Genomic DNA, 60948 nt, shown 5'->3' with positions numbered 1-60948 from the left:
CAGAGAAAGAGCCCAGGGATCTGCGTTTCTACATCCACACGTGTTGATATGACCTTTTGGTAGCTTGGGGTTTACATATGAATTTTTTTCCTATGTATAATTGTAGGACATGAACTGATTCCAGTTGAAAAATAGTAACGGATATACACACACAAAATCTCCAAACTGTAACCTCCCTCAGTTAACTGTACATTTAAATTTCAAGTTGCTTAAGAATAGATCTATGCAAATCAGATCTATTAGATATAAATTCCAAAACAATTCATTTTTATTTATTGCTTTAGTGTTGGTGCAATCTAAGTGGAGAATTCTAAGGGTTTTGGTGTAATGTGCTGACTCAACATATATTTAGTGGATGCCTACTAAGTGCCAAGCATGCTGCCAGGAGCTTTCATGAGAGCAGTAGATAAGACACAACTCATCTCTGCTTTCACAAAGTTTATAATCTAGCACATGAGGCCAACATGGAACAGCATTCACAACACTAGCAAACGTGGTAAGTTCTAGCAAGTTCAGGGTGCTGTGAGAATATGTCATAGGGAATGTCAGCTGACTGGAGGTTCAGGCAAAATTAAGATACCTGGGAAACAGCTCTCTGGACAAAGCACATGAGGGTTAATCAGAATTTGGCAGGGTCAGGTAACGAACAAAGTTTTATAAACAAGGCGAAAGGGCAAGTGATGAATGAATGCTCAACTGGAGGTTTCAGTTAAGGGTCGGAAGACCTGGCGCCACCTGGATGGGTGGTGAAGAGGAAAACACTGGTGTTCCCAGCAGAGCGCACGCGGAAGCCGGCCCCGGATTCCCAGCGCTCCTCCCAGAGCGCTCCCTCCCCAGGCCTCCTGGGTGTTTCGATGGTGGCCATGCCAAATGGGTGTGAGTGATTTGGAAGGTGGACTTCATCACCACTGAGGGGAAGGAACGCGTGCAAGGCAGTGGGAGTGAGTGGGCGAGGCGGGCGGGGAGAGGCGGAGCAGTGGGAGGGATTCGGGGCAGGAGGGGGAGGTTTGCCGGGTGCAGTGGGTGGGGTGAGGCGGAGTGAGCTGGTGGAGGAAAAGAGAAAAGGGCGCTGTGGCGTGGCTGGAGGAAGTGCGCCAGGTCTCCAGTCTTGCTGCGCCGCTTGCTGGGTGGGACAGCCAGGTGAGCCCGAGATGCTGCTGAGCTTGAAGTTGGGGCTGCCACCGCCGCCGCCACCACTGCTGCTACTGCTGCTGCTCCTGGGGCCTCTCGGTGCCTCCTCCCCGGGCGTCCTAGCTGCACCCGCGCAAACCGAGGACGCCGTGGAGCTGGACTTTTCCATTGAGCAGCCGGTGCACCTGGTGAGCCCCGCCTTCCTGTCTTTCACCATCGACGCCAACCTAGCCACGGACCCGCGGTTCCTCACCTTCCTGGGGTAAGCGTCGGCCTGCTGATCCCTGTGCCCATGTACCCTCTCCTGGCCTCCTGATATCCCTGCCCTCCCTGACAGCCGCTCGCCACCTCTCCTGTCTTTTGTCTCTTTTGCCACATGGAAATTCTCTCTCCCTCCCTCCCGCCATCTCTCTCTATCTCTGTCTCTCTCACACCCTCCGTACAGCTCATTCCTCCCGACTTCATTCATTCAATGAGCGCCAACTAAGGGCCAGGTATTAAGGGGAAATTTAGGAAAGGAACTTCCCAATTGCCCAGCAACGCGCCAGAAGAAGGACCCGGGCAAATGCACCGGGAGGGCTGTGAGCGCTTGAATTTGCTAGCAGCTCAGTGTAGGACAAATAAGATTGTGGATTAGTTAGGCGTCAGTCTCTTAACTCTGTTAAGAAGGGTTAAAAAAAGTTGTTTTGGAAAAGTCAGATGGAAAATACCTCAAAGGAGAATAAGCTTACTTACTCCATATGTGTCCTTTAAAATTATACACAAAATATATTATGTATATTTTAAATGAACTTTTAAAGAGCAATTTTAGGTTCACAGCTCAATTAAGCACAGGGTACAGATTTCCCATATTATACTTTTTTAAAAATCTAAATATAAATAAATGAGTTCTGGGAGCCTATTCCAGCACCTTACAGAGCCTTAATAAAAAGACGTCTTCAAGGCAAGGCTATAAAATGTGACACTGCTTTGTCAGCTGTAATTTTTTTCTCATAGGAGAAAGACCAAACCTGGTGCAGGTTCACTGGCCTCTGCCCCAGGAGTGCAAGCTGATCCCAAAACAAAGAGGTACAGGGACAGTCTCAGGTCATCTAGGCCACTCACCTAGGTCATGAGAGCCTCCAAAGAAAGCCACACCTCAACCAAGCCAGACAGCTGGGTATCTTGCCATTGCCACACATCTACATGCTGTCCTTCCTGTGCCCACACTGTCAGCTGCCATTACTAATTTCAGTCATTTATTCTGCAAATAAAAGCAGGTAGACTACCAGCTAATAGATTGATGGTCAGACCACCTTGGCTTCATTCCCAGCTCTGCCAAAGCTGGTTGGCTTAGTTTTTACCAGTTGCTTGGCAACTCCTCAATTTCTTCACCTGTAGAATAAAACTTTCTTGCAGGATTGTAATGAGAATTTGTTGACATAACAAGTACTTAGCACAGTGTTTGACACATAATGTTCACACTTTAAGCTAACTGCTTCTTCCTAGAAAATGGCAAGTGTTTGATAACCATTCACCAGTGCTTGTTGTATCTTTTAATCATAGTTAACCTACATCTTTCCACCTGTGGCAGGAGAGGGAGAATTTCTTGATGAGGGGGAGTCCCCACTTTTTGCCCTCTTTCCTAGGGACAGGAATGTGATACAGACGGTAGCTAGTTGGGAGATGCTGGATTACTCTGGAGAAACTCTAAAGTTTAGGGCTACATATCTGAGGAACCCAAGCCTTGCTTTGAAGGGGCAGGGAGGGATGATAAGGGAAGAGAGGGTGTGAGGTACTTTAGAGAAAACAGAGGGATTAAGTAAATGACCACTTACTGAAATGTTAGAACTCAGGTTCTATTCTGCTATTGCCGGAGCAGCCTGTGCCCCACCTCTCCCCAAGGAAGGGCATTGGGGGATACCTTCCTGGAGAAACAGGTCCAAGAGGAAAAGACCTACAATATGACTTTTGGGGTCCAGGCTGAATCACCCTGCAGTTAAGCTAACCAATTGCCTAGGACCCTCAGCCCCCTACACACTCAGAACTTCCAGGCTGCCAAATTTAGTGAGGATGATACCTTCTCTTCATCTTAAACTCATCTCTTAATATCCCATAGCACTCTTTCTTCCTCCCTGGCCCCCACCTTTTTGTTAAAAGACTGGAGGATAATGAAAACCAAAAAACCCTAGCATGCAATAGATAAAACTATTTTTTGGTTTATAAAACACAGTGTATTCCTGTTCATAGGGGCTTCTCTCCAGGGCTGGCTTCTGGCCACTCGAGATTCCTTCCATAGCAGAGGCTATCTTCGATGCCTGCTCTCCAGAAGCATCTGCAGTCACTCCCATACTACTCCCAGGTGAGGCCTAAAAGACTGCAGCTCAGAGAGGAAGGAGCACCCTCTCCTTCTCATCTAAAACCTGGCTTCTGAAGTAGGATCTGAGGGTCCAACACCCCACGATGGTTAGCACAGTGCCCAGAGTGGCCTGGCCATCTCAGAAGACAAAACATTTATCTTCCATCTCAGAATACAACAATAAGCTTAAATATATATGTGTGTATATATATATATATATATATTTTTTTAAGGCAACTGAGTAAGATATGAACTAAAAAAAAAATGATTGTCTGGAAACAAATTGGGACAGTTGATATAATGAAAAGAAGCACTGACCTGAGAGTAGGAGAATCAGGACCTAAACTTCTAAGGTACTTCCAAGTAGGCCTAACCAAAAGTAATCAGATGACATGGCTCTGTTTCCCACGATGGCAGACTTTTTTTCTTTCACATTTGCAATTAGAAAACATACAGTACACAGAAGGTAAATGCCAATGATACAACAATATAGAATTTTTAAAAACCATCTTTTCTTATTTAAAAAAATTTTTATTGTTATTCAATTATAGAAGTCTGCATTTTCTCCCCATCTCTCCATACCACCCCAGCCAAACCTACCTCCCTCTCCCACCTCCACCCTCCCCCTTGATTTTGTCCATGTGTCCTTTATAGTAGTTCCTGTAAACCCCTCTCCCCACTATCCCCTCCCCACTCCCCTCTGGCTATTGTTAGATTGTTCTTAACTTCAGTGTCTCTGGTTATATTTTGTTTGCTTTTTTCTTCTGTTGATTATGTTCCAGTTAAAGGCGAGATCATATGGTATTTGTCCCTCACCGCCTGGCTTATTTCACTTAGCATAATGCTCTCCAGTTCCATCCATGCTGTTGCAAAGGGTATAACCTCCTTCTTTCTCTCTGCTGTGTAGAATTCCATTCTGTAAAGGTACCATAGTTTTTTGATCCACTCATTTGCTGATGGGCACTTAGGTTGCTTCCAGTCCTTGGCTATGGTAAATTGTGCTGCTATGAACATTGGGGTGCATAGGTTCTTTGGGATTGGAGTTTCAGGATTCTTAGGGTATAATCCCCGCATCGGAATTGCTGGGTCAAAGGGCAGTTCCATTTTTAGTTTTCTGAGGAAATTCCATACTGTTTTCCACAGTGGCCTCACCAGTCTGCATTCCCACCAACAGTGCACTAGGGTTCCCTTTTCTCCGCATCCTCTCCAACATTTGTTTGTTGATTTGTTTATGTTGGCCACTCTGACTGGTGTGAGATGGTACCTCATTGTGGTTTTAATTTGCATCTCTCTGATGGCTAATGATGCTGAGCATATTTTCATATGTCTCTGGGCCCTCTGTATGTCCTCCTTGGAGAAGTGTTGTTCAAGTCCTTTGCCCATTTTTTAATTGGATTGTTTGTCTTCCTGGAGAGCAGTTGTGTGAGTTCTTTATATATTTTGGAGATCAGGCCCTTGTCTGAGGTATCCTTGGCAAATATGTCTTCCCATACAGTTGGTTCTCTTTTTATTTTAATGCTGTTTTCTTTAGCCATGCAGAAGCTTTTAATTTTGATGAGGTCCCATTTGTTTATTCTTTCCCATATGTCCCTTGCTTTAGGGGACGTGTCTGTGAGGATGTTGCTGCGTGGAATGTCTGAGATCTTCCTGCCAATGTTTTCCTCTAGGACTTTTATGGTGTTACGACTTATATTTAAATCTTTTATCCACCTTGAATTTATTTTTGTGTATGGCGTAAGTTGGTGATCGAGTTTCAATTTTTTGCACATAGCTGTCAAGATCTCCCAACACCATTTGTTGAAGAGGCTATTTTTGCTCCATTTTATGCTCCTGCCTCCTTTGTCAAATATTAATTGACCATAAGACTTGGGTTTATTTCTGTTCCATTGGTCTATGTGCCTGTTTTTATGCCAGTACCAGGTTGTTTTGATTACAGTGGCCTTGTAATACAGTTTGATATCAGGTATTGTTATCCCTCCTGCTTTGTTCTTCTTTCTCAAAATTGCTGCAGCTGTTTGGGGTCATTTAAGGTTCCATATAAATTTCTGAAATGTTTGCTCTATATCTGTGAAATATGTCATGGGTACTTTAATAAGGATTGCATTGAATCTATAAATCACTTTGGGTAGAATGGCCATTTTGATGATGTTAATTTTTCCAATCCATGAGCATGGTACATGCTTCCATTTGTTTGTGTCTTCCTTAATTTCTTTCTTCAGTGTTGTGTAGTTTTCTGAGTACAGGTCTTTTACCTCCTTGGTTAGGTTTATTCCTAGGTACTTTATTTTTCTTGTTGCTATATCAAATGGGAATTTGTACCTGATTTCTGTTTCTGCAGTTTCATTGTTGGTATACAGGAATGCCTTTGATTTCTGAGTATTGACTTTGTATCCAGCTGTTTTGCCAAATTCATTTACTAGGTCGAGTAGTTTTTTGGTGGAGTGTATAGGATTTTCCATGTACACTATCATGTCATCTGCAAACAGTGACAGTTTCATTTCCTCCTTTCCAATTTGGATGCCTTTTATTTCTTTTTCTTGTCTGACTGCTGTGGCTAGGACTTCCAGTACTATGTTGAATAGAAGTGGTGAGAGAGGGCATCCTTGTCCTCCTCCTTATCTTAGTGGGAAAGCTCTAAGTTTTTGTCCATTGAGTATGATGTTGGCTGTAGATCTCTCATATATGGCCTTTATTATTTTGAGGAATCCTCCCTCTATTCCCAGTTTGCTGAGTGTTTTTATCATAAATGGGTGCTGTGTCTTATCAAATGCTTTTTCTGCATCTATTGATATGATCAAGTGGTTTTTGTCTTTGCTTTTGTTTATGTGGTGTATTATGTTTATTGATTTGCGAATATTGTACCATTGTTGCATCCCTGGGATGAATCCCACTTGATCATGGTGTATGATCTTTTTGATGTATGCTGGATGCAGTTTGCCAATATTTTGTTGAGGATTTTAGCATTTATGTTCATTAGCGATATTGGCCTGAAATTTTCTTTCTTTGTTATGTCTTTGCCTGGTTTTGGGATTAGGATGATGTTGGCTTCGTAAAATGAGCTTGGGAGTCTTCCATCTTCTTGAATTTTTTGAAATAAACTGTGGAGGATGGGGGTTAGCTCCCCCTTAAATGCTCTTTAGAATTCTCCTGTGAAACTGGTCCAGGGCTTTTGTGTGTCAGAAGCTTTTTGATTACTACTTCAATTTCATCAGGTGTTACTGGTTTGTTCAGGCTTTCTGCTTCTTCATTGAGTTTTGGAAGGTTATATTATTCTGGAGATTTGTCCATATCTTCTAGATTTTCACATTTCTTGGCATACAGTTCTTCATAGTAATGAAGGGTTAGGTTGTTTATTTGAAATGTTTCTATTCTTTTTAGGTAGGCCTGTATCGCTATGAACTTCCCTCTCAGGACTGCCTTTGCTGTGTCCCATAGGTTTTGGGTTGTTGTGAGCTCATTTTCATTTGTTTCCAGAAACTTTTTGAATTCTTCCCTAATCTCATTTTTCACCCATTCATTGTTTAATAGGATGCTATTCAATCTCCATGTTTTTGAGTGCTTTGGGGTTTTTTCCTTGAGGTTGGTTCCTTGTTTCAGTCCCTTGTGGCCAGAGAAAATGCTTGATATGATTTCAATTTTCTTGAATTTGTTGAGGCTTGTTTTGTGTCCAATCATGTGGTCTATCTTTGAAAATGTTCCATGTGCATTTGAAAAGCATGTGTATTTTGCTTCTTTGGGATGAAAGGCTCTATATATATCAGTCAAGTCCATTTCATCTAGGGCATTGTTCAATGCCACGATATCTTTGTTGATATTTTGTTTGGAAGATCTGTCCATCTTTGACAGATCTGGGTGTTAAAATCCCCTTTATAATTGTGTTGCTGTCTATGTCTTTCTTGAAGTCCTCCAAGATTTTCTTTATGTATTTGGGTGCTCCTATGTTGGGTGCATATATATTTACAATGTTTCTGTCTTCTTGGTGGATTCTTCCTTTCAGTATTATGAAGTGACCATCTGGGTCTCTCTTTGTGGTTCTTTTTTGGAAGTCTATTTTTTGTGATATGAGTATTACTACCCCTACCTTTTTTTATTTCCTGTCCATTTGCTTGGAAAATTTGTTTCCAGCCCTTCACTTTCAGTCTGTGTAGGTCTTGTGTCCTGAGGTGGGTCTCTTGTAGGTAGCATATGTGTGTGTCATGCTTTCTTATCCATTCAGCTATTCTATGTCTTTTGATTGGAGCAATTAATCTATTTACATTTAATGTTATTATTGATAGGTACTTATTCATTGCCATTTCTTTGTACCTGTGTCTTCTCTCTCTCTCTCTCTCTTTTCCTTCCTTTCCTTACAGCAGCCGCTTTAGCATCTCTTGCAGAGGTTGTTTGGTGCAGGTATATTCTTTTAGACTTCTTTAATCTGGGAAACTCCTTATTTGGCCTTCTATCTTGATTGAGAGCCTTGCTGGGTAAAGTAGTCTTGGTTGCAGGCCTCTGGTTCTCATTACTTGCAATATTTTTTGCCATTCTCTTCTGGCTTGGAGCATTTCCATTGAGAAGTCAGCTGCTAACCTTATTGGGGCTCCCTTGTATGTTAGTTCCTGTTCCTCCCTTGCTGCCTGGAAGATTCTCTCTTTGTCTTGGAATTTTGCCATTTTAATTATGATGTGTCTTGCAGTGGGCCTCTTTGGGTTCCTCTTGCTTGGGACTCTTTGTGTTTCGTGGATTTGGTTGACTTTTTCTCTCATCAGATTAGGGAATTTTTCCATCATTACTTTTTCAAACAGGTTTTCTATCCCTTGCTCTTCTTCTTCTCCTTCTGGTATCCCTATTATATGGATATTATTTCGTTTCATGTTGTCCTGCATTTTCCTTAACCCCTCTTCATTCTTTCTGAGCCTCTTTTCCTTTACTTGCTATTCTGGGTATTTTTTTCTACCTCGTCCTCCAGTTTGCTCATCTGATCCTCTGCTTCATTGAGTCTGCTTTTGATTCCTCCTACTGTGTTCTTCAGTTCAGAAATTGTATTCTTCATTTCCCCTTGGCCCTTGTTGATAGTTTCTATTTCCTTTTTCATGTTGATATAGTTTGCAGTGAGTTCATTGTAGTTTCCCTGTAGTTTTTGATAATTCTGTGTGAGCTCATGAAGCTTCTTTATGACCAATTTCTTTAACTCATTATCTGATAGTTGACTTGCCTCTTTTTCATTCAGCATTGTTTCTGAGACTTCCCCCTTTCTTTTCATTTGGGGACTGTTTCTTTGTCTTCCCATTGTTTGTGAGACTCTTCCTGTTAGCCTCTTCTTAATTTGCTCTGTTCTGACCCCCTGGGTTTTTGGTGTAAACTTCTGTGGCAGAATCCCTGTGAGAATCAGTGGTACAGTCTCCTTGATCTCCCGATCTTAACTGATCTTGGGCTGTGGTTTATGTTGGCTCTGTGTATGTCTTTGGTTTTTGGTTCTTGTTGGGTCTTTCTTTGGTGGGTCTTTCCTACCAGCTGGTTATCTGAGAGTCAGTCTGTCCCCCACCTCTTGTTTTCTGTTGTGCAGGTGTGGGCAGGTTGTGTTGGAGCTGGTTCTTCCGTGTGTACAAGGTTTTGAGGCTTTTCTCTTGCTGTTGTTCAGTTGTTGTTCTGAGTAATTTCTCCACTATTTAATTGTATTTCCAGATAGGTCCTGGGTTGCGTTAGTGTGACTTCCACTCCCTCATTCACCTTCTTCTGTTCTTATCTGTTGGTGGTTCCTTTGTTAGAGGGTTTCCTCTTCCAGGAGGTATCCCAGCTTCTACCCACTCTTTTTGTATTGTAGGCCTCTTCCGGGCTATGGGTGTGCATGCAGAGCCTGCCTTGATTCACACTCTCCCTGGTGCCTGTGGTCTCAGCTCCCTCCAAGATGAGGTGCGGACACTCCCCAGTGGTTGCGCACACTCCCCGGTCGCTGGGCACACTCCCGGTCGCTGGGCACCCTCCCTGGGTTGTTGCCTGTAGTCTCAGCTACCTCCGAGTTGTGGCGTGGACACTCCCCAGTTGGTGCGCACAGACTCCGGTCGGCAGTGCCCTTCCATTCTAAATGAGAGTATTGTTAGATAGAGTAATCTTGGATGTAAGTCCTTGCCTTTCATGATTTTGACTACTTCTTCCCAGCCTCCTCTTGCCTGTAAGTTTTCCTTTGAGAAATCAGTTGATAGTCTTATGGGAACTCCTTTGTAGATAACTCTTTCCTTTTCTCTTGCTGCTTTTAAGATTCTCTCTTTATCTTTAATCTTGGGTAACTTAATGATGTTGTGCCTTGGTGTGTTCCTCCTTTGGTCCAACTTCTTTAGGACTCTTTGAGCTTCCTTGACTTGCATGTATATTTCCTTCACCAGATTGGGGAAGTTTTCCTTCATTATTTGTTCACATAAGTTTTCAGTTTCTTGCTCTTCCTCTTCTTCTTCTGGCAGTGCTATGATTCAGATGTTGAAATGTTTGAAGTTGTTCCAAAAGTTCCTAAGCCTCTCCTCATTTTTTTGAGTTCTTGTTTCTTCATTCTGTTCTAGTTGAATGTTTATTTCTGCCTTCTGTTCCATATCGTTCATTTGAGTCCCAGTTTCCTTCACTTCACTGTTAGTTCCCTGTATATTTTTCTTTATTTCACTTTGCATAGACTTCATTTCTTCCCTTATTTTGTGGCCATACTAAATAATTTCTGTGAGCATCCTGATTACCAGTGTTTTGAACTCTGTATCTGATAGGTTGGCTATCTCCTCGTCACTTAGTTCTTTTTCTGGAGTTTTTATCTGTTCTGTCTTTAGGGCCATATTTCTTTGTCTCAGCACACCTGTTATATAGTAAGGGGCAGAGCTTTAGGTATTCACCAGGGCAGAGCAACCCACGTCACTGCGTTGTAACGCTGTATGTGGGGAAGGGATCAGACAGGGAACAGTGTTGCTTGCTCAGCCTTCCCCTCAATTTGAGTCATTTTCTCTGCTACCCACAAGCAAATTGGACCCTCCTGGTGCTGATTCCAGGTAGGTGGAACATTCTAGGACCCCATGGGTCCCTCCAACAGACTCTCCTGTAAGACTGGGAGTTTCTCCCACCACCACAATCCCCACAGGTTTTTATAGCCAGTGGTTTTGCAGTCTTATTTCCCCATGCTGGAACCTTGGGTTGTACAGTCAATCTCATTCTCCAGTTGTTCCTCCCAGTTTATGTGCATGCAAATGTGGGACCACCTGGTCCTCCAGGCACCACCTCACTGCCTCACCTGCCCAGTCCACCAGCCACTGCCTTGCCACACATCCTTTCTACCCTGGCTGCCCATCCCCACCCCTCCTACCAGTCTGGATGAATGTTTCTTTTTTAACTCCTTGGTTGTCAGACTTCCACACAGTTTGATTTTCTGGCAGTTTTGGTTGCTTTTTGTTTTTAAATTGGTTGTTGTCCTTCTTTTGGTTGTACAAGGAAGCAAAGCGTATCTACCCATGCATGCATCTTGGCAGGAAGTCACAAGGTTTGATAACTGATGTTGAAAAGGGCCATAGATCCTCTGTGTACCTGTTGCTGACAGAAAAAAACAAAGACAGAGAACTGAAGACAATCAAAGTCTATAGCTATACATAGACTCACATTTTCTGATTTCTGAGACTTACATTTTCTGCCCCTGATTGAGTGCTCATTCTTCTCTTCCCTCACATGCCTTCCACTGAGTTCCCTGGGTCAACCCTGTTATTCTATCCTCCTCACAGATGGTCCTGCTACCTCCTTGCCCTAGCAGAACTGGACTCTTCTTTGAAGACCCAGTAGAGAAGTAGATGTGATTCCTTCTCTGAAGTAGCCCTTTGGATTAGAAGCTGGGCAATCTCCCATACCACAGGCCTTCTCCCAATGGCCAGTGCAGCTTCTAGTCAGCTGCCACCAGTTTTGTTTGTTTGTTTTTAAATTCTAGGGAAAGAGGAAGGGTGGGGAGAGAGAGAGAAACATCAAAGTGAAAGAAACGTTGATCTGTTGCTTTTCATATGTGCCCCAACCTGGGACCAAAACCATGACCTTGACCAGGAATCAAATCCACAACTTTTCAATTTACAAGACAATGCTTCAACCAACTGAGCCACACTGGGCAGGGAAGTTCCCACCAGTTTGAATTCTAGACTGCTGTGGTTCAAGTCTCTATTGTCTTGGTATCTTGGGCAAATTACTTACCTTTTGTTTAGGTTCCCTGTCTGTAAAATGTGGACAATAAGGACATCACCTCATTGGGTTGTTTTGGGATTAAGTGAAATAATTTATGTCAAGTGCCCAAAACACTCAATTTGCACTAACTTAGTACATGCTAAAGATGACTGTCGTGACTCCACTATGAGGTTCACTGTCTGCATGTCTGGCTCACATCCTCTCCTCCTTGTTACCATGCTCTGCTCCCTTCTCAGCTCACTTTTTATTGATGAAAGATGGGGCACTGACCTTAGTTTCCTCTCCTGTCCCACTCCCCACCATCATCCTGTATGATTCAGATGCCCTCTATTTCTTCACACCCATATTTTCTTTAAGAGCGAGAGAGAGAGAAAAAAAACATAGATTTTCTTTGTTCCACTCATTTGTGCATTCAGTGGTTGATTCTTGTATGTGCCCTGACTGGAGATCTAACCCACAACCTTGGTGTATCAGATCAATGCTCTAACCAACTGAGCTACCCAGCCAGGACTAAAATAATCTTCATTCAGTGTTGTACTGGAACCAGCTTTTATCAGCTTATAAAATGTGTTCATCTCTTTTCAACTCCACCAGTGACATCAATACTGACAGCTTGAAATCAGCCCTAGTGGGAATATTTACATTATGGAGATGGGCAAACACTAAAAAATAAGGCACTTTTTTTCAAGGAGCCAGCTTACTAGCACACACTGCTTCACTCTGCTTCAACTACCTAATGCCATGATGATGCCTTCACTCTTCATCACTTTCAACATCTAAAATCTTAAAACCTCTCATGCTTGGACTCTGCTCCTCACTCTCTTAGCCCTTTCACTCTGTGGATCCCATCACAGCTTTTTTTTTTTTTTAAGTACCTTCACTGAGCAGCCTCCTCCTGTCTCTGCTTCTTCTATATCCAACTTTGGCTTCTTGATTTGATAACATCTACAAACCCCAGCTACTGTGATAACATCTACAAACCCCAGCCCCATTGTTCCTGCTAAAACCCCAAACCTAGCTTAGTCTAACTATATTTTCTTTCTTTGGAATCTATAGGATGGCCACAAAATCTAGAAATGGAAAATATTAACTAATCGTGAATTATAATGCATATTAATAAGCCACCTTTATGTAATTACCAGTCTCATTGGCCACCCTGTATAGCTGAGCTATGGAGTTATTGGGGGTGGAGGGAACTCTGTCAGCCACAAGGATTGATGGTGCACTATATATCCATGGCCTCCAGACTTACTTATCTCTTAGTGCTACTTCTTAACTCTTCATTTCCCTCATTCTCTCACTCTTCACTTCCTTCAAAATTCTGAGCATACCTCCATCTCATAACTCTTAGTCTATGACCATATTTCTTTTTCCCTAAGAAAGTGAAGTCAGTAGACAGGAACTTCCTTTTCTTCCTGCCATCAAACCTACCAACATACCACGGCTATGTCCAGCTTTTTTCCCTTCTCTCTTCTTAGACCAGTTCTTCTAGCTCTGCTCTGGATCCTGTCCCCACATGCCTCCCCAAGGACTTGGCTGTATCAGTCATCTCTTCTCTTCCCTGGATCTTTAACCTCTTTGTTTTTTATTGGATCCTCCCTCTCAGCATAGAAACATCCTCAAGTCATTCTCATCTAGACTCCTCCCTGCACATGTGCCTCTGCAGCAACCACCCTCACTCTCTCCTCCCCTTTGCAAACTTCCTTACCGTCCATTTCTTCCTGCCCCACCCCATCAGTACATCACAATATCAATCCCTCCAACATCATCAACGACCTTCTTTTACTGCAAAATCCAATGAACAACTTTCAATCCTTATCTTTTTTGGTCGCTGTCATGGGTTGAATTTTTGGGTGTCCTCCCAAATTTATATGTTGAAGTCCTAACCCTTTGTACCTCAGTATTTGACCTTTTTTGGAAATAGTGTCACCACTGCAAACATAATTAGTTGAGAACTAGTCATACTGCAATGGAGCAGGCTTTAATCAAATGACTAATGTCCTTATAAAAAGGGGAAATTTGGAGACATGCACACAGAAAGAATGCCATGTGAAGATGAGACTTATGCTACTATAAGGAGCTACGAGAAACGAGGAGAGAGGGCTGGCGCAGGTCCTTCCCAAGTAGCTTCAGAGGGATCATAGTTTTGCCAACACCTTAATTTCAGATTTCTAACCTCCAGAACTATAAGACAATAAATTTCCCATGTTTAAAACACCCAGTTTGTAAGATTCTTTCCTGGGGAGAACCAAGTTAGAGGCGTAGGTAGACACACTGCGCCTCCTCGCACAACCAAAAGAAGGACAACAATAATTTACAAACAAAAAAACAACCAGAACTGACAGAAAATCGAACTGCACGGAAGTCCGACAACCAAGGAGATAAAGAAGAAACCTTCATCTAGACCGGTAGGAGGGACTGAGATGCGCAGCCAGGGTGCACAGGACCCAGGGCAACACAGCTGGATCCAGAGACTGGCAGATTGTAGGACAAACAGGGCAGGGCAGGCAGTGTGACCACGACCACTAGCAGACCCCGCGGCCCCATACTCGCGCATAGATAAACCAGGAGGAAGGGCGAGGAAGCGAAACAGACTGCGCAACCCAGGGCTCCAGCTCAGGGAAATAAAGCCTCAAATTTCTGATTGAACACACGCATGGGGGTTGAGGCGGCAGCAGGAGAAACTCCCAGCCTCACAGGAGAGTTTGTTGGAGAGACCCACAGGGGCCTAGAGCGTGCACAAGCCCACCCACTTGGGAATCAGCACCAGAGGGGCCCAGTTTGATTGTGGGTAGCAGAGGGAGTGACTGAAATCCAGCAGAGAGTGGAGCAAGCGCCATTGCTCCCTCTCAGCTCCTGCCTCACATACAGTGTCACAGCTCAGTGACCAGCGTTACCCTGCCCAGGTGAACACCTAAGGCTCCGCCCCTTTATGTAACAGGCGCACGGAGACAAAAAAAAAAAAAATGGCCCAAATGAAAGAACAGATCAAAGCGCCAGAAATAAGCAGTGAACAGATAGCCAACCTATCAGATGCACAGTTCAAAACACTGGTAATTAGGATGCTCACAGAATTGGTTGAATTTGGTCACAAATTAGATGAAAAAATGAAGCCTATGCTAAGAGAAACAAAGGAAAAGGTACAGGGAACCAACAGTGATGTGAAGGAAACTAGAACTCACATCAACGGTGTGGACCAGAAGGAAGAAAGAAACATCCAACCAGAAAAGAATGAAGAAACAAGAATTCAAAAAAATGAGGGGAGACTTAGGAACCTCCAGGACATCTTTAAACATTCCAACATCCGGATTATAGGGGTGCCAGAAGGAGAAGAGGAAGAACAAGAAATTGAAAACTTATTTGAACAAATAATGAAGGAGAACTTCCCCAATCTGGTGAAGGAAGTAGACTTCTAGGAAGTCCAGGAAGCTCAGAGAGTCCCAAAGAAGCTGGACCCAAAGAGGAACACACCAAGGCACATCATAATTACATTACTCAAGATGAAACAGAAGGAGAGAATCTTAGAAGCAGCAAGAGAAAAAGACACAGTTCCCTACAAAGGAGTTCCCATAAGACTGTCAGCTGATTTCTCCAAAGAGACCTTAGAGGCAAGAAGGGGCTGGAAAGAAGTATTCCAAGTGATGAAAGGCAAGGACCTACATCCAAGATTGCTCTATCCAGCAAAGCTATCATTTAGAATGGAAGGGCAGATAGAGTGCTTCCCAGATAAGGTCAGGTTAAAGGAGTTCATCATCACAAAGCCCTTATTATATGAAATGTTAAAGGGATTTATCTAAGAAAAAGGAGAAGATCAAAACTATGAACAGTAAAGTGACAACAAACTCACAACTGTCAACAACTGAACCTAAAAGACAAAAACAAACTAAGCAAACAACTAGAGTAGGAACAGAATCAAAGAAATGGAGATGACATGAAGGGAGGGGTGGTTAGGGGAAAAATGTACAGGGATTAAGAAGCATAATTGATAGGTAAAAAATAGGGGAATGTTAAGAATAGTACAGGAAATGTAGAAGCCAAAGAACTTATCTGTATGACTCATGGACATGAACTATAGGGGGGGAATGTGGGATGGAGGGGGTGGGCAGGATGGAGTGGAGTGAAGGGGAGGAACTGGGACAACAGTAATAGCATAATCAATAAATATATTTTAAAAAAGAAACACCCAGTTTGTGGTACATTGTTACTGCAGCCCTAGAAAACTATTGGGAGGATTTAGGAAGGTTGATAATTGAAACACTTTTTCACTCCTTTGGTCCTGTAACAAATCCATTTCTGAGGGGGTCCCCACTTTTCTAACTGTTCTTCTCCATCTTTTTCTCTAGCTTGTCTTAAATGTTGATGTTCCTCTGCCCTTTTCATTTCACATAATCTCCTGAGTGGTCTTACCCACTTCCGTGGCTTGAGTTACTATTCATGCAGCATTATGCTAGGAAATGTTTAACAACTGGCTCTCCAGGAAGAGGGGAAACTGCTGTAGGCTTTTAAAAAAAATTCTGTATTATAAATAGCCCCACCATGGCTGATCTCAAACTGTCAACAGCTTAACAACTGATTCTCAAACTTAACAATTGGCTTTCACAAGCTAGTACAAGCCAGTACAAGCTGGCTCCAGCACACCTTGGCTTTTGTGTCAAACATAAGCAACTTATTTTCACACATAAGGTAATATAAAAATATCTGCAGACACTTCTGTCCTCTAACAATCTGCTCTGGAAGTGGTACATCTGCAGCTGTGTTTATATATCCTTTCATTATTTCCATGGCACTGTGGTGGTGGTGGATTTTTTTTCCCTTTCTCTTTCCTGTATATGATGAAAATATCTTTGATCAATTTTGTTTTCATGACATATTTTGCAGATGTTTCAATCTGATTTTTGTCACAGGACATCAATATTGTATTCTCAAAACAAGAAAATGTTCCATTGCTAAGGAGACAAACAAAAAGGTCCTCAATACCAATGCTTCCAAACATGTGATTTCTCTTACTTGGCAAGAGCCATAATACTGGGTTTTAATTTTGTCCAGAAAACAGCCTTTGTCTGGCCCCACTTGCTCTTTCAGCAAGCTGGACCCAATTGTTCATTCACTTAACAAATACTTATTAAGTACAAGCTCTGTGTCAGGTACTTACCTAGATGCTTCTGTAGGCACAGTGAAAATTCTGATGAGCCATACATATAAGGTCCCTGCATTCACACAGCTGACATCAAGGATGGGTCTGGGATAGATAGTAAACCAAGGAAACAAATAAGGAAGCTAATTTTGGAGAGCAGTAAATGCTGTGAAGGTAATAAAGGCAGGGTAACATGATGAGAGTGACCCCAGGTGGTAGAGTCACTACTATTGGGACCTAGGCTCTGGTACTCATGCAACTGACCCTGGCTATGCATAGATACACATCTTGTGGTGCCACAGAGCCTTCTACCTGGTGCTAGTTTTCCCTCCGCTTCCCAGCTTACAAATACCAGCTACACAGATTTAAATGAGCTTCCTCTATCATTAAACACAATCAAAATATCAAGGACTAGAATCAGTGCCTGGCTGAAGGCTATGGAATAGGGTCAGCCTGGAATGACTCTGAGGAAGTTCCTTGTATCAGTTTTAGGGCCATGTCTCCACACCTGTGGGCTGGGTTACTAGTCACTGACTCTTAGACTGAGGACTCTCCATTCTATACCTCACCTCTGTGTTTTCTGAACTCCAGACACACATGTGCAACAGCCTGATGGAAGTATGTTTCAGTCTGCTGAAAGGGTAAGTGTTCTACTGGCATCTCAAATTCTACAAAACCAAGTTCCCCCCACCTTTATCACCAACTTCAATCTATCACCTACTCTTCATCTCAACAAATGATATTGCCTTCTTCCAAGATGCTTCCCAGGGCTAATCCTTGACTCTTCTCCAATTAAGCACCAAATCTGGTATTTCTTCCTCGATATATGTCTTGAATTACCCACTTCTCTCCATCCCCTCTGCTGTCACCTTACTGCAGCCCATTACTTTCTGACTACATTAACATAACCGTACTCTTGGTCCTTCTGTCCAGCTATTTACACTGTAGCCTCAGAGTCTTTTCTAAAAGAAAAATCTAGTGAAGACACTGCACTGCTTTAAATGCTTCCATGGCTCCCCGTTGCTCTCACATAAAGCTGGAACTTTTAGACATGGTGGCCTACAGGCCTGCTGTGATGTGGGCCTGCTCCTTGCCTGTTAACCTCTCCCAGCAACTCCCTGGCCCCAGTTTCTAGGCTCCAGCCACACTTGTCAGCTCTTCAGTGGTGTCATATGTTCTTCTGCCCCTGAGTTTTGCAGATTTTCCCTGACACCGGAAACACTTCCTTCAATCCCACTTCACTGTCTCTGATCTGGATAAGATATATTCCTTTTGAATGTCTAAAAGTGAAGCCCTTTCCCCTGGAAAACCTCTAACCACCCTTACCCCCAGCCCAAAGTCTGGATTAGGATCCCTTGTATGTTCTCATTGCCTCTGTACTTGTTTGTCTATATCTAGGCTATCGATTACATGAGAACAGCAGCTATTTCTGTCTTGTTTGCCATTGTACCCCCCAAACTAGCATGATGCCTGGCACAAAGTGGGCCTGCAATGAATATTTATTGAATAAATTAGTGGATGGCTATATTTCCTTTAAGTATCTTAGTTTCTTTACCTATGCTTAAAAAACAGAAGCACGTACACAAAGCCACCTTGTATAAATTAAAATTTGTGCTTATTATGAAAACTGGTAAAATACAGAAAAGCAATAGAGAAAAATCTATCATCCATCTCATCACAAAATAGTAGTCATTGTTATTTCATTCTTATATATTATTTTCCTTGCTGAAATCACATTGTGTCTGCAGTTGTTCATCCTATTGTGGTAAAATATACCAAACATAAAATTTACTATTTTAAAGTGTGCACTTCACTGGCATTAAGTACGTCCACATAGTTGTGCAATCACCACCACCACCCATCTTAGACTTTTCATCTTTCCAAACTGAAACTCTGTGACCATTACACAACAGTGCTCTATTTCCCCTCTCCACAGTTTATTTTTATTTGGGGTTGTAGCAAAGTGGAATTGGCTTTCTTCGGAATCCTTACTTAGTCCACGTGAGCATTTCCATTTATTTTCTAGGGGTTTGAGGATCCCATGGTAGATGCAATCCTTCCTAGAGTCCTGGTGCTGTCAGGTGTTTGTCAGGGCACGTTCCAGGTGAATGACATTTCTGCAGTCTCACTTTGGGCTGCACTTCCTTGTGCCAGAACCCACATACGTGGATGGGCCCACGAAAATATTTTAAGTTCTACTAAGATCCAGGGAAAATGAACTTTTAAGTCAAAGAAAATGTTTTAATATATAATATTAGTATTTAAATAAATAAGCAGCATTATAAAATATAATTTAAAATGTATTTTTTATGGAGGAAGAGGCTCATGAAGGAAAAAGTGCCTGCATAATACAGTAAGAAGCTCTCAAGTTACAAAAAAATAAAATAAAATAAGGAGGAGGAATCACTGAAGTTTTTAATGCAGGTGATTTATCCTTTGATCACTTTCCACCTCTTAATTTCTCTTTCCTAAGCATAAGTAAAGAAACCTTTCAAAATCTTAACTATATATAGTTAAGCAGGAGTACATCTTAAAATTTCAAATTTTAGGTTAGGTCTTTAATTCCTACGATGTTTGAAGTTTTAGCTCCCATTGCTCTCACATATCTCAATATCACAATGAGATATTTTTCCTAGAATGAATTTTTGATTTGAAATAAATCCAGATGTAAACAAAAAACAGGCCAATTCGATAACTACACAGCATTGATTTTATGTGTTTAAAGAGTATTCCAGAAGGCAGTGTGGCCAGGAACACAAGCATGAGAGTTAAGAAATGTAGGGCAGGGGTTCCTGTCACCTGGGTCTTCTGTTTTCTCAGTTTTGATCACTTAAAGATTCATGACATCATTTTTCTCAGGGAAGGTATTATAAATCATTCCAATTTGATTCTACAGCACTTAGTACCATTCTGAGCATATAATAAGCACCTATTAGGAACATTTTTGGCTTGATGAGATATACATTTAGAATTGCTGAAATTCGAGGTATCAATGTCAGGAATTGGAATTCTGTTATGTAATTCTAAGTTATTTGACTTAAATTTAAAAGCATGGTTTTCCTTGGGAAGGGGATGGTTAGGGAAAGGAGGAAGAATCCTATCATTCATGAACTTCTCCGGGAATATAAATTTTTGAAGACAGTCTATTTTTGAGAGAAACGCAAAGTCATCTTTTCTGCACTTTTCACTCTCTTACTCTTTTCCTCCAACAATCATAAATGATTATGTTTTTTGAAAGTACTGAATGCTGTCCTACTTGCCAAGTTAAAATATAAGCTTTGGCCAGAGTCAGAGCTCCAAGCTGCCTCCAGGTGCCTGAAAGGGCAGCCTTGCAGTTAGAAAGGCTCAGATAGAGATGATTCACCCCATGTAGCAGTATGACCTCTCCCTTCAAGCCCTGCCCAACTAGATATTGAGAAACAGGTCCACCAAGAGAGAAGGGAATAAACATGTTTGATTGGATTGCCCTGGGAAAAATCATTTTAATTTCTTGCTTGTCTTCTTAACAGTTCTCCAAAGCTTCGTACTTTGGCCAGAGGTTTATCTCCTGCGTACCTGAGATTTGGTGGCACCAAGACAGACTTTCTCATTTTTGATCCCAAGAAGGAGCCAAGCTTTGAAGAGAGAAGTTACTGGCAATCTCAATTCAACCAGGGTAAGCCTTTTTAAAGATTAACCATATATTTTCATTAACTTGAGTAAGTCCTTGACATTCAATAAAGAGTCAGGGCTCCTGACTGACCTGTGGAGGCACCCATACAAAAGAAGGAAGCAGTGGGCAGCTTTCCTCCTCCTGATGTTTTCATGAAATGGGACACCTCACAAAAAAAGGTGTGCTTGGGCACATGTGAGAGTTAGTTGTGTGTAAATAGAACAATGATAGCAGCTGAAAGACAGAGCTGTTTACAGGGAGCTATAAGTAGAAATGCCTCAAACTGAAGAGAATATTTCCAGCTGAAGACACAGTAATGGATTTGAAACCATTTTATTCTAGAAATAGAATGTGGGTGAAAGGTATAGGAAGAGGACGTGAGATATACTCTGCTTCTAAAATAGATTTTAAGATTTGACTTATAGGACAATGGTTCTCAAACTTTGTTCACTACACTACCTGGAGTGAGTTTGAATATTTGGATACCTGGGCTCCAACCTTGGTTCCAAGTTTAGCAAATTTCTCAGGTACCATATTTTACCATGTATAATGCGCACCCATGTTTTTGGCCCAAACTTTAAGGAAAAATCTTTTGTTTAAATTTTTTAATTCAATTTTTTTTGTTTATTTATATTTACATACTTGTTTTTTGTATTGTAAAGGAATTTTATCATTTATTTTTGAACATATGGATCTCATTATTGCTTTCTAGAGTTATACTTTTAATGCATAAGCATAAGCATAAATAAAAGAATTTAAAACATTTATATAGATACAGAATTAGTACTTTCCATGTAAAATGTGCATCCTTATTTTTCCCTCAAAAATCTGGGCAAAAGGGTGCACATTACATATAGCAAAATACGGGTAATTCTGATACAGGAAGTCTGTTGGCTTCACCTGGGAAACCTGCCTGGGAAGCCACGAGGATTTGCCACATGTTTTTCATTAAGTGCTGTACAGGCATCAAATGGAAGTTGAATCATTATCTTAAAAATTATCAAAAATATGTACTTTGTTGAATGATAATATATGTATAATATATATATTAATGAAAAATATTTCATTTTTCACATATTACATATTTTCCTGCTGTTTATTTTCTTCAGTTAGCAAGTATTTAGAATAGTTGCCCCATAATTGGGTCAAAATTGATAGAATAGTAATTAGGAAAAAATGAAAAAAAGCAGGAGGGTTCTCTTGGAACAATGTGTTGGAATAGTTTATGTTTACACTTGGCCCTTTCCCACCAGTCATAATGCGTTCGGAAGGTCTCATAAGTTTAGACCAGAAACTGTCCTTTGCTCATCGATTTTCTTCATTCTGTTTGGGGTCGGGGGGGTGGGGGGCACTGTAATTACCCAAGTGCCTTTGAAACATCCTTTATAAGTGCAGGGATGGAAAAGGCACTGGCTGCCAGAAAACCAGAGTGTGCAACTTTCCAGAAAGGAAGTCATCGGTGGGTCAGCCAACCCTGGCAGCAAGTGCCTGGCGGCCCTGTTGTCTTGTGATAAAGAAGCACAGTCTGCCTGAAAGGACACTGGTGGATTTTCCAAGTGCACACGGTGTGTTCTTAGAAGCCTTGAAGATACCGAATTTGGAAGGAAAAAAGTCAACATTTGCTGTCCTACCATTGTGGCAAGAAGATATTGCCACAAATCAGATATAGTCCATGTAAAACAAGTTTCTATGTGTTTTTGAAGGTGAACCTTAAGAATACTGGATTATGCTTTCTTCAGAGAGGTTCTCTGGTAATTTCAAGTTTCTGAGGAGCTTTCTGAATTATAAAATGACTTGAAGTTGTGTCCAATATTCCTGTGTGCAGTATCTGGCCAATGTTTCTTAGGAAACCTGCCCTTTGTTTTCTCATGGTAACTGGTTAGCCAGCAAATTTGACTTGTATGACGGAATATATTTTCTCTGATCACATACCTAATAACCAGAAACTTAGTTATCTTACTTTAGTCACATAAATATCTACCAAAATAAATATCTACCATAGGGGTTTCAACTTTATCACTTTGAAACAGTTATCCTAAATTGTCTTTCATTTGCAGATATTTGCAAATCTGGATTTATCCCTTCTGATGTAGAGAAGAGGTTACGGTTGGAATGGCCATTCCAGGAGCAATTATTACTTAAAGAACAGTATTACAAAAGGTTCAAGAACAGCACCTACTCAAGTAAGAAATGAATGGCACCCTGCAAGTGTCCCAGTCCCTAAAGTATTTGGAGCTTGAATGTGAGCTTGAATCTAATGAGCCCTACAGCAATATGAAGCTGCATAATACTAAAATGTTATTAAGACTTAGTGGGAGATCTTGAACCCAAAACTTCAGTGGTTCAAGTGAGTTTCTTCACCTGCCTTTACCTACTAGCCACACAGTAAAATATAGAAATCATTTACTCATAAGCTAATAATAACCTTAGCTTCTCTCTGAAGAACTAGGAAATTAAGGAAGACATGGATACATTCATCATGTAAAATACAAAAGTATAAAGAGCAGAATGTGAAAACACTCACACCATGTTGTCTATTCTCTCTCCCCTCCAAGAAGCAACCCCTGTAAAGAGTTGGTGTATCATTAGGCTGGGGAATCCTGGGTCTCCCCAGATAGCCTTGGCCACCAAGCAGCTTTCTCTTTTTCTTTCCTCTGTGGCTTTGCAAACACAGGAGAAGCTCACTAACCAGGAATTTATTTCCATTCACTGAACCAGTCTTCAAAATGGGATGATGCTATCACACAGGACTTTGAAGCAACTGAAACCAGCAAGACTTGTTTAAGATATATTTTTTTTCTAAAAGTTGACATTTTATAGTCACATAAGGGATTATGTTGCCCCAGACCTTGGTTAAGGAAATAACCTGCTCAGATAGTCTACAACTGTCTTCTTTTGACTTTTGAAAAATAAATGATCTTGAAGTTAATTTGGATTAGTCAGCATTTCTTTTTTAAGTATATTTTATTGATTATGCTATTACAGTTGTCCCATTACTTTCCTCCCTTTTATACCCCTCTGCCCAGTATTCCCATTCCCTCCAGCATCCCCCCTCCCGCCCCCTTAGTTCATGTCCATGGGTCATACATATAAGTTCTTTGGCTTCTCCATTTCCTATACTATTCTTAACCTCCCCCTGTCTATTTTGTACCTACCAATTATGTTTCTTATTCCCTGTACCTTTTCCCCCATTCTCCCCACTCCCGCTCCCTGCTCATAACCCTCCATGTGATCTCCATTTCTGTGGTTCTGTTCCTGTTCTAGTTGTTTGCTTAGTTTGTTTTGGTTTTGCCTTTGTTTTTTTAGGGTCAGTTGTTGATAGTTGTGGGTTTGTTGTCATTTTACTGTTCAGAGTTTTGATCTTCCTCTCTGTCTTGGACAAGTCCCTTTAACATTTCATATAATAAGGGCTTGGAGATGATGAATTCCTTTAATTTGACCTTATCTGAGAAGCACTTTATCTGCCCTTCCATTCTAAATGATAGCTTTGCTGGCTAAGAGTAATCTTGGATGTAGGTCCCTGCCTTTCATGACTTTAAATACTTCTTTCCAGCCCCTTCTTGCCTATAAGTTTTCCTTTGAGAAATCAGCTGGTAGTCTTATGGTAACTCCTTGGTAGGTAACTGTCTCCTTTTCTCTTGCTGATCTTGGGTAACTTAATGATGATGTGCCTTGGTGTGTGCTTCCTCGTGTCCAACTTCTTTGGGACTCTCTGGGCTTCCTGGACTTCCTGGAAATCTATTTCCTTTGCCAGATTGGGGGAGTTTTTCTTCATTATTTCTTCAAATAAGTTTTCAATTTCTTTCTTTTTTCTTCTCCTTCTGTCACCCCTATAATTCAGATATTGGAACATTTCAAGTTGTCCCAGAGGTTCCTAAGCCTCTCTTCATTTTTTTGAATTCTAGCTGCTTCAGTTGGATGTTTATTTCTTCCTTTTATTCTAAATCATTGCTTTGAGTCCTGGTTTCCTTCCTGTCACTGTTGGTTCCCTGAATATTTTGCTTTTTTTCACTTTGGGTAGTCTTCATTGGTTCTTTCACTTTTTGACCAAGCTCAATCAGTTCTGTGAGCATCTTGATTACCAATGTTTTGAACTCTCTGTCAGATAGGTTGTCTATCTCCTCATCACTTAGCTCTTTCTGTGGACTTTTGCTCTGTTCTTTCATTTGGGCCATATTTCTTTGTCTTGGGGTACCTGTTAAGTTGTAAGGGTGTGGGGCCTTAGGTCTTCTCTAGGGCAGGGCAACCCTCTTTGCTGCACTGTGGTGCTGTACGAAAGGGAGAGGTCAGACAGGAAACAATGCTGTTTGCTTGGCTTTCTGTAGCTTTTAGTCACTTCCCCCACTACTCACAATGAATTGGGCCCTTCTGGTACTGATTCCAGGTGGGTGGGTTTGTACATTCTAGGACCCAGTGGTCCCTTCCAACAGACTCTCCTGTGAGACTGGGAGTTTCTCCTGCCACCACTACCCCCATAGGTTTTTACAGCCAGAGGTTTTGGGGCATTATTTCCTTGTGCTGGAAACATGGGTTGTGCTGTCTGTCTTGCTCCCCAGTTGTTCCTTCCAGTTTATCCACACACAAATGTAGGGCTGCCCAGTCTGCCAGCCACTGCCTTGCTGTGCATTCTCTCCACCCCAACAGCCTGTCTCCACCACTCCTACCAGTCTTGATGAATGTTTCTTCTTTAACTCCTTGGTTGTCAGACTTCCATACAGTTCATTTTTATGGCAGATCTGTTTTTTTTTTAAATTGGTTGTTATCCTTCGTTTGATTGTGCAAGGAAGCAAAACATATGTACCTATGCCTCCATCTTGGCTGGAAGCCAGCATTTCTAAAAGTACATCATTGAAAGTAAATTATCTTTGTAGGATTTTACGTACATTATCTGGATTTCAGTGTATTCCATGCATTTTTTATTTTTATCTTTTTTTATGTATAAGATACAGAATAAAATACAACACATAAATCAGAAACTATGTTAGATGCTAATAGTAGATAATGTAGTTCTCTGAATTATTTTTGGCATTTTAAAATGGGGGGAACTCCTCTGACACTTTAATAATGTGATCTATGATTGAACAGAATTTGGCACAAGGCAGGGCCATGTCTGATCCCATTAAAGGGATGATGGTAGTACAAGAGACCTACAGCAGTAAGATCTCATTTGCAATAAATCTTTATGGTGTAGGCCTGCTAAGAGAACACACCACAGCATTAAGTAATCTACAGGTTCCCACTTTTTTATTATGTTAAACATTTTACCAGTTTATCTTCAATTTTCCTAAATAAAAAGTAAAGGCTTGCTACTTCACATGATCTTTAGAGATCCAAAATGGTAGGTTTTCAACATTTTTCCAGCCCGTGGGACTTGGACCTTCATAGTTCCTATACCAGAGGAAAGTTCTTTTGCTAACTACATAGTAACATCAGCATAACTTTAGCCACCCTCTTGGCAATGAGAAAATATATAATAAGTACAGATAGTTTATTTGTATTTGTAAACATTTGATTTGTCTTTTGAAATGTTCTATTTTAATCTGCATGACTTGCAAATATATAAGTAGGAACCTACTGTGTTTATTCTGGCTACAACTCTTTACCATGATAAGTATCTCAGAAGCCAATAGGAGTTTCCACCCACTGTTCCACATCCATAGCTGAGGTTGGTAATACCTGAGCAAATTGGGCTGGCATCATACAATGGGAGAGACAGCAAAAGTCTATTGTGGCAAAGACACTTTGCTTACTTAGTGGCCTGTATCCTTAAAAAAGGTTTCCTAGAAGATACGGGTAAGTTTTCTAATTCTAGGACCCATTGATTGTGTGTTTTACTTAAGCAGAAGATAACAAAAACATTTGTCATGAGAATATAAACCCAAAGTGTAAACCTGTTAGGACAGGAAAGGAAGAAATGTTACAGGTATAATTCTGGATGTGACTTCAGAAAGGAGGACTCTCTTATTAAACTAATCACATTTAATGAGCTGATTCTTTGTTCTTGTTCTCCACCTCTCTTCCTCATTACCGCACTCCTCCACCCCACCACCCACTCCCATGCTGGATGCTGGACACACCTATGCAAATGTACATGGTACAGTATGATGCCAGGGAGAGTTAGTGCCAATTTTTAATGTCATCCAGATCCCTTTGTCCCAGGTATCTTTCCATGTTTTCATACATGAAGAGGGAAGAGATTGGGTAATGATCAAATGTTTGGATAATTAGCTATGAGTTTTCTTACTGTTCTTATTTTGAGGAGTGAGTAGCCTTTTTTTTTTTTTAAAGAGTAGAATTAAACTAAGTAATTTAAACTCAGTCCTTATGCTAGGAGATGTTACTACTATGTTACAGGGAGAAGATTATAGAATTTCAAGCTACATACATTCCAAGTCATTTGGAAAAATAAAGAAATAGTGAAAGAGTAAAGTATGAGTTGAATAAATATTCTAAAATGCAACAATTTCAAGTTTTTTGAAAGTGCCATAATCACCTCTCCCCACTGCACTCCACCTCACCCCTAATGCCCCTTCCCAGTCATTCAGTCTGTAAGAAGGAGAGTGGAGCCTGGAGCTCAGGACTTATGATTCCTGACCCAGGACACTTTCTGCAATATGTAAGACTAAAATATAGCTGTGACTAAGGTAGTTCCAGGACTTTTATAACAAACCATAGTAATGACACTGCCACCAAAGACCTATGTGACATTGAAAGGGCTCATAAACTTCCGGCCAAGATGGAGGCATACGTAGACACACTGTGCCTCCTCTCACAACCAGAAGGACAACAACAATTTAAAAACAAAAAACAACCAGAAGTGACAGAAAATGGAACTGTATGGAAAGCTGCAGCTGGCCAGCAAGGCAGCAGCTGGTGGACTGGGTGACAGACCACGCAACCCAGAGTTCCAGCTACGGAAAATAAAGCCTCAAACCACTGATTGAAAACACCCATGGGGGTTGAGGCGGCAGCAGAAGAAACTCCCAGACTCACAGGACAGTTCGCTGGGGAGACCCACAGGGTCCTAGAATGTACACAAACCCACCCACTTGGGAAACAGCACCAGAAGAGCCCAATTTGATTGTGGATAGCACAGGGAGTGACTGAAAACTGGCAGAGAGTGGAGCAAGTGCCATTGCTCCCTATTGGACCCTTCCCGCATATACAGTGTGAAAGCACAGCAACAAGCATTACCCTGCCCCGGTGAACACCTAAGGCTCTGCCCCTTTACATAACACGTACACCAAGACAAAAAAAAAATGGCCCAAATGAAAGAACAGATCAAAGCACCAGAAAAAATACAACTAAACAAAGAAGAGATAGCCAACCTATCAGATGCACAGTTCAAAACACTGGTAATCAGGAAGCTCACAGAATTGGTTGAATTTGGTCACAAATTAGATGAAAAAATGAAAGCTATGCTAAGAAAAAGGAAAATGTACAGGGAACCAACAGTGATGCGAAGGAAACTGGGACTCAAATAAACGGTGTGGACCAGAAGAATGAAAGAAAGAAACATCCAACCAGAAAAGAATGAAGAAGCAAGAATTCAAAAAAACGAGGAGAGACTTAGGAACCTCCAGGACATCTTTAAACATTCCAACATCCGGATTATAGAGGTGCCAGAAGAAGAAGAGGAAGAACAAAAAATTGAAAACTTATTTGAACAAATAATGAAGGAGAACTTCCCCAATCTGGTGAAGGAAATAGACTTCCAGTAAGTCCAGGAAGCTCAGAGAGTCCCAAAGAAGCTGGACCCAAGGAGGAACACACCAAGGCACATCATAATTACATTATCCAAGATGAAACAGAAGGAGAGAATCTTAGAAGCAATAAGAGAAAAGGACACAGTTACCTACAAAGGAATTCCCATAAGACTGTCAGCTGATTTCTCCAGAGAGACCTTAGAGGCAAGAAGGGGCTGGCAAGAAGTATTCCAAGTGATGAAAGGCAAGGACCTACATCCAAGATTGCTCTATCCAGCAAAGCTATCATTTACAATGGAAGGGAAGATAAAGTGCTTCCCAGATAAGGTCAAGTTAAAGAAGTTCACCATCACCAAGCCCTTATTATATGAAATGTTAAAGGGAGTTACCTAAGAAAAAGAAGATAAAAAATATGAACAATAAAATGACAGCAAACTCACAGTTATTAATGACCACACCTAAAACAAAAACAAAAGAAAACTAAGCAAACACCTAGAACAGGAAAAGAACCACAGAAATGGAGATCAAATGGAGGGTTATCAATAGGGAAGTGGGGAACGGGAGAGAGGGGGAAAAGGTACAGAGAATAAATAGCATAAATGGTAGGTAGAAAATAGATATGGGGAAGGTAAGAATAGTATAGGAAATGTGGAAGCCAAAGAACTTATCTGTATGACCCATGGACATAAACTATAGGGGGGTGTGTGGGTAGGAGGAGTGTGTAGGGCAGAGTGGAGTGAAGGGCGGGAAATGGGACAACTGTTATAGCATAATCAATAAAATATATATTTTTTAAAAAGACCTATGTGACATTGGGCAAAACACTTCATTTCTTTGGATGTCAGATTCCTCACAGAAAAATGAGGGTGGAAGTTTGGGAGGACACAGTAATCCCAAAGGCCCGTTCTATGTGAAACTGTGGCTCTAAGATCCAGTGGAGCGCTCGGCCACAGGACTCAGAGAGCTTTGCACACCCCGGTGTCTATAACTCTGATAACAGGCAGCGGTTTTGAGGAACTGGGTGATACAGCAAACATCAAAAACACCCAAAATACTTGCTTAAGGTCATTTCTTCCTCTCAGTCTTAATCAGCAATATTAAGTCTAGGGTTTCACTAAGGAATTCAGGCTGAAGACTTAGAAAAAACAAAAACATACAAAACTATTTTTGAGAAGAAAGGGTATATATTTACCAGATAGACAGACATATATATTTTAAACTAGGAGAATTCTAGAGTGAATTTCTGTTTAACAAATGACTCTAAATACACATGAAAATCTGAAGAATTTCTTCAGCATATGATAACTGATTTAAAGATAATGCTAAAAATTACATGTTGCCACTCTCAAAAAGTGATTATAGAATAGCTAAAAGTGTAAAAAGCTGAGTTCAAAAGTTCTCCTAGTTTTGTGGCACTTTAGTGACTTAGTAAGTTTTTTTCACAGCATATCTAGCTCCCCCAAAATACCTAAGAGTTTCAATTATTAAGCTGTTACTAGATTATTAGGTCCTAACAACCTGATAGTAATAATTCTCATCATGTCCAATAGATGTTGATGTGTTTCCCTTGCAAATTTCAAAGATCCTGCTGTGCCCCTATGGGTAGGGTTGACTGCTTGAATTTTGGATAAATAATAGTTTTTTTACTATATTTCTCAAGCATTGCATAGGACATACACTAAAAATTATTTGTTAGCAATCTTAAGTTCAATTTAACCAGATACCCTATGTTTTTATACATATTTATTAAATTTGGTGGATGACATTAGCCCATAAGATTATGTAGGTTTCAAGTGGACGTTTCTATGATACATGATCCGTATCTTCCCTTGTGTGCCCACCACCCAAAGTCAAAGCATCTTCTGTCAGCATATATTTGACCCCCTTTTCTATCCTCCCAGCCCCCTTTTCCTCTGGCAACCACCATACTGTTGTCTGTGTCTATGAGTTTTTATGTTTGTTATTTTTGTTTGTTCATTTGTTGCTTTCAGTTTTATATCCAACATATGAGTGAAATCATGTGGTTCTTAACTTTTTCTGTCTGACTTATTTCACTTAATATGATATTCTAAGGTCTATCCATGTTGTTGCAAATGAGGCCCTGTATTTTTATTTGCTAAATCTGATTACCGCACCAGTGAATTCACTGTGCCTCTCCAGGGTGCCTTGGTATACTGTTTGGAAACCGTAACTCTATAGCCGTAGGCCAGTTTTTTAATGTAAAACTCTATTTATTAAAAATTAATAAATCATATGCATGAATTTTTCAAAAATGTTTTAAATGTAATTAACTTTACCAAAATATGTTGTGATGGGTTTGTATGTAAAGACATTTAGATTATGAAGAGTAGTGTTTATGTTGACTGACGAAGGTCTGGCCTTTGCAAGTTGAGCACTGATCCAGTGCAGAATGGCTTTCCCCTTCACCTGAGGTCCCTTGAACAAAATCTGAGTGCCAGACCAAAGCTTCTGGTACCTCCATGGGACTTAACTCAACAGCTGAGGAAAATGAAGTTACACCGATTTTTTTTTTTTAGTCCAATTTTGTTGTCTCTTAGTCATAACTGTAGTCGCTCATGAGGACAATAATTCCTTCGATTTAACAGCAGAAATAGTAACTCACTATGAAGAACAAATCTGAGACCTTCATCAATTTAATAGTTACGTGCCAGCCTTACTGTTAAATTACATTTCTCTTCTAGGAAGCTCAGTGGATATACTGTATACTTTTGCAAGTTGCTCAGGCTTGCACTTGATCTTTGGTCTAAATGCCTTACTACGAACAGCAGATTTGCAGTGGAACAGTTCTAATGCCCAGTTGCTCCTAGACTACTGCTCTTCTCAGATTTATAACATTTCTTGGGAACTAGGCAATGGTAAGTATCACTGGGCACATTTGTTCATGAGATTCCCCTTTGGCATTATTTGCTTCTATTTATGACATTCTTTTTAAATATACTTGTCAGCACTTTTGTGCAGTGCTCAGCGGTGCAACTTTCGGATGGCTTAAGGCAGAAAACTCCTTTGCATATCTTAGAACCTACTGCTAATCCCAGTTTATGTTACATTTGAACTGAAGACAACTCAAAACCAACAACTTCCACAGCTCCCAGAGATTTTCAGAGTCACTTAAGACTATTAATGCTTGGCAGGTTGCACTCAGCAAGACTGTAAAGGAGGAAGTTTGCTTTTACCCTTCCATTCCTCTCTCTATTCCTTGACTTGTCAGTTAATTTCGGCAACCCCATTCCATTCCTCATGATATGCTCAAGCTAAAAGTTCCCAGTATAGATTCCAGATCGAGCTCCTGATTGTCTCCTTCTTCACTCTTTACTGAAAAGAACTTATAAATTCTAACTAAAGTACAAATGACTAGCCACATTGATCCAAACATATTTATAATGCTTTTCCACACATTAGCCAGTGGAACCGAAGAAAAAATGGGAAATGAGATGTAGTAGTATGTTGGGCATAGTTATAAGCATTTAATAAGCATTCATTTATCTTATCTTTTAACCACCCTGATGTGGATACAATTATGACCATTTCAAAGATGACAAAAGAGGCACAAAAAGGTTAGCTGAATGACTTTGTGATGCTGTGCAACTCTTAGAGGATTCTTAGAGAAGTTAGAATTTGAACCCAGGCAGTCTGGCTCCAGAACAAGGTCTCTGCTATCTTGTGACTTCCATTCTAGAGGTAGGGAGCCAGACCAATAGGAAAACAAGCCAAGAAATGATGCATGCCTATAGTAGTATGTGTTATGGTAAAGTCTAGAAGCAAATTTTGTGAGCAGGTTGCTGGGGATAGCTGGCAACTTGGAACATAAAAGCAGAATAGAAGGATAGAGGCAACTGTATCTTAGCTAGATGATGAACAATTTTACCATAACAACCATATGAATAATAGGTCATCTGAACCCATCCATACCCATCTCCATACATCCCTCCCTCCCTACCTTTCTGCCCTACACATGCCCAACTCCATCTGCTCTTCAGAGTGAGATAAAAGAGATAGCATGTTTCTCTCTTTTGGGGCCCATTTTGCAAAGAAAAGGTCTGGTTTCCAGGGTAAAGCTATATTTGGGAAGTAGTTTGGACACTCTCTGTGCCTCCCTCCCATCTCTTCAGCTTTGCTAATTCTAGGCTCATTTGCACATATAGTTTGTGAGTAAATAGGCTCAGTAAGACCTTTTTTTTAACCCTCGATTATTGATTTTAGAGAGAGAGGAAGGGAAGAAGAGAGGTGGGGAGAAACATTGACTGGTTGCCTCCCATATGTTCCCTGACTGGGAGTGGAACCCACAACCTCGATATGTGCCCTGACCGGGAATTGAAACTGCAACCTTGTGGTTCACAGGATGATGCTCCAACAAACTGAGCCACACCAGCCACAGGGCATGTCTTACTAATATTTTTTATTGCATGTAGAAACTGGTTTTGAAACGTCTTTCCTCAAAGCAAAAGAAAATTAGGTTGTTAAATACTGAACACAAATTTTTTTCAGCTATCCATTTGTTTAATATCCCCATTATTAATTTCCAATTGTTTTAATACCCCATCATACTTGTTACATAATTTAATATTTTATTTTTCTACAATATCTTCTTTATAACTAGAGATCTGACTTTCCTTGACTTTGGATTCTAAGTTTTTATCATTTGAAAAATGCTTTGTTGCTTTTAAAATATGCTGCTGTTATGTTTGCTGGTAAATAAGAAATTTCTACTAAGTGATTGTTTTGAAAATTGCTCTTTCAGAACCTAACAGTTTCCAGAAGAAGGCTGGTATTTTCATCGATGGATGGCAGTTAGGAGAAGATTTTATTAAGTTGCATAAACTTCTAGGAAAATCTGCTTTCAAAAATGCAAAACTCTATGGTCCTGATGTTGGTCAGCCTCGAGGAAAGACTGTTAAGATGCTGAGGAAGTAAGAGCTTGAGGAAGCAGAATCACTTTTCTTAAAAATAAGATTTCTCTCCTGTGTGGAATCCTCGATAGTCCACCTGTTATTAAACAGTTTTCTACCCGACTAGATGGTTTGCTGAAAGAGAAAATATTGACTGGCTCCAAATACCAAGGATTTGGGGCAAATGGTGCCTATGATAAAATTTGTATCTGAGTTAGGAAGTTTGTGTTTGCCTGATCCTAAAGTAGTAAACATCCCATTTCTGAGGCATCTACCTCTTCTGCATATATTGTGTGTAGACATTGTGTTTATGAGAATGTAATGATAACATAATAGATTTTTTTTCTAGTTTCCTGAAGGCTGGGGGAGAAGTGATTGATTCAGTTACATGGCATCAGTAAGTACATCTCCTGTTCTTAGTACTAAGAAATACTGCTAGCTGTACTTATTATCTAGTTTAAAAAAATTATTTGTTTAGCTCCTAATTGGCTTTTTACTTCAAGTAAGAATCATATAGTGTCTCAAACAATACTGTACTAGAATTTTAATATTAACCAAACAAAAATTTAAACTTATTTTAAGTAACATGGTTGTTTCTACATGATCAAGGCACACTCTCCTTTAACCCATGGAGCCGATAAGTAGCTAAAGCCAATATGCTCGCCAAAGAACAAGTGACAGTAACCCACACATACCTGCACTGGCGACTGTGTCTTCTCAAGACAGAATAACTGATCCGCTTCTGTCTTGGTCTCTCTATAATAGAACTTCTGCCTTTTTTTTCATAACAGGGAAGTTGGAAGGAGTAGTAAAAAGAGCAAGTTCAGCCAGTGAACTCTAAAGTAGAAAGTAAAGGTTGTTATTTTCTTCTGAATATTTTCTAATAATTTAGCTATTACTTGGATGGGCGAACCGCTACCAAAGAAGATTTTCTAAACCCTGATGTGTTGGACACTTTTATTTCACCTGCACAAAAAATTTTTCAGGTAATTGTCTTTTTTTCTTTCTAATGTAAAACCAGAATCCTTATTCTATGGTTTAACTGGTGCTACATTCAATATATATGTGAATTTATGTGTTTTCTAATTTTAGAGAACAGGCACTACTAGTCTTATTCACCTTCAATTTCCCCTAAGCATCAGGTCTTATCCATGTACATTGATTAGAAATTAAAAATACTTCCCCTGGCTGGTGTGGCTTCCCCTGGTTGAGTGCCAGCCTGGGAACCAAAGAGTTGCCAGTTCGATTCCCAGTCAGGGCACATGCCTGGGTTGCAGGCCAGGTCCCCAGTTGGGGATACGTGAGCGGCAACCACACATTAATGTTTCTCTCCCTCTCTTTCTCCCTCCTTTCCCCTCCCTAAAAAATAAATAAATAAAATCTTTTTAAAAAATTAAAAATACTTCCAACAATAATAACAATAAAAAAAATACTTCTAATAGCCTTTTGGTAGAATTAACTTTCATAGGCCGTAAGAATGGGATTATTTACATTTCTTCTACACCTAGTATTCCAGTAAAAGTACATTGCCCAAGACCTAAATGTCTGTGAACATATTTTGTAACTATTTTCGACAGATGGGTCTGGGAATACAAGATTTTGAATATTGTTAATCTTCAACACCATAACTGGTCAGCTTGCTTGCAGTTACCATGGAGATGTTCCTATTTCATAGGTTGTTGAGAAGACCAGACCCCACAAGAAGGTTTGGTTAGGAGAAACAAGCTCTGCATACGGGGGTGGAGCACCCTTGCTGTCCGACACCTTTGCAGCTGGTTTTATGTGAGTGAAGTGGCACTTGCCTCAGGGAGCAGATTGCAGCATGCTCTTAGTCTATTTGGTTGAAATAGCTCACTAGCCAAAAATCTCATCAAAGATGGCTTCTGTGGATGAGCCCCAAAATTTGTGCCAGATTTTGCAAGAAAATGATTTACTAAAAGCTTGTTGGACACCTTTAGTGTGCATTCCAAATTAATCACTGTATGAATGAATTGCTTTAGAAGTTTTGTTCCTTAATTATGGCCCATGAACATGCCAAGGATTCCTCTCCTAAAGAAGTACATTGTAAAAACAAAAATACATTGTAAAGTAGTGTATCTAGAGCCCTGACTCTAAGAAGCATATTTAGTATATGCTACACAGTATTTATAGATTCCCAGCAAGATTGGAGCCTGACCTATGAGGTCACACCAGCGGGCTTCCAATAAATTTAAAGATTTAACTAAATCACCTCCTATGCCAACCACCACAAACTTGATTGCTTTAAACAGCTGGTTACTTTGCCGGCTGTGTTAATACTGTCATGATTGTCTTGCCCTTAAGATGCTTTATAATTACTGAAATGAAACTAAATTTTTCATTTTAATTTTTTGAAAAAGAACAACTGGTTAACTTGTATTTCATAATCCTTTTACCACTCTTAATGTATAGTTCTATGCTCTCACATTGCGACTTAGCCTCTTTCCTCTCCTACTTACATTCTTGTAAGCCCAGAACAAAGTGTAAATTGTTTATGCTCGTGGGGGCATGATGAGTAGAGAAAAGAGTGGAGGAGTTTATTTTGACATTAACTAAGGATGAAGGGCAGGAGGTGTCCATAAAAGTTTAAGTGTGATTCTATTTATTTCACATTTTACTACTATTGACTATAAGCAACCCTGTATTCCTTAGACCTCACGTGGTAACTGGGGGTACACCCAAGGACAAGGAATGATTGTCTGTAGGGGTGGGAATTTGTCCACTCTGCTTTGTAGATGTTGCCTTAACCTGAAGGGGATAGTAATGCCACTTCAGTGGCATAGTAATAGTCTTCTAGGATTTGTTATGAGAGCATGTGAAGGGAAGGCTAGTCTCCATTTCATTTGAATAACATTTATAATGAATACCAGTTTTCTGGTTTCCTGTCAATTCCTCACTGATGAATAAATTAGAATGGTCTATAGTTAGAAATAAGTTATTTTGTTTTCAAACCTGAAGAAAGCTGTGTCTCACTCCGCTGCAGGTGGCTGGATAAATTGGGCCTGTCAGCCAGACTGGGCATAGAAGTGGTGATGAGGCAAGTGTTTTTTGGAGCTGGAAACTACCACTTAGTAGATGAAAACTTCGAACCTTTACCTGTAAGTGGCCACTATTCTCCTATTTCTGTGATTAGAGTATACTGAAGACCCCTTGTATTAACTTCCAGTGATTGTCAATCCTCTCAATAAATGCAGTGCTCTCAGTAAGTAACCAAACCTTGGAAAGGTGAATAGGTGGAAACTTTAGAGATAATCCATTCTAACATTTTTGTGTCTCAGGAGAAGAAATTGAGACCCAGGAATAATGTTTTTAATGTGGGCCATTTTGGACATGGCATGGGATTTCTTAAAAAGGGGTCATTTGATCCCTGGCTGGTGTGGCTCAGTGGACTGAGTACCAGCCTGCGAACTGAAAGGTTGCTGGTTCGATTCCTGGTCAGGGCACCTGCCTGGGTTGCAGGCCACGTTCTCAGTTGGGGACATGGGAGAGGCAACCAACAGATCTTTCTCCCTCTATTCTTCTCTCTCTAAAAATAAATAAATAAAATCTTTTAAAAAGGGGGATTCACTTGAAAATTTATGACTCTCGTTTTACAAGATATCAAATTGGATCAAAAAATGTTTTACAAAGTAAATCAAAGTTAAAATTGTTTACAATGTCCAAAGTTTTGAAACTTTTGTCATAAAATCATAATTTATTTAAGATAAGCCAGTAGTACCATGCATTTGTTCAAAAATCTCACCCTAAGAATTGGCTATTTTGTTGATAATCTTCAAGATATTTATAAATTTTAAAAAAGGTCTAATTTCTACCAGACCTCCAACAGCATCTAGCGCTAAATTAGGTAATATAGGCTCTTCACCTAAAAAGCCAAGGGGGAGGGTAGAGGTGGGGGAGGGAGGTGGGACTGGCTGGGGAGGGGTGGAGGGATGGGGAGAAAATGCAGACAATTGTAACTGAATAACAATTAAAACTAAATAAATAAGTAAATAAAAAGAAATAAATCTAAAAGACAATAAAATGAAATAACTGATTTGTAGAACAATTTTTTAAAAAGCCACCTGAAATATATATGTCACTAGAAGAATGACCTTGATTTTTATTGTCTAAAGTGACATTTGAAAATCTAAATGTTAAAGTTGACATTAATTAAGAAGTATAACACCACTTCCCTCATGAAAGCAAAAACTAAAATAAAATAAAATGACATTTGAGAATATCTGTTTTGTAGGAATAGTTCCTAAAGAAAAGGAATGCTAAGAAGGTTTGCAAAAACTACATGCCAAAATATAAGCTAAGCTTCTATGGTTTGTAGCTAGATTTCCCCCCAAAATTGCTTTTAATCTATAGTGGTCCAAGCTCATGAAGAAGACTGGTCATAACTTTTAGAAAATTCTTCAGAAAATGCCCTTGCATAAAATCAAATCTATCTTTCCCAAGGATATTATGAGCCATCTATAGGGTTAAACCAAACATGATAATTTCATCAAACAAGTATCAGAATCTACAACTGGCCCTTTCTGTTTTCTTTGTTTAATTGTTTTTCAAGTACAGTCATCTCCATTTTCCACCCTCCACTCCTCCACCCACCCATCCCCTCCTCCCACCCTCAATCCTACCCCATTTGGCTTTATCCATGTGTCCTTTATACATGTTCCTTGATGATCCTTCCCCTATTTTCCCCATTATCCCTCTTCCCACCCCTCCTGTTACCAACAGTGTGTTCTTTAATTCAAAGTCTCTGTTTATATTTTGCTTGCTTGTTTGTTTTGTTGATTAGGTTCCAATTAAAGGTAAGATCACGTGGTATTTGTCTTTCACCACCTGGCTCATTTCATTTAGCATAATGCTCTCCAGATCCATCCATGCTGTTGCAAAGGGTAGGAGGTCCTTCTTTCTTTCTGCTGCGTAGTATTCTATTGTGTAAATGTACCATCATTTTTCGATCCATTCATTTACAGATGGGCACTTAGGTTGCTTCCAGGCCCTTTCTTAAATGGACCTTGAACAAGAAAGGTAAATAGTTTCCACAAAATTCACTTTGAGTACAACACCTAGAAATTAGCCAGCTTATCTTGGCACTCTTTGTAAATAGTGCCAGTTATTTATTATGTTATCTACATCTTCTCAGTGCCCAAACATAAACCTTTGGCTTCAGAACCCTTTTATATGCATTAAATGTATTTCTTCCTCAAGGTGCAGAAGCAGCTAGCAAAACTTGCAAGAATAAATGCACTGTGTTACTATGAAGATGATCCAAGGGAATTGACCTTAAACCCATTCGACATGTGTGTTTTCTTATTTAATTTGCATACCAATGCCAGAAGGTAGCAAGGCAGGTATCTTAGATCCATTTTTTGGATGAGAATTTTCTAGTTGAGATGTAGTTACGTGACTTGCTCAAGGTCACACAGTTGTCCCATGTTATTCTAAAGACTCCTGCTTCCCAGGCCTGTGAGTGTTCTGCTCTTCCCATAACTGAACTACTCTAAAGTTATGTCTCCTGTGAAACATCCCATTAATTCCACTCTTGTCTCAAAAGAAGATGTGAACTTGAATTTAATCATAGAAACAAAAGCTGCCCTGTTGACTCTACTTTCCTTTAGCTCAAGAAGGAAGAATTGAGGTATATAGGGAGTGGTTTTTTTAAAACTTCTTATTATGGAAAAATTCAAAGTGAGAGAAAATATATGAATCCCCAATCTTGTTTCATCTACAATTCTACCCAATCCTCATATCCCACCTACTGTATTACTTTCAAGCAAATCTCAGCTATATCACTTTATCCATAAATATTTCAGTTTGTCTCTCCTTTGTAAAAACATAACAATATCATTATTATACTTTAAAATATTAACAGTAATTCCTCAGTATCATCAAATATTGAGATAATGTTTCACATTTTTCTTGTCTTTGCAAATATTTTAATAGTATATTCAAATCCAGAAGGTTCACATATAGCATTTGGTTGATATATCTCTTAAGTCTATTAATATTTAAGCTCTCTTTCCCTATCTATTTTTGGTCCCTTACAATTTATTAATCAAAGAAAGCAGGTAATTTGTTTTATAGCGTTTCCCACATTCTGGATTTTGCTAACTTTATTCATTTAGCATATTTCTCTAAATTTCCTGTAAACTGGTAATTAAAACTAGAGGCTTGAGCTTACTCAGATTTGTTTTGTTTCGTTTTGCAAGAATTCTTCATAGGCAATGTTGTGTGCTTCCATCAACAGACACATAACATCTGGTTGTCTTTTTTTTTTTTGATATCTAGTGATGATAGTTGCCTAATCCATTACTTTATTAAGGGGTTATAATGTTTTAAAGAAAGTATTTTAAACTCTTAAACACAAATTTTATTTTAAAAACTTGTCTTTATGTTGTGTGTGTCTAAAAGTTCTGCTTTGAGGTTTGCTTTCAATTCTTAGATGATAGACAACAGACTATTTAAACTGTGTCTGAGTCATGAATTACAGTCTTGAGCTATATCTCCTAGCAGGCATGGCCCCCTGAATTGTGGAAATATAGTCCTTTCGTGATAAAAAGCAGCAGGCAAAATGTTGCCCTCAGATTCATGGGTAACACAAACCAAAAGGTGAATCCTATTTAAATACCTCCAGAATAACAGGTGCACTCTTTGTAGTAGAATTACTTGCTTGGCAGTGGTTTTTGTTAAATAAAGAACTAAGTAAACATCTATTTTCATCCCTCTCCTCCCCAACCACCATAACTAGGATTATTGGCTCTCTCTTCTATTCAAGAAACTGGTGGGCACCAATGTATTAATGGCGAGTGTGAAAGGTCGAGCCAGAAGCAAACTTCGAGTATACCTTCATTGCACAAACACCAACCAGTAAGTAAGCAGCACATTCTTTATGAACCAACAAGTTTTAATTAACAGGCACATAGCTTCCTGCTGTGGTGCCCTGCCATCCTCTGTCTATCCAGAGGGCCTAAGCTGTGTCATTGTTCTTTATTTTTTTCCTATTCATAATGATTGGTGTCAGAGTCTAACTAAAAAAAAAATAGTTTAAATATTAGCATTTGAGTTTTGCAGTGACTTTTATTGTCATAATCCATAATGGATATATACCCTAAATTTAAATAAAGACTAGTATAACATATTTATGTGTGAAAATTACTTCATTGAATGACTATGAGTGAATGTAAATATAAATTCATATGAAAAAATAATTATATGAATATACTTATCCCCTTGCATCATATCTGATCAATTTAATAAAGAAGAAGGATTAAAGAACAATAACAACAACAATCTTGTTTTCAAGTTGCAACCCAGTTTCTGAGAATAAGAGATCACAGAGATTTTTGTAGTTCAGTATTTGGGACTTAATAGCAAAAAATGCTCCCAAATCTCAGAGATTTTTTTCTTCTTCTTAGTTTAAATCTGTTCTTCCTGATAGAATGATAATGAAAATACCAGTTCTAGCCTAATAACCACCCAACACTTCTGGTTTCTGGTAAGTGGAGTCAATGGGTAGTGAGAACTGGGAAGAAGTCAGGGAGTAGTTAGGATAGATAAATTCCAAAAAGTGACAATAGATTTAATTTTCTTGTTTGCTTCACTCTTTTCATAAGGCTAGAAAGAGCCCCTGTTTATATGGTTTATAATTCGAGTGCACATGAACCCACAAAAATTCAACTTTTACCATTTAACCTTCCTATGTTTGAAAATGAATAAGCTGACTGGCTTCTAGCAACTCAGCCTGGCAAAACAGCAAAGATTTCAGAGTGCTCTGGACCAGAAAACGGTGCTGTGAAGAGCAATATTTATAATCATGTTTTCAAGTAGGACCACATTAGTGGTCCTACATCATCATAAAAGGAAGGTAAAAAGAGGGCCCATCATCATTATAAATACTTAGTATCCATAATTATATTTGTAATCTAGTTTTTAATTGCTTAAGTGAGATAAATATTTTTATTGAGTTAATCTATTTGCTTTTAGCCCAAGGTATAAAGAAGGAGATTTGACTCTGTATGCTTTAAATCTTCGTAATGTCACTGAGCACTTCCACTTACCACATTATTTATTTGACAAAGAAGTGGACAGATACCTTGTAAAACCTTCAGGACCTGACGGATTATTTTCCAAGTGAGTTATTTTCCTTGTTCATTTTAAACTTTCACCAAATTTATCAGTGTTTATCAGAATAGAGTGTTGATAGGGAGAAAAAAAATAGTCAACTATATCAAGTATTAACTCTTAATATTCGGTAAGTATATATATATATATATATGTATATATATATATATACACACACACACACACACACACACACATTACCTATTAGTACAGATATAACTCACTCTGAGGGTCAAAAAGCAGAAGGATATGAACAAAAGCAAGCAGTCATCCTAGGGAGTAGTTTGCATTTTAAAATAATTTTATATAAATGCATTTAGATTATTTTCTCTAAAAACACATAATTCCGCCCTGGCTGGTATAGCTCAGTGGATTGAGTGCCAGCCTGAGAACCAAAGGGTTGTTGGTTCAATTTCCAGTCAAGGCACATGCCTGGGTTGTGGACCAGATCCCCAGTAGGGGGCAAATGAGAGGCAACCACACATTGATGTTTCTCTCCCTCTTTTTCCCTCCCTTCCCCTCTCTATAAAAAATAATAAATAAAATCTTTTTAAAAGAAGACATAATTCCTGGTAACACAGTTGCAAAAGTAAAACATACCTGTATAAAATTGTTATTAAGGGCATGGGGGTTGGTGTAAACTGTAATATTATGTGAGCAGGTGTGATTCTCTAATTGCATTAAAGTAGTTTTTTTAATTAGTTAGAGTAAGAAAAAAAATAGCCAGAAATGTACCTTTTAGATGGATTATTTGAAGTTGGTTCAAACACATTTTGGTTTTAAAAGCCAGTTATTGAATATGTCTTATAAAAGACCATATTTAATAAATGACTCTGAGCTTTGAAGAGTTAGGCAACAAACATTGTCAGATTTCTGTCCAATGTGTATTGAAAGGACCTCTTTTCATGATGGCTATTCTCAGATTGAAGCATAAAAAATTAAGGGTTTACAACATTTTCATCATCTCCTCCCATCTTTACAAATGCTATATGAGTGATGTTTTCAGTGACAATTAGCATCATAACCTCAAGAAGGACAGTAAACATGTTTCTCCAATTCCTATCCCCCATAGCCAACATTATTAACACTGATCATTCCTTTATTTTTTCCCTAGGCTTTCTGTTATTGTAACTGTTATAGTACAACCTCTAATGGGGAAAAGAGAGGAGGAACCCACAAGTTTTCCTGTGTCTTTCCATGCATAGCCTTTGTAGACATTTTAAGTTCTTTAAATTGAAATTTTTGGGGTGGCATTGGTTAATGAAATTATATAGGTTTCAGATCTACAATTCTATAATACATCATCTGTATATTGTATTGTGTGTTCACTACCCTGTAGACATTTTTAATGGGTTGCATGTTTTATGAAACACCATGGCTTACTTACCCATTTTTCTACTGTTTAAAGGGTTTTCTTTTCCTATTGAAAATAATGCATATTTGGGTAACAGATAATTTTCTCTGGGTTCTGACTCTTTTTGAAGTGGGTATTTTTAGCATATTTGTGTCTGATGCTGATAAGGGAAAGGCTTTTGTAAAGTAATTCAATAAGAGCAGTAGAGTTGGAAGTGTCTTAAGATAATTTTAGTCCAACTTTAGATGGGTATCTACGATCATTCATCTCTGATTCCTCCTCTGATCAAGCTCACAGCCTTTCCCGGTGACTGTTCTTGCAAGAAGGGATAAAGGGAGCCGCTCTGTGTCTTTTTTCTGATGCTCTTAGCTCTGTTTTCTAGGGCAGAGGTTAGAACCTATACCTCATGCCTGTGGACAAGGGGGTTTAGAGGATTTTATTTTCCCTCTTTTCTCAGAAGGGGAGGATGGCATGAACTCTGTGTTATTTTTTATTTGAAATTAGTTGTCAACATTTAACGATTGATAGCTAGCAAAAAATCTTTAAAAATGGGAGTTCTGACCAAGATGGAGGTGTAGATAGAAACCCTTTGCTTCCTTGCACAACCAAAAAGAGGATAACAACCAATCTAACATCGATAAACAACCACAAGTGCCAGAAAATCAAACTGCATGGAACTCTGACAACCAAGCAATCAAAGAAAAAATCAACCAGAACAACCAGACCAGTAAGAACCCACGGCGAGGCAGCGGACCATGTGGGCAGGGCTGGCTGATGGCAAAACTGAGACTCAGAATTGCCTGTGGACTGTGGTGGGGTTGCCAAAGTGAGAGAAGCTCCCAGTCTCACATGAGAGTTCGTTGGGAAGTGGGCTAGAGATGAGCAGGCAAGCCGAACTGTTCCCTCCGTAGCCCCTCCTCCACAGGCAGCCTCCCAGTGCAGCAAAGAAGGTTGCCCTGTCCTGGTGAATACCTAAGGCACTCCCCACCCCTTACAACTCAACAGGTGTGCCGAGACAAAGAAATAGGGCCCAAATGGAAGAACAGCAAAACTTCAGAAAGGGAGCTAAGCAATGAGTAGATAACCAATCTATCTGATGGAGAATTTAAAGCCCTGGTAATCAAAATGCTCAGAGATCTGATTGAGCTTGGTCGAAAAATAAAAAAACGAATGAAAGATACCCAAAATGAAATAAAGCAAAATATTCAGGGAACCAACAGTGACAGGAAGGAAACCAGGACTCAAAGCAATGATTTGGGAAAAAAGGTAAAAATAAACATCCAGTGGGAACAGAATGAAGAAGCAAGAATTCAAAAAAGTGAAGAGAGGCTAAGGAACCTCTGGGACAATGTGAAACATTCCAACATCTGAATCATAGGGGTGCCAGAAGGAGAAGAACAAAAGCAAGAAATTGAAAACTTATTTGAACAAATAATGAAGGAAAACTTCCCCAGTCTGGTGAAGGAAATAGACTTCTAGGAAGCCCAGAGAGTCCCAAAGAATTTGGACCCAAAGAGGAACACACCAAGGCACATCATCATTAAGTTACCCAAGATCATAGATAAAGAGAGAATCCTAAAAGCAGCAAGAGAAAAGGACACAGTTACCTACAAAGAAGTGCCCATAAGACTATCAGCTGATTTCTTGAAAGAAACCTTGCAGGCAAGAAGGGGCTGGAGAGAAGTATTTGAAGAATGAAAGGCAAGGACTTACATCCAAGATTACTCTATCCAGCAAAGCTTTCAATTAGAATGGAAGGGCAGATAAAGTGCTTCCCAAAGAACGTCAAGTTAAAAGAGTTTATCATCACCAAGCCCTTATTATATGAAATGTTAAAGGGACCTATCTAAGAAAAAGAAGATAAAAAATATGAACAATAAAATGACAACAAACTCAAAACTATCAACAAATGAACCTAAAAGAAAAGAAAAACAATGAAGACAAAACTAAGCAAACAACTAGAACAGGAACAGAATCAGGGAAATGGAGATCACATGGAGGAATTTCAGTGGGGAGGGGGAAGGGAGAAATGGGGGGGAAGGTACAGGGAAGAAGAAACGTAATTAGTAGACATAAAATAGACGGGGAGAGATTAAAAAATGGTATAGGAAACAGAGAACTCAAAGAACTTATATGTACAACCCATGGACATGAACTAAGGGAGGGGGGAATGCTGGAGGTGTGAGAGCTGCCAGACAGAGGGGGGATAAAGGGAAGAAAATTGGGAAAACTGTAATAGCATAATCAATAAAAAATACTTAAAAAATAAAACTGCAAATTAAAAAAAAATGGATACTCTGGCAACTCTGGGCTTGTTCTTCCTATTAGATGTGATCCTGTTGCCTTATGCCTGCCCTACTACACTAGCAAATATAACTTTCTTGGCCCCTGAAGGCATTTGAGTTGGCTACCCTTAGTCTGGCGCAATGCCAACTACCTCATTTCCTCCAGAATAACTCTCAAATATTTGAAGGACAATTGGTTTGTCTTCCGGCCCTATTTCACCTGAAACTTTACAAATGCATCTTATATTTCTTCATCATCATGTTACTGACCTCAAAATATGAAACAAGTTGCTCCTCTTAAATAAAACTCTATCCACATTGTCCAGCCCGAGGTGGAAATCACCAACATGCTTTAAGCTTACACTAATAGTCTCTAGGAAAAGTCCAGCCATTGTTAATATAACCAGAATGTTTTGCATGACATCAATGTAACCTGGCAGCCAAGGAGAGTGGACTAGAGTGTGCATGCATGAACAATGATGACTTCATTGTATTAGTAGTCAGTGGGGGCGGTAGGTGCCATTGACTGATCGATCATGTGTGTACTATGGCTATTGCACTCAAAATAACTGAGCAAGTAGAGTAACAAATCTGCATCAAAATTTGTGTTAAGCCTGAACATTCCTCTGCAGAAACTATCCTGATGATTCAGAAGGCTTTTGGGAACAATGCAATGAGTGCAGTGCAAATAAAAGTGTCACACAAACACTTCAAAGATGGTCAAGAATCTATTCAAAGTGATCCACGTTCTGGAAGACCTACAACAAGCACAACACCTGAGAATGCTGAACGTGTATGAGCTGCAATCAACAAAGTTGGCAACTCACAGTGCAAGAACTAAAAGCTGATCTGGGGATTCCAAAAGCTACTGTGTCTGAGATTTTGACACAGGATCTTGGTATGAAATGTGTCGTGTCAGAATTTGTTCCATGGCTTCTGCTGCCAGAGCAGAAGGAACATTTTGCTGCAGTTGGGAGAACTATGTGAGGTCCCAAGCTGCCTACTTTGAAGGGAACCGGGGTGTCATTGTCCATATGACAATGTGTCTTGTGTCTTCTTCAATAAATGTGTCTATTTTTCATATAATGTGGCTGAATACTTTCTGGACAGACCTTATCATGTTTATAGTTGATTAGACAATTTAGCCTGATGGGATGAGTATTTTGCCCATGTTTCATCAGCCTCACTCAGAGCAGTATTAATTTACAATGATCAGAATTATCTTTAAGCTCAGTAGCCTGATTCAAGTCTTTCTGAAACATTTTGGTGTATCCTTGTAAGTGGTCCTCATTGTCATGCAGAAAAGCTCTTACTACTGCCACATATAGATGTTTTGAAAATCTTTTTTTGTTTGTGGTTTCCTGATGATGGTCATGGCATTTTGTCCTGTAGCCCATTGAAAAACTGATGTGATACAGGCATGAAAACAAACCCTGGTGCTCATAGACCAAGTACAACCACAGTGCGGGCTCCTTAGCCTCCAGCACAATCATAGGCATCTTATAGCTATGTCTTAAAGTACAGACAGTACAGACCTCAGAGCTGGGCCTCAAACCAAGGTTAAACGGAACAAGTTCTGCTGACTAATAGTGAAGATGAAGCATGAAAGATCTTTAAAAATGAAATCTTTATAATAATCCTAAATTGGAAACCACCAAATATCTAACATTAGACAATTAGCATTCTCACACAGTGGAATCCTGTGCAGCCTATAAAATGATGTAGTGTAGTGGATGAACACTTAATGGTGTGAACAAACACTAAGATGTGTTCAGGGGGAAAGAATCAGGGTTTTTTTTAATTTTAAAAAATTATTTCTTGGTTTTATTTTTTCAATTATAGTTTATATTCAATATTATTTTGTATTAGTTTTAGATGTACAGTATAGTACACCTAAATCTAGTTAGGTGTACTAAGTTAGACAATCATACACTTTACAAAGTGTTCCCCCCAATATTTCTCATACCCATGTGTCACCACACATAGTTATTACAATATTATTGACTATATTCCCTATGCTGTACTTTACCTCTTCAGGACTATTTTGTACCTACCAATTTGTGCTTCTAAATTCCTTCCCTTTTCCAGCCAGTCCTTCAACATTCCTTCTCTCTGGCAACCATCAGTCTCTTCTCTGTATCTATGAGTCTGTTTCTATTTTGTTTGTTCACTTATTTTGTTTTTTAGGTTCTACATATAATTGAAATCATATGGTATTTGTCTTTCTCCGTCTGACTCATTTCACTTAGCATAATACCCTCTAAGTCTCTCCATGCTGTCGCAAATGGTAAAATTTCATTCTTTTTTACAGCCAAGTAATATCCCATTATATATATGTACGACTACTTTTTTCTCTACTCATCTGTTAATGAGTACTTGGGTTGCTTCCATGTCTTGGCTATTGTAAATACCACTGCAATGAACATAGGAGTGCATATATTCTTTTGAATTAGTGTTTTGGGTTTCTTTGGATATATACCCAGAAATGGAAAGTAGAATCACCAGTCCATAACACAGTTCCATTTTTAATTTATTGAGGATCCTTCATATTGTTTTCCAGAGTGATTGCACTAATCTGCATTCCCACCAACAGTGCACTAGGGTTCCTTTTTCTCCACATCCTCACCCTCACTTGTTGTTTGTTGATTTATTGATGATAGCCAGTTTGACAGGTGTGAGGTGATACCTCATTGTAGCTTTCATTTGCACATGTCTGATGATTAGTGACGTTGAATATCTTTTCATATGTCTATTGGCCATCTGTATGTCCTCTTTGGAAGAATCAAGTTTTAAGAGACTGTGTACAGTATACTCATTTTGTTTAAATGGAAATATGTGTTATACATGCATAGAAAAGAGATGAAGGAATATCCATCAAAATACTAAAAGTAGCTGGGGTGATTTAACAGGTTACTTTTGTTGTATTTATTTCTGAATAATGATGATAATACTTCTACAGTGCTTACTATATGCAACACATCCCTTTAAGTGTTCTACATATATTACATGTATTACATATCTGACATAAATATAACTCTTACATTAACTAATCTCCTAAATTTTCAACAATAAAAAGTGCTACCTTTTGCATGTGGTAAAAACCATTTGAGAAAAAGATAATAGAGATATGAGCATCACTTAGAATTATGGAAGTAATTATTAGTGGAATTTAAAGCAGAGTAAAGCTTTCTTCATCCCCTCTTCTTTATATTGGATTTGTTGCTGCAAACATGTATTCATTTGATTTAAATAACAATAAATATGCATAAGAAATAATACTTGTTCTTAACAATTTTTCCAGTCTTTGAGTCAGTTCGAATTGGAATACTACAGTGAAATGCAAAAAAAACATAAATTTTTTTGGAATCTGTGGTTTATCCAAACAAAACCATTTTGTTTTACCCACCAGTATACATTCTACCGAAATATCTCCACAACATAAGAAAATGAATGCATACCTCCCGAGGAGAGGGGAGTTAGAGGGTTATGGGCATAGTTACCAGTGGGAAATTTTATTGACTGTCATTTTAATGTAAATTTTTGAAATTTACATTCCATTCAGTATATGTATTTGCTCTGTATAAAATGTTTTCAATTACTTTCCATTAAATAAAATTTCCACAGATTCAGAAGTCGTGTCACGTTTATCATTTTTGTACTTCCATCATATTGCTTAGTATAGACTATGTGTGTCCCATTTTCTGTAAAGGGCCAAACAGTAACTATTTCAGGCTTCGTAGGCCATATGCTCACTGTCATAACTAGTCAATTCTATCAGTGTAGCTTAGAGATCATCTAGTTCAAATACCTAGCTGGCAAGAGTGTTGAAATACAAGTTATATACCATAGGCTATCACAAAAAAAATTTTTTTGGTCTTGAAATGATCTCATTCATGACTTTTGTAGAGCAGGCAGAACACACACAACTTGGCTAACTTAGATGTATTTTTCTACTTTGCAGATACGTCCAACTCAATGATAAAACTCTGAAGATGGTGGATGATCATACCCTGCCAGCTTTGACAGAAAAACCTCTCAGCCCAGGAAGTCCACTAAGCTTGCCAGCTTTCTCATATGGGTTTTTTGTAATAAGAAATGCCAGAGTTGCTGCTTGCCTCTGAAAATGAAAGCTATGCAGTAGCCCTGAGACTGAATTTTTCAAGTGTATTGAGAAGAGGAAGGCAAAACTCGAACTATAGAAAGGCAAGCAAACACATTACGAATCAACTAGTGGGAGCTTTAGAGACAGAGACACCTTCAGGCTAGACTTCTAACAGTATTTTGTTCTGAGTAAACCACTGCTGGTAATAAGACCTTGTGCCAAACACTGTGATTGTATTTTGCATGTAATATTTTTATATAAGGTTATTAAAAATGTATATGAATGTTTCTAATACAGCCAGGAGGCAAGTAAGTGAGGATATATTATTAGTTTTAAGAAAGTGCTTAGTTTTTTTTATTCTCAAAGAAACAGTTATTAGAAGATTGTCAGATTCATTCCCGCATAAGCTGGCTCCATGGGTACCCATCAGAAAAAGTTTACTACCATAACCTTCAAATTGTCTATAAAAGAGAGACAAAATCTCTTTGCACCTTAACAGAAAGTGAGATTCAGTTGCTGCTTCTCTTCTCTTTGTTCTGTTTGTCTTTGTTAGTATTACTACATGAGAGGACAGATGATAGATGTGATCATATAAAAAATGATTAGTGACAATCATTTTGACAGAGGGATGGGATTATGTAAGATTCAAATGAAATTTTAAAAAATAACTATAAGGGAAATTGATTTACCGGAAGGAGAAAATTTAGTTCAATGAGTTATAACCACCTGTTAATGTTTACTCTTGTTCTACCTTTAGTTATTGTTTTGGTTGGGGAGCTTTTGGCTGCAAGTAACAGCAAACCTTGATTCTAATGGCTTAAGAATAAGGACATTTATAATCCCAAATAACAAGAATTTCAAACAGGATGGGCTTTGTAGCTCAGTGAGGAACCAGGCTCGCTCCATCTTGCTCTGCCTCCTTTAGTACTGGCTTCATTCTCAAGCTGGTGGCATGATGGCTGTAGCTCTTCCATCAATCTGTTGAGACCTGGCAGCACCCAGAGGAAAAAGATGAACAATTTTTCTGTGTCTCCTTCACAGACTCGAAGAACTCTTTCACAGAGGTTCTCCCAGCAAACCTTGTGTCTCCTCCTGTCTTATTAGTCAGAAATGGATCACATGGCCGTTCTCCCCAGTCACTGCCAACATCACTGAAATTCCTGTAATTGTCTACTAGTAACCTTTTGGGATAGAGTGGGAGTTGGGAAGTCCATGGTACTGACCACTACAGTTCTGTGCTTTTATCAGTGACCACATATATTATTTTCTCCTGTTCTAATTTTTAGAGATATAATCCTCTTTATATTTACACCAACCATGAATAAATATTGTCTCAATTAAATTTAATTACATTTATGGGGAGCTAAAGCTGGAACTTAAAGTTTGGGTATGCTTGAATACCCTTATATTATACACACACACACACACACACACACACACATATATGTATATGGTATTTATATTTCTACAGTTGAAATAAAGCAATTTTGATAACCTCGATGGTATATAATTATTCTTTTAAGAAAGCTTAAGCCTACAGATCCCTACATTTGGAAGCCTTGTTTTCCTCCACCCTGTTTTTTACACCTCTTATCTTTATTTGTCCTTTCAATCTCCCTGACACCAAAAGAGTTGATCTTGACAAAAAGAGATCATCAGGCACAAACACAATTTCCTCCCTCAACATGAAGATTCCATCACAATCAAAGTCTTATCCTGTTTGTTTCTCTTTTCCCTGCCCCCTCTGCCACTTAATAAAGTCAAGGCCTAATTTTTCACTTGTATAATCATCATAATCAACATTTCCTAATTGTTCTCCTGACTTTGGTTAAAATTCTTAAATGGTTCCCCATTTCTTACAGGCCCACAAGGTCCTACATAACCTGGGACCTGTCTATTTCTTCAGCCTCAACTCTTTTCATTCTCCCACAAATTCTGTTCTCCACCCCACACACTGATTGAGAAGTCTGAACATACAGCCTCTTTTACCTTTTGCTCCTGTACCTTGGGTGCTGCTCCTGCTCTCCACCTGGATCATTCTAACACTGCTCCCTATGTTGCAAACTTATACATTTATTAAAACCCAGCTCAAACATCAGTTTAAGTACCTCTCCTATTATTCAAGTAGCTTTAGTCATATTTCTTTGCTCCTACAGCAATTTTGATATTTAGTATGACACTTACACTGTATCTCAACTGTATCTCTATATATCTTTCTAACATAACTCTAAGTTCATAATAAAGAGGTACAATATCTTAATTATTTTTGTATTCCCTATGCTTAGCATATCTTCTGGCACACAGTAGCCACTCAGATGTTTCCTTAATAACAGAAAAGAGCATTCAAAGTTAAAACTAGCTTAGGTATTTTTATGTTGAATATACAGAAAAATTTGAAGATGTTTCAAACCTGAAAAGGTATTATTTGCTACCTTTCAAAAGTCTTTAATTATCACTAGTGAGCTCTTACTAGTGGTGAATAGTTATGTGAAGCAGTAGGGGCATGGTTATGTTAAGAAAGGAATGCTCTCTTGCCCTGGCTGGTGTGGTTCAGTTACTTGGAGTGTTGTCCTGTAAACTGAAAGGTTGTGGGTTCAATTCCTGGTCAGGGCACATGCCTAAGTTGTGAGTTTTGTCCCCCATCGGGGTGTGGACAAGAGGCAGGGGACTGATGTTTCTCTCTCTCTCTCTTCCCCTCTCTCTAAAATCAGTGAGCATGTCCTCAAGTGAGGATGAAAAAAGAAGGAATGCTCTCAGTTACATGACTATTAAATGCATTATTATTAAGGTTTTCTTTAACTTTCTTCAAGGAAGCCCTTGTCTGTCATGTCACTGAGACTTTTTGAGCCCACACATTTCCACTGGTACTTAATCAATCAAATATATGTATTTTCTGTAACTTACTGATTGAATATATACTGATTCAAATTACTTTTGTCTTTTACTCTGGCCCTGTAGTTCACTTCAGTGCCATTATAGTGGGAGTTTCCAAGCCCTGTTGTAAAACTACGTGTTCAGGGCTGGCCAGTTGGTTCTGCGGTAGCATCCATTTTCTTTTTCTCTCTTTTAAACAATTCTAATGTGTCTCATCAACCTGTTGAATCACCTCATGGTTGTTAAGTCTTTTAAGTATCCTTCTAATTAGAATTTTGGTTACCAACAAAACTAGCATAAATACTCTTCTCTTTATATCTGACAATTTAATATAAAATGAAAAGAGGAGTATTTAAAACTAAATTTAAATGGTAGTGAGATGAATAACTAGCTTCAATGGTACATTTCTTCAGTGACCTTTTAGAAAATGTTACTGATGATTGGCTCATGTATTATATGCCTTACACAAAAACATAATGTGCAGATTCCCATACTCACTCTATCCCTATGATAGATATTTGGGTTTATTTCCAAGACTCCTCTCTTATTATTTTATAATTTAATACCATTCTCAACTTTACAGACTTATGGGTTGGAAAGCCCTGGAGAAATTTAAGTACTTAATATTTGATCTTCCCTTTTAATGACATTAAATGATATTGATTTTTTATGACACCTGTAAGTCAAATTTGTTCTTATTTTCACACATTTAATGATAGTCATTAGTTTCTGAATTGGTTTTCAGGTTACTTTGTTACATACAACTTACGTATTTATTTAAACTTCCATAGACTTTTCAAAGGAAAATAACAAATCTATTTAACTGATTCTGTAGCACTCCAAATTTAATAAGGCAAACTTTCATATTTAACAGATCCTCCCTAAACAAGTTTAAAAAAAACCACCTCTTATAACTTAAATGTAACACTTAAAACCATAAAAATTTTAGCAGAAAACATAGGCAGAAAAATATCAGACATTTGTGATAATAATATTTTTTTCTGACATATCTCAGTCAAGGGAAACAAAAGAAAAAATAAACAAATGGGACTACATCAAACTAAAAAGTTTTTGCATAGCAAAGGAAACCATCAACGAAATGGAAAGACAACCCACTGAATGGGAAAACATGTTCACCAATGGCACAGCTGGTAAGGGGTTAATTTCCAAAATTTATAAAGAACTTTTACAACTCAACACCAAAAAAAAAAAATTCAATTAAAAAATGGGCAAAGGACCTGAATAGACACCTCTGCAAAGAGGACATAGAGATAGCCAAAAGACATATGAAAACATTCTCAACAACACTAATCATCAGAGAGATGCAAATTATCACCTAACACCTGACAGAATGCCTATCATAAATGAATCAACAAATACAGGTAAGTGTTGACAAGGTTGCAGAGAAGAGGGAACCCCTGTGCATTGTTGGTACAGCCTCTTTGGAAAACAGTATGGAGTGTCCTAAAAAAATTAAAAATGGAACTGCCTTATGACCTAGCAATTCCACTTCTGGGAATATATCCAAAGAAAACTGAAACACTAACTTAAAAGAATATATGCACCCCTATGTTCATTGTCACATTATTTACAATAGCCAAGATTTGGAAGCAACCCAAGTATCCATCAGTAGATGAGTGGATAAAAAAGCTGTGGTACATTCACACAATGGATTACTACTCAGCCATAAAAAGAAACAAATCTTACCTTCTGTGACAATATGAATGAACCTAAGTGAAATAGGCCAGTGAGAGAAAGACAAATACCATATGATTTCACTTAGATGTGGAATCTAATGAACAAAATAAACAAACAAAAAAATAGAAACAGACTCATAGATACAGAACACAGAATGACAGCTGTCAGAGGGGAGGGAGTTGGGGAGCTGGGTAAAAAGGGTGAAGGGATTAAATAAAGAAAAAAATAAACCTCATAGACACAGACAACAGTATGACGATCACCATAAGGAAAGGGGTGGAAGGAGAAGAAGAGGATAAAGGAGAGGAAAATGGTGATGGAAAGGGACTTGACTTTGGGGGCAAACACACAATAGAATATACCGATGATATATTATAGAACTGTACAGCTGAGACCTATATTTCATTAACCAATGTCACCCCAGTAAATTCAGTAAAAAGTATAATAATACATAAAAAAGAGTAAAGAAAATTTTAAATTTAATAAAAAACCTCTTATACCTCTAATAAGTCATATACAAATTTAGTAGATTAAGTTCCCTAAGCATGTAAACATCTTAAAAAGAACAAATAGTTATAGTAAAAACTACTTAAGTACTACTCAAACAAAAATATTATTTCTTCATCTCAACTTGCAAATTTACTACTATAGCCAGACTTAACAGAATTACCAATTCAGGTCCACTACAGCAAGTCAGGTAACAATTAGGTTTTTAATGAGAGAGTCTAGAAACAGGTGTGTTTGTTAGGACCAACCCCATCTTATGCTGAGATATCAGAGAGCATCATCCAAAGCAAAGCCTGATGTGAAGACTCATCTTTCTCCCCTCCCCCACCCCTATATGACCAGTTACCAGGTCATTATTATCCCTTAAGGGCACCAAAGGTTCTGGCTTCTTCTATCTCTTCTATCTCCCACATCTCTTACTGTGACCAGCTGCTCACCCCACATCCCTTTTAGACTTCTTCCTCCACTTGTGGCATTCAGGACCTGAAACAGGCTATGTGTTTGGTCCCTAAAAGTGTTCTCTGTGTCTGGCCATTCTCTCCTATCTTGCTCCCTTCTTCTCTGGAACCCCTGCCTAAATATGAGTGCCTGATCCAGTTGTTCAAGATCATTTCTCAGCTTCTGGGATCCTCCTGATGTGGATTCTCCTGGACAGTTTGCCTGTTGCTTAAGGAAAGTTCTTCGCTCTGTTATCACTTTAAGGAAGATTTCATCATAAAGAAGTAGTTCTTAAATAGCTTATAGACAGTGATGTCTTCACACCTGAGATTTTGTGCAAATGAACCATAGTGCTAACGTTCATTCTCAGAACTTTCTGCAGTTAGTTGTATGTTCATAATTTGCAAATTATCCATACTTCTCTCTACAGTTTAAAATATAAATCCCATATACTTCAATATTTCTTAGTACCAATTTTGCTACTGACCTTCCCTAGCAACCCCTTTTTAAGTATTTGTTAATTCAAATGTGTTTTCCACTTGTTCGTAGATGTTTAAAAGTCTACATTAAAAATTTGACAATTAGTGTTTGTTTTTTGCTTTTTGGATTGTTTGTTATTTGACCTCCTTGACTTTGATGTGGTCTTTCTTAATAAACACTTTTAATTAGTCTTGTTTTCCATAGTACAAGTCCTGTAGGTTTACTACTAATCTTAGGGCCCATGGCAATTACACTTAACACCCAGAATCACCATATTCATTGTAGAAACTTTAGAAAATGCAAAATACAAAGAAGAAAATAAAACCATCAATAACCATAACACCTAGTGATACCAAGAAATATTCACTATGAGTACTTGTCATATAGCCTTTCAGAGTTTATTTTCTACTGCAGCAGAGTATTTTTTATTAACATTCTGAGATCTGTCCGGAAAAAGTCCAGCCATTGTTATTACAAGAACACTTTGTGTGACATTGATGTAACCTCACAGCCAAGGTGAGTGGACTGGAATGCACATGTGTAAACAATGACAACTTCACTGTACTATCAGTTGGGGTGGTAGACCCCATTGAATGGGCATATGTACTATGTGGCTATTGCATTCAAAATGACTGAGCAAGTACAGCATCAGATCTGCATCAAATTTTGCATTAAGCTTGAACATTCCTCTGCAGAAACTATTTGAATGATTCAGAAGGCCACATCTGTGGGCAACTGGTGATTGGCAGCTTCATCACGACAGCATGTCCACTCATGCATCATGTCTTGTGCAGAGTTTTTTGTCAAAACATCAAATCACCCAGGTGATTCAGAGCCCAAACATCCCAGATTTGGCTCCCTGTGACTTCTGACTTTTCTCAAAACTAAAATCACCTTTGAAAGGGAAGAGATTTCAGACCATCAATGAGACTCGGGAAAATACAACAGGACAGCTGATGGCAATTGAGAGAACTGCGTGAGGTCCCACGGTGCCTACTTTGAAGGGGACTGAGGCATCATTGTCCTATACACAACGTTTCTTGTATCTTGTTTCTTCAATAAATGTCTCTACTTTTCATACTACATGGCTGGATACCTTCTGGACAGACTGCGTGTGTAAGTGTATACAAAGAATGCTATAATAAACACCAGTGCCCACCACCCAAGTTCACATGGATCAGCATGTCACCAATTTTGTTTCATCCATCTGCCCATTTTTTCCTGTCCCTTTTTTCCATAGGACATTTTAAAGCAAACACTCCAACAACACATGATTTCACCCATAAATCTTTAAGTTACATATACAATTTTGTAAATGTACATCAATATACTTATAAAACTGAGATGTTACAGAATGAAATCAGTCATAATTTCCCTTTTTTGATAGTCTATAGTAGACATTTTTCTCATGTTTTTAAACATTCTTCTAAAATAATTATCTTAATGCCTTCATAATATTTAATAGTATTAGACTGGATTAAAATACAATTTCTGTATTTTAAAAAAACACTGACAGTCTAATTAGTACAATAAAACTTTTAGAGAGAGCACATATAATTGAACACAAGAGTATATTTTAATGATTTTTGCCTCCATCTAAAATGCAACAGCATTGTGGGTAACTTTTTCTTGGGAAATAGTTCAGAACATACTATCCCAACAGTAGGGCCAAAGTGACCTTAGACATATTTGGCCAAATGAGTAGGAAACCTGTTTCAAACTACTGACCTTTTAGGACAGCTATCTGTATGTCACTTGGCAAAGGTTAAGCTGAAGTTCATGAATAGAGTGCTTCCTGGTTTTGCAGGGACATCAAGCCTAAGCCCCATTCAGGCAACAGAGAAGGTGTTTTAGAAGGAAACGTAAACTTCTGATGTGCATCACCAATAGCAGGGGAGAGTCAGGGAGGTCTTTAAAGGAATTGTACAGAGAGGGTTGCAACAAACTTTTACTTAATGAATGTCTTTCCTGAAAATTCTTTCAGAAGTCTTAAAATCAGTGTTCTTGACTGACCTTGCAATATTAAAAATAAATACCTAATAGCTGTGAACCTCTTCATTATGAAATCCTTTGTAGAAACAGATCCCAATAGACCTGCTTTAAAAACTGGACCTGGGCACCAAAGATGGCGGCGAGATAGGTGGGAGTAGAGTCCACTTCCCCTCGGCACCAGTGGGGCGCCTGGTTGATCTGAGGAACAGAGAGAACAGCCAACGGTATTCCAGCATATATGAAGATCGGAGACCAAAGATAGAGGACATTGAAAGATCTGACGGTAAGAAGAGTGCTTAAGGACAATTAGGTCCCTGGGACCAGCGCGGGGACCAGGACAGCTGAAGCTCCAGCTGGGGCGCAGGGTCTGCCGCAGGATTCTTGGAGAGAACCAGGCTGGGCTGTCTGAGAGGACAGGTGCTTGTTTGTACCAGGGGGGCTTGTATAGGAGGACTTTCTCGAAAAGAAAAAGAGAAAATACAGGCACTCAGCGGCTAGTTAGAGAACTCTCCACAGAAGCCGTGGCCTCTTGCACCCCTACCCCCTCAGCTCCTAGACTGTGAATACCAGATAAGCAGCCCCAGCACACACCTGAAGCCCGGTTGGTGAGCACCCAGATCAGTGGCCTGGGTGCTCACACCTGAAACCCGAGTGGGTGCTCATACATGAAACCCCAGGTGGGTGCGCACCCGGATCAACAGCTCAGCTACACTGGTGCACAGGCCCAAATCCAGGGATCGGTGCACAACCTGATGAACAGCCTGGCTGCCCGGGGTGACCACACCTGAAGCACCGGGGACTAAACAACTCCCACCTAGCCCCTAAGCACAGAGCCCTTCAGGGCCTACTCGCTCTCTAGGAGGAAGGCAGAATGCCCAGCAGAGGGGAGCTGCAGGGCTGGGGGAGACTGCAGTCCCTGGAAAGACTTGACCCAGTAGGGGGCTGAACTACCCTGAAGGACAAACAGAGCCCCTAGCATCTAAGACGGCAAAGAGCAAGAAGGTGGAGTATGAGTTGCCCCTAATTGGTGCACCTCAAGGACACCACACCTAGTGAACTAAAGGCCTAGGAGGAGCAGAAGGACCCTGAGGAACTGGACTGGAGGCTGGACAACAGCGAAGAGTGTGGCTCAGGAAGAGAGAAAAGTGAAACCAATCCCTCCAACCACCCCCTCCAGTTTCACAGACAGGAAAACCAGTAGAACTAACCTGACTGGTTCAAAGCCAGCAGAAGACTTTTTTTTCCCCTCCTCCTTTCCCCCTAAAGTCCTTCTTCCTTTTTTTATTCCTTCTTTCTTCCATGCTTTACTTTTTTATTCCTTCTTCTGCCTTCTTTTATTTATTTTTTTCTTGTAATTTTTGTTAAAATTCCTTCTTCTTATCTTTCCTCTGACCTTCTTTATTCCTTCTTCCTTCCTTCCTTCCATTCCTTTTCTATTCCTTTTTCCTTCCTTCCCTTCTACTTCTTTTTTCTTCTCTCTCCTTTTCCCACACGTGAGACAATAAAACCTGGAACTCTGAAAAGACCAGAGTTAGACCCTGTTAGACCCATAAAGGTCAGCTCAACACCAGTGAGCTCAGGAGATTAAGGAGACAGCACCACTGAATCCCATTGGCATTCTACCATAGAAGTTCATACCATAAACCCAGGGAGTCAGACCAGATAAATTTAAGAAGCAGAGGCTAACAAGAAGAGTCTCACAAACAATGGGAATACAAAGAAACAAGCCCCAAATGAAAGGAAAGGAGGAAGCCTCAGAAAGAATGCTAAATGAAATACAGGCAAGACAACTATCAAATACTCAGTTCAAAGCAATGGTTATCAGGAAGCTCACTGAGCTCACAGAGAACTACCAGAAACTACAGGGAAACTACAATGAACTCACTGCAAACTATATCAACAGAAAAAGGAAATAGAAACTATCAATAAGGGCCAAGAGGAAATGAAGAATACAATTTCTGAATTGAAGAACACAGTTGAAGGAATCAAAAGAAGACTTGATGAAGCACAGGATCTGATCAGTGAGCTGGAGGCCAGAGTAGAAAAAAACACGGAGAAAGATCAAGAAAAGGAAAAGAGGCTCAGAAAGACGAAGAGGGATTAAGGGAAATGCAGGACAACATGAAACGTAACAATATCCATATAATAGGGATACCAGAAGGAGAAGAAGAAGAGCAAGGGATAGAAAACTTCTTTAAAAAAGTAATGATGGAAAATTTCCCTAATCTGATGAGAGAAAAAGTCAACCAAATCCATGAAACACAGAGAGTCCCAAGCAAGAGGAACCCAAAGAGGCCCACTGCAAGACACATCATAATTACACTGGCAAATTTCCAAGACAAGGAGAGGATCTTAAAGGCAGCAAGGGAGAAACAGGAACATACAAGGGAGTCCCAATAAGGTTAGCAACTGACTTCTCAATGGAAACGCTCCAAGCCAGAAGAAAATGGCAAAAAATATTCCAAGTAATGAGAACCAGAGACCTGCAACCAAGGCTACTTTACACAGCAAGGCTCTCAATCAGATAGAAGGCCAAATAAAGAGCTTCCCAGACAAAAGAAGTCTAAAGGAATACACCTCCACCAAACCAGCACTGCAAGAGATGCTAAAGGGACTGCATTAAGGAAAGGAAGGAAAACAGAAAGAGAGAGGAACACAGATATGAAAAAAGGGCAATGAATAACTACCTATCAATAATAACCTTAAAAGTAAATGGATTAAATGCTCCAATCAATAGACATAGAATAGCTGAATGGATAAGAAAACATGACCCACACATATGCTGCCTACAAGAGACCCACCTCAGGACAAAAGACACACAGACTGAAAGTGAAGGGCTGGAAACAAATTTTCCAAGCTAATGGACAGGAAAAAAAGCAGGGATAGCCATACTCATATCAGACAAAATAGACTTCAAAAGAAGGGTCATAAAGAGAGATCCAGAAGGTCACTTCATAATACTCAAAGGAAGAATCCACCAAGAAGACATAAACATTGTAAAGATAAATTCACCCAACATAGGTGCACCCAAATACATAAAGAAAATCTTGGAGGATTTCAAGAAAGATATTGACAGCAACACAATTATAGTAGGGGATTTTAACACCCCACTGTCAAAAATGGACAGATCTTCCAAACAAAATATCAACAAGGATATTGTGTCACTGAACAATACCCTAGATGAAATGGACTTAACTGATATATATAGAGCTTTTCATCCCAAAGAAGCAAAACACACATTCTTTTCAAGTGTACATAGACATTTTCAAAGATAGACCACATGATAGGACACAAAGCAAGCCTCAAGAAATCATTTCTTCAAAATTCAAGAAAATTGAAATCATATCAAGCATTTTCTCTGACCACAAGGGACTGAAACTAGAAGCCAACCCCAAAGGAAAAAACCCCAAACACTCAAAATCATGGAGACTGAATAGTATGCTATTACACAATGAATGGGCCAAGAACAAGATTACGGAGGAAATCAAAACTTTCTGTAAACAAATGAAAATGAACTCACAACAACCCAAAACCTATAGGTCACAACAAAGGCAGTCCTGATAGGGAAGTTCATAGCAATACAGGCCTACCTTAAAAAGATACAATCATTTCAAACAAAAAACCTAACCCTACACCTACAAGAACTGGAGGAACAACAACAAAGACAGCCCAGAGCAAGCAGAAGGAAGGAAATAATGAAGATCAGAGCAGAGTTAAATGACATAGAGACTAAAAGCAAAATTCTAAGGATCAATGAATCCAGGAGCTGGTTCTTTGAAAAGATAAACAAAATCGAAAAGCCTTTAAGTAGGCTCATCAAGAAAAAAGGATAGAGGATCCAAATAAACACAATTAGAAAAGAAAGAGGAGAGATTACAACTGACACCATAGAAATACAAAGGATTGTAAGAAATTCCCACGAAGAACTGTATGCCAAGAAATTTGAAAACCTAGGTGAAATGGACACATTTCTAGAAAATTATAATCTTCCAAAACTGAATGAAGAAGAAGCAGAAAACCTGAACAGACCTATAAGAGCAGATAAATTTGAAGC

General features: G+C 39.2%; 1 protein-coding gene across 3 annotated transcripts; it reads left to right on the top strand.

Moving 5' to 3' along the window:
• Positions 1 to 1016: 1016 nt before the first annotated feature.
• Positions 1017 to 50403, top strand: HPSE (heparanase). 3 transcript variants are annotated; one of them, XM_045183764.3, is made up of 14 exons: positions 1271 to 1393; positions 3361 to 3472; positions 17364 to 17413; positions 20282 to 20427; positions 22482 to 22607; positions 30833 to 31006; positions 32890 to 33058; positions 33387 to 33434; positions 33930 to 34023; positions 34713 to 34819; positions 36039 to 36153; positions 39792 to 39910; positions 41027 to 41173; positions 48765 to 50403. In XM_045183764.3, exons 2-14 carry the CDS (start codon positions 3425 to 3427, stop codon positions 48922 to 48924), a joined length of 1503 nt encoding a protein of 500 aa, XP_045039699.1. In that variant the 5' UTR covers positions 1271 to 1393; positions 3361 to 3424; the 3' UTR covers positions 48925 to 50403. The 3 variants fall into 3 exon arrangements, with proteins under 3 accessions (XP_024430627.1, XP_053779218.1, XP_045039699.1); XM_024574859.4 differs by lacking the exons at positions 3361 to 3472; positions 17364 to 17413 and having other exon boundaries at positions 1017 to 1393; XM_053923243.2 differs by lacking the exons at positions 3361 to 3472; positions 17364 to 17413; positions 48765 to 50403 and adding an exon at positions 45436 to 45569 and having other exon boundaries at positions 1017 to 1393.
• The last annotated feature ends 10545 nt before the right edge of the window (positions 50404 to 60948 follow it).

This window comes from Desmodus rotundus, chromosome 4, assembly GCF_022682495.2.
Source record: "Desmodus rotundus isolate HL8 chromosome 4, HLdesRot8A.1, whole genome shotgun sequence".
Classification (NCBI taxonomy): domain Eukaryota; kingdom Metazoa; phylum Chordata; class Mammalia; order Chiroptera; family Phyllostomidae; genus Desmodus; species Desmodus rotundus.
The sequence above is the reverse complement of the archived record's forward strand: the minus strand, read 5'-3'. Positions and strand labels throughout refer to the sequence as shown.

Coding starts and splice junctions, on each gene's coding strand:
- HPSE (XM_024574859.4), top strand. CDS start 1,152: ATGCTGCTGAGCTTGAAGTTGGGGCTGCCACCGCCGCCGCCACCACTG. Junction 34,024..34,712: donor CTGCACAAAAAATTTTTCAG/GTAATTGTCTTT, acceptor CCTATTTCATAG/GTTGTTGAGAAGACCAGACC. Junction 39,911..41,026: donor CATTGCACAAACACCAACCA/GTAAGTAAGCAG, acceptor ATTTGCTTTTAG/CCCAAGGTATAAAGAAGGAG.